This window comes from Calidris pugnax, unplaced genomic scaffold (genome assembly GCF_001431845.1).
Source record: "Calidris pugnax isolate Ruff unplaced genomic scaffold, ASM143184v1 scaffold164, whole genome shotgun sequence".
Lineage (NCBI taxonomy): Eukaryota > Metazoa > Chordata > Aves > Charadriiformes > Scolopacidae > Calidris > Calidris pugnax.
The window spans coordinates 5,316-75,233 of NW_015090895.1; the positions used below are offsets into that span (position 1 = coordinate 5,316).

Here is a 69,918-nt window from a genome sequence, read left to right on the forward strand (position 1 = left end):
TTGTTCTAATCTGACACTTTAATCCTGAAGTGAAGTTTCCCCTTCCTGTTATGGGAAGCGTTAGGCAGCACGACTTGGACTTCTGGCACTTAGAGGTCCAAATGTGTAACGGACACGTGTTGTCTCAGTTCCGTGTATTTGATAGCGGGGAACAGTCTCTTTTCCTGGCTGCTGACTAACACCAAAGGCTGCCTTCGGTTTTCAGTCTTACCGTTTGAATTTACGCCTCGATGTGGAGTTACAAACGTAACAAGCAAGTCAACTCCAAACATTATTTCAACCTTGAAATGCAGAGGAGACACATGAATGCACTGCAGCAATTAAAACTGGAAAGACTGTAAAATACAGCTAAAGACACGAGCTTGATACTATATAAGGACATCCAGCTTCTCTTGCTGAGATAACTTTAAGGCAACATTATGAATTATAGCAACACTTCACATTTTTGAAGAGTTGCTTAACCGAGTAAACCCTGAAATCCTGTAGAAAGTAATTCCAGGTCCACTACAGCTGCAAGTATCACAAAGTTTACACAGGAGTGTTTAAAGATTAAAAATATTTTATTTACACTTTTCTTTATACATATTTTATACATTTTTTCAGTTTAAAAACTGAACAGAGCACATATGCAAGTCTGAGCATACTGTATCCATAGCTAGGGAAAATTACCTTCTGCCAAAAAAAAAAAAAAGACAAGAAAAAAGGCTTTAAAACAGTTAAAAAGAGGCAATTCTTAAATTATTCAGAGAAGTTTATAGCAGCCCTGGGGTAGTCATTAGACAGTTAATCCAAATGTACATATGAGGTCATATATATATAATTTTCATTTTTTATAGGAAAAGTATTTCCAGTTGCTAGCACAAACACAGCAGAGTTTGAAAATAACCTTTCCTGTTAACTTATCAAATACTTATCAAATACATTCTTTCCAATACAAACAATCCATACACTGGAATCAAGTGAGATACTATAGTGGAATTGCAATCTCCAGCATATAATAATTTATTTTAAAAAGATCTACAAAAATAATGATATATAGGGAAAATATTTAAAATAAAAACATAGCTCACTCTTCCCTTCACCTGTTCCCAGAACTGACATAAAAGTTAGGTGGGTCCCATTGAGGTAATAAAAGCCCCCTAAGTACAGCTCACTTTCCTGTCCTACATTAACACTGTAATTTCTAGACTTACTCCAAGGTTTTCTACCAGAGCCATAAATAAAAACTACTGTCTGCAAATAGAGGTGGTTTTCCCCTAGCTACCAGCTTAGTATTAATCCAAAGGTAATTGAAGTTGATCTTTGAAAGTTACTTTTAGAAGATTATATAAACATTAATTGAAATTTGGGAAGTAAAAAAAAAACAAAACATATTTAGTAGAGGGAAACCCTGGAAAGCCATGCTCAAAACAAGTCAGTTTTTCTGCCACATACAACTAGGTTTATGAAGTTTACCCACACAAATGGAAACCTTAAAGTTACTCACCAGCTTTCAAAACTAGAATACAGATGCAAAAGTAGTCATTAGTATTTGTTTTAAGCAGCTTCAGGTTGTTTTACAAACATTAAAATCTCAAAATGTTAGCTACAGGACACCGGCAAGCTCTGTTTTAAATAGAGTACACCTGCTTTCCATTATGGTCCTTCCCACTCTCCTCTGCCACACGTGATGGACCACGCTTATCCAAGTAACTTCACCAGCTATATTTTTATTGATGGAAGGAGAGCAGGATGGTCGTTTTCTCTGATGCCCCCACCCTATAAACACTTCAGCACAGGTTTAGTAACATTTGCGCTTTTATGTTTTAAGTACCTTACTTCTGTTTTCTTTATATTGGACTGTTCACGTATGTGAAGTACACATTGGAAGTGTCAAAAGAAGCAGAGGCCCAATTCACTACCTATTCTTTTAATAAGGAAAAATATGTTAAAAAGGCAAAATACCTCCATAAATGTGACTAAAAAGACTTTGTCATATAAACGCTGACACAAACTTGTTTATTTTTAAAGAGCCATTAGCATCTCCCCATACTGCTTACCCTCCTTTTGCAAAAGAATGGACATAATGAGTTAAGCAATTTTTTTTTTTCCCTTTTTAAACCGATTTGAATTTGTATCTGCTGAATTTTATCCTTTGCTTCCTGAGTGTCAAGTGAAGCTTTGTCCCTGATGGCAAGTAGTTACCATATTATCAGCATGAAAACATGCAGCACTTGGGTTTGTAAGGCAGGAGGTCCCCATGAAAAAAAATAAAAAAGGCTGCAAATCTCAGAAACCAGAGTAATATTAAAGTCAAAAACCGTTAGAGCTAGTTATAACAGGACTGCTATAATACTGCAGAAAGTAGGGCATCCACACTTTTCAAAAGAAAGTAACATAAAAGCAGGTTGCTCATACGCTGCCACCAGCCCCTCTCGCTGGCAGCGCCTTCTGAAATAGCAGAGCCTTTGTAAAATCAAGTACTGCCTTCCTCCACCTGAATCAACGGGGGGGAAAAATTCAAATTCACCACCTAATACCTCCCACTACAAAACTACTACCAATACTTTGTGGAGGAAAATGAGCTATTTGCCCCTGATGCAGTACTATGAAAAAAAAGAAAAATTATCTGTCCCCTAAATCCAGATTATAGTAGCATGTGGAATGGGAACTGGCAGTGTCCAGTCCCTTTACAGGAACACTATGCTTATTGTCCATTTTGGCTCATTTGAAAACAAAATTGGAGCTAGTTGCTAAATTAAGACATGAAGCTGATACATTTTTGCTATAAGATATGAAAAAAAACCCCACCCTAAACTGTAACTCACTATGTCCACTTTTTTTAGGAAAAGGCAATTATCTTTGCTATTTAAAAGCAGGTAATGTGTTTATTTTAAATATGTGGGTGAGATCACATTTGCTGGTATTCCATTATGGTTGTGGTGGAATAGAAGTAGAAACCCTCTCAAACTTGCTAATCAAAAATCATAACTTACCTGTTCCTCGACAAAGGAGAGGCATTTAAATGTTTTTTAAAATCATATTAATCCGATCACAATGCTGAAAAATTGACTGTAATAGGCTTATTAGCCACTTTGGTTTTGTTTTTACTTAAACACTAAACTATCTGGAACTAAATATTAAAAGCAAACACAAGCAGAAATTTTCAAATAAAGAAAAATCCCTCTGATATATGGAAGTAACAGAAATAACTGCCTCAAAAGTTCCACTGCAATGGAAAAGAGAATGTAAGCTAATTTTATATTTCATGTTTCAAACAGTAAAAGCACAGTAGAAATGTAAATTAACAAAACATTCTCATGTGCCCCTACATGTTCTAAACCCAAGAAACTTCCAATAATTCCTACTGCTGGAACAGTTACAGCCAGCTTCTCAATGGAGACACAACTTCAGGAAGCTGAAATCAACAGTTCAATTTAGAATTTCACAGAATAATTACTGTTACAATCCTGAAAAAGATCTTTCAGAACTGAGTGCCTGAAGATAAATACGAACTTAAAAGCAGAGCATCTAAAAATGATCTGGTTCTTCATGTTTCAAGTGTGAATACTCACCAATGACCTTAGTGGCAGTAGAATTAGCGCAGAGAACTTCAGAAGGTGCTTAAATGCAAACTCAAAAATGTAACTTAAGACACCCCTTGCTTAGCGCAGAGAATTTCAGAAGGTGCTTAAACACAAACTCAAAAATGTAACTTAAGACACCCCCATCTCTATCATTCTTTTTAATAAAGTCTTGGCCGTGTCTCTTTACTACACCTGAATTATGGAAGACCAGATATCCAGAACCACCTCCAGTCCCCAGAGTGAAGTACTCCATACTACACCTAACATGCCCATGAAAGCCTTTTCAAGTGGGATTAGTTTTTGCTGCCCCTTAAACTTATTGAGAAATGAACCGGTGACAAAAAAGATTAAAAAAATTTAAAAAACCTACTTTTTTTTTCCCTATGCCCCAATATTCTATGTGCTGCATACAGTAGAACCTTTTTACTTGCACACAGCCAGCACCTACTGGAGTCCCATGCAGGGTAACGTACATGCAGATCTCACAGTGAAACTGGGGTTGCAGTGTAAGCTACCCTGGCTTTCAGTTAAGTTATTAAGTTAATTAGATTTCTAATTCAGTAAACTGAATTTTGATTTAAAAAAAAAAAAGACAAATTTAACTGCAAACTAGTCTGCATGAGAAGGCTGAATCAATATTTGGTCCAGTTACTACTGGTGTAAATAGCTTATCACTACAGCTATGATGTACTCTGTTATAACATATGGAAAGAAAATACTCTATCAATAAATCATTTCTAACAAAAAAAAAAACATTCTCTCTTTCTGTTATAACATATGGAAAGAAAATACTCTATCAATAAATCATTTCTAACAAAAAAAAATATCTGATGACTTGCCTCATAGTTCAACCCAGAATGTAATTACTACAAAAATATCAAAATACAAGTATAAGGAGTTTTACGTGTTGCTTTAACTTCTATCAATTATTTCAAACTTGGTTTAGGCAAGCAGGTATTATTTTTTAACATAGAAAATTTAGGGTGATTTTGGTCCCTTTGTAAGTGCATTCTTTTGAACTCCCTGAGTACTGTACATTCCTTTTCTACAGTGATTTCTGACTGGAAGATGCTGAATAAAGTGGGTTTGCATTACTGCATATAAAGTAAAATCTATTGCTTCAAGTGAAACAGAGCAGCGTAAGATTTTACAAAATATGCAGGTGAAGTTTCAGCATTTTGCCCCTAAACATCTGAACTGAGTGTGAGCCCTCAACTTCCCCAAATCTCTCCTTTAGATATCTGATGACTTGCCTCATAGTTCAACCCAGAATGTAATTACTACAAAAATATCAAAATACAAGTATAAGGAGTTTTACGTGTTGCTTTAACTTCTATCAATTATTTCAAACTTGGTTTAGGCAAGCAGGTATTATTTTTTAACATAGAAAATTTAGGGTGATTTTGGTCCCTTTGTAAGTGCATTCTTTTGAACTCCCTGAGTACTGTACATTCCTTTTCTACAGTGATTTCTGACTGGAAGATGCTGAATAAAGTGGGTTTGCATTACTGCATATAAAGTAAAATCTATTGCTTCAAGTGAAACAGAGCAGCGTAAGATTTTACAAAATATGCAGGTGAAGTTTCAGCATTTTGCCCCTAAACATCTGAACTGAGTGTGAGCCCTCAACTTCCCCAAATCTCTCCTTTAAATTCTAGAAGTGGAAGATTTCACATCAGTAAATATAATCAGAAGGTAGTTATAGTTATTATTTATGTCCTGGCAGATAATTCTTACCAATATACCGTCAGCAATATCTGCAAGTTAACACGATGGAGTTACTCAAAGCCCTCCTGGACCACACATCTCAATTCAGGCACTCCGAGGTCAGTAGCTATAGTTGTGGGGTTTTTTTTGTAAAAGAAACATAAATGATATTAACCATCCAACCACCTAACTCCACAGTTTCAAAACACAGTAGTTCATACCAGTTGATAATTAAATTAATAATAAAAAAGACTGTAACACTACGAGTACAAACAAAATCCTCGTATTGAAGTACGAGTACAAGCAAAGTACTGAGAATAAACTGTAGTTTATCCAGTTCCAAAAATAACTGTAAGTCAAAGCAGCGCTAAACATTTGCTTATTGACATTTTCCATTTTCATAAAGAAGAAAACTGGGTAGCACAATGAAACATAAAAGAAACTCAGGTAAGATGTGTTGACTTTTAAAAAAATAATTTATAAAATAACAAATTATCAACAGTTCATCATGTAGCATCGATATAAAGAGTTTAAAGTTACTGAATCAATCAGTATATACTAAAGATAAGATACTTTGATACCAAATGAGGCCTCCAGTTACTTAAGAACTTTGAATTATTTAGCTCATTAAAGGATAGCATTATACCTTAAATTCAACAGATATGGCTGAACCTGTGTACTAGTTAAAATATTGTAACTGCACACACAAAAATGTATTTATATATAGTTTTTACAGTGTATGCATGTGTGTGTACATATTTTTTACTCACCAACAAACACAATGCAGACAATAGAAGGCAGCATAGAAATAGTGTTTTGAATATAAAAATGTTTTGTTTTCAATTCAGTAGAAAATGTGTCATTTGCATTTTGGCAGACTGACTGGTACTACTGTACAAAACCAGGAAAAAGGTCATGCAAAGGGTTAAGATAATTCTTCAACATATATAAGGGAAAACAAAAACAACTAGCAGATTTGAGAATACTTTGCAATTAATGGAAAAAGCATCCAAAAGACAACATGAAATACAGAAATGGTTTAGTTTTGTTCTTTAAACCTGGTTATACCCTAGTACAGATGATGGATTTTATTTTGATGCTCAACCAAAAAAAAAAAAAAGAGAATAAAGTCCTGCTTCTTTCCACAAATACTTTGTTAAACTCAAGTGATTTCAGAAGTATAGTGGCATAATGGCCATAAACAAAAAAAAAAAAAAAAAAAAAAAAAAAAAAGAGAAGAAAGTATTATGGACATAAAATGTTACCAAAATAATAACCACACTCAAAAATATATTTCCTTTCCCCTACTTACAATTATGTTTATTAAAAAAAAAAAACAACAAACAAAGCTTTTACAATATCAAACCAACTGTTGGCTTTTCCAATAAACTTGTAAGTACTCTCCCTGTACATCCCGTTTCTCTTAAGCATTTAGCAGTTCTTATTATACATAAGGTAATGTCTCTGAAGGAATTCAACAGGTGTGTATTCTTTGAAAAATTAGGTATAGCTTTTTGTATTTCATTGAGTCATTCACTCTGTTTTAGCTGCAACGTCTAACATGCTCCAGAACATATTCGGGGAAGTGCAAGCTGCAGACTTGTAAGCCATCCAGCTTGCACGGCATCCTTGGATATTCATCTTCTTTCCATTTGTTTTCCTCTGGATCAAAGGTGAGAATCGAATCACTGTAATGACCATTGTAACAAAGGCCTCCAAGAACCATTATCTGTTTGTCCAGAACAGCTACACCATGACCACTCCTACCGATTGGCATAGAAGCCAATATAGTCCATTGATCAGTATCTGGGTCATAAACCTCTGTAGAAGGACAACCTTGAGATTCAAAGGAGGCCCTTAGGATCACACAGACACCACCAAAGACATAAAGCTTACCATTATAAGAAATCATTTTGTGAAAGCATCTTGCATAATTCATTTTGCATTTGTTCTCCCAACAGTTAGTGACCACTTGAGTTCTCCTTGTTCGCTGCTCTACTGTCCCTTCTTTACTGGGATCAAACACGCACACTTGCTTAGAAGTTGAAGATGATGTAATTCCACCAGTGATATACAACTTGTTACCAAGGACAGTCCCTTCATGTCCATATTTATTGACTGGATAGGGATCCACAAATTCCCACTTATCTTCAGTAATATCATACCGTTCAGTTGAGTAAAATGTTTCATCCCTGGTTCTCCCAGCCACTGCATAAACATACCTCCCAATAACTCCAACAGCAAACTCAGAACGTGGAACAGACATGTCTGCCATTCGTAACCAAGTGTTCTGTCTTGGGTCATATCTGAACACTTTGGATGAAGCATGAAACTCACCATCTGGCCCCAGTTCTTCCCCACCTAATAGGAACACAAAGTTATTCACAATGGCAAGGCAGTCTGGTCGTAAAGGTACTTGAGGACCCTCTAGTTCCCACCAGACCCTTGGTTTGTGCAAGAGAAGAATTTTACTGTTTACCATACTGTGTCCTATCATTCCTCTAAATACTGCAGTCTGGGGTTTGGCAGAACGAATTTTGTTCGATTTCATTTCCATCAAAGGCTGTTGGTGAACGCTATGAAAGTAATTCATGGCTTGGTCAACCTCATGTCGCAGCTGCCGGGAGTATCGATAAAACTCTGATGTTTTTACCTATGAATACATTTAAAAGATATTAAAATTCTGACCAAGAGAAACAATCCAGAAAACCTAAATGACTATGTGTCATTAGGAGATTATTTTACTTAGCTTCATTCAGGCAATCTTGAGAGCAATTGCATTTGTGCATGGAGGGTTAAACTAATGTACTGTTATCCAAAATCCAGAAGGCAATTTAGTGATTAACAACAGTAACTAACATTTTTCAGCAGAATATTCATATGCAGAATGTAAGCCAGAATTAGGCACAATTGAAATCCCCAAGTCTAAAAATCATATTCCTTCTCCCCCTCAAAAAACCCTCTGTTCATCCTCTACTTAATCCATGAAGTGCCTATATTAAAAATGCGCTGTTTTCCTGGTTTTGAAAAACACTGTCTGCACCCATTCTGTGTTTACCAAGGTCTACCCTACTCTAATTTATGCTGAATTCTCACAACCAAGCCCAAGCTGGTATCCCCAAATGCTAGGCTCTGCTCACCGGGCTATTTAATAGGGGTGGGGTGGGAAGGGCAGGTACCCTAATCCCTTCCTTCAAAACTTGCGACTACACAAACGATTCATCTTGATGGTTACCTTATGGTTTCCCCTCTGTGAGTCTCCATATGTTAACAAACATCTTTAACACAAGAGAAGAATATCTCAACCTATAATCCTTTGGTTGTGCATTCATTTGGTTAATTGCAGAGGTGAGTTTGAACTTCCATGTCCCAGGTGAGAGTTACAATCTTTGAATAACCACATAGTAGTGAAGCGCTCCTTCTCAGCACTGTCTCAATTTGAAAAGAGATATCCCTGCTCATTTTTACTGGAGTTGGGGATGGGGTGGAGGGTGATTGTAAAAATTTACCTTTCCAAGACCCTTCCTACTCTCTAAGGCAATTTAAGTCCCTGAGACGATTCCAAAACACATCCCTGTCTCGAACATTTAAATTCATCTAGCTCTGGGCATCATCCCTCAGGTCATCACGTGATTCTCTTCAAAGAGGCTTCACTTTTCCTGTACAGTCTGGTCTAACACATCATTCTGAATTACACTTCAAAAACAAGTAAAAACCTGTGAGATGCTACCAAATCCACAGATCCTCTATCAGATTTGATCCTAAGGCCCAATTTCTTTCACATAAAATTGGATTGCTTTCAAACACTCCAAATGCCTTCAGTTCCCACCAGCTCTGAAAAAGAGTCAGGCCAATGAAATTTTGAAGTGACCACAACATAACACCAGAAGCTACTATTTTTCAGTATCTGTGCCCCCACCTCCTCCTATATACACTTACCTAAGGGAAGGTGGTGTGAGTTTTCATGTGTATGAAAAACAATCTGGAAATTAATGTTCTTTATACCTTGTGAATAAAGTAGTTGTTTTTCCCATAAACTTGTACTATTCAAATTTTGTTAGCTTTCTGTTAATAATTTCTCTTCCTTATATAGTAATTAAGACATTCTGCAGTCAGATAAACATTTAAAAAATATTTTCAACCGTTATTACTGGACATGATTTGCACAGACTGTTTACACACCAGATTTGAAAAAAAAACCCTGAATACTAACCTATCATTGTAAAGCACTGTAGTGTTTTTAGAGTTTGTAGAGTTACAGTGATGTGACGTTTTTAATTAGACCTTTTCTTTCCCCCACTTTATTTTGACAAGTTCAACTTATCTTTGCTTGGAAAAAGAGGATGGTCACACGCAGATTGCATATTTTATTCCAAGGCAATATCCAACTTCTTTCTACTGTTTTTACCGGGGCCAATAATAGAGCCAAAAGGTTTACTTAGGTATAGAGCTTATAAAACACCCACCGTAAACCCAACTCTTTCCAGGGATTAATAGATCTATTTTCTTATGGCAAGTAAAGAATACACCATACAAACACAGGAGATTTGCTCATATGGCATTTGTTAAAATAAACCATATTCCTTGCCTGACTGTAAAGGCTAAACATAAATTCCAGAAACCATGCTGGGGGGTTGGGGAGAACCACAGCACAAAAAAATGGCAAAATATAGAAAGCCTTAAGGTTACAAAAACATGAAACAGGAAGTTCAAATAACCAAGAATCACGGGTGGGTTACTTTACGCTTAGAAGTAACTTTCAAAATCTAAAACAGCACAACTATTTCACACACTCCCACACTGGAGCTATTATTTTTGGAATTAAACAAGAAGACAAACAATTTTTGTTCCACCTATATGCATTTCAAGTTTTCTTGGATGATTATGGAAGACAAGAGGATCAACATGCTTACAATGTGAAGCACACCAGCAAAGCCTGGCAGAGATGGAAAACATTTTTTCTTTCCCCCTCAACATTTACAGCTCTGTCTTTAGATCTGGAAATTGAAATGCCAGCCAGAAAGTGGAATTAAAATAAGCCTCATATATTCTCATCACTCTACTCCTTCACATAGCCTAAATCTCACCCCATGAGAGCATGCAAAAGGAAACAAGGAATATCTCTAATTCCAGAGACAGAATCTCAAGACCAGGGAATTAATTTATTAGTATTTTACTACTACTGATCTTGACAGAAGCACTAACATCAAAGCAAAGCCTCAATCTCTTACCTCAAACCAGAAAGACATCAAGAAGCAAATGCAACTACCACTTATAAACAACTCTTTCAGAGTGAAGTTCGTGGGAAGCTATCTACAAGCACAATCTTGAAGAGATGAAAATAAAAATATATAAGCACTAGGATTTTTTTTACAATATTCAGAAAAAATAACCCACAACAAAACAGAGTGTTACACTATGTAAATTCTGGTAAGAAGAGGTAATAGAAGGTTTCCTAGACTTTGCTGTTGAGGAAAACATCAGTGTTTCTAGCCTTCCACCTTTCACCAGCATAACCTCTTCCATATAGGAGCAGTACTTCTCCTGAGGCTCAAATGACAGTCTAATATGAGTGTTAGGATATGCCTACCTGGAAGTACAGACTGCTCATGCTTGCTTGATGCAAATGAAGACAAAGCAAATGTAGGTCAGTTTTCCCACTTTCACATTCACACTGCCTGCGTGAAATCTATTTCCAAGTCCTATTCAAGCCATAGTAGGGAAACTCTCTGAACATCTAAACTTCTGAATAATTTTACAATACTTCTAATTATTTGTGTGTATAATAAAATAGAGAAGCATTAAAATTCAGGTGCTTAGGTATTAAAATACAACTTTAAGTTGTGTGTATATTTTAGTTTTAGTAGATTGAAGAACACGGCCTTCAGCATGCCTGTTGTGGAAATTGCTGTCTGATACCTGAAATATGCTGGAGGAAAGTTCAAAAGTAGGCTTCTGCCATTACCCATAAGTAGCAACAAGCTGTTGATCAACAAATAAGAAAGAGCTTACTAACAGACCGATTTTCCTGTTAAGGTCAAATGGAGAAGCTCTATAAGGAACACACACCTAATTACCAACATACTCCGAATGCTCACAAGTTTCTGCAAAGCACCCAAACCAGATGGAAATGTGCACTAACCATGATGAACCTTGAAGTAAAACAAATGCGGATTCTTTAGAGTACATCATCAACTCCAAACTGATTTTAAAAAAAAAAAGTTTCACAGCATTTTCAAAATTTAAAGAAAGACTATCCTGTTATCTTGCTGAAGGGTCTCAAAGAAAAGTTTAAATTGGAATTCTTTACCAATCCCCGTCTCATTGTAAAAATTAATCCAAGTGCTAAAGCTTTGCTCATGTGAATTTTTACATTATTTCCAATTCTTTCTCTTCGGTTTCCTAGACAAAATCTTACAGAGGTTCTGCTGGAACACAGTGCTAATATAAGAGCCCCTCGAAGAACCCTTATGAAAACTATCTCACTGCACCATCTACCAGTTACAGTGGTTAACAGTTGGACTACACAAACAGGGAACAGTATAAACAATATCAAATGTGTCATTCAAGAAAAAAAAAAAAAAGAAGAAAATAATTAAAAACATCCACCTTCTCTACTCACCCCTTAGGTAGTCAATACCAAAAACATCAGAACTTTGCCAAAATCACCACCATCCCTCCTGCCAGAGTAAACTGGAGCTTGAATGCATTTTCTTTTCTTCATTTCGAATCAGTTAAATACTCAGTGAAAACCATGGGCTTTCCAAAGTAATGCAGCTATTAAGAATTGCCTATTTTTGTGCTCTATTGCAATGCATGTTTTTTGTAGCTGCAGTAGCTATGCAAGTTTCAGAAATTTCTATCTATATTCTATGGAAAAGTAAAGCCAAAATGTAAGCCATTAGTTTTCAATTTGAAAAGTGATCCCCATAAAAGACCAGATGTATCCTATCTTATGTTCATCATTTGTTCATCTAAAGCCTGTAAACAAACATTATCAAAGTGTTAACACACTTACTCCAAACCAAAATTCAGTCAAATATAAAAAGTCGCAGCTATGTCTCTAAAACAGCAGCAACCAAAATTACTTTGCAACCAAACAGTAGTATACATAGCACTGCAGAAGCTGTTGTATTTAACTTTCCCTTTTTCAAGCTTGGATCATTACTTAGTTACATCCCACGGCCAGTACGAACACTGGTCAGTACCAGCATAGGGCTTTGAAGGGCTATTCTGCAAGCGCTACCAATCACTTACTGTTTTTCAGCCTAACCACAGAAAGACAAGAGGACACAGCCTCTGTGCAGCAAGGACAATGCCCATCAAATTGGTAAAATTCCTTTTTATAAACTGGCAAGAGAAATTATCACGATCAAGCTGGAATCTCTCATATCTAATCTCTCAAATTGAACTGGAGCCAAGAATCTATATGCCAGGACTGAGATGCTCAGCACATCATAAATATGCCAGTAAATCTATCCTAGTCTGCAATAACCTTTAGACATAAAAATATCAAGAGCAGCACCTATTTAAGGTTAAGAGGGGCCCACTAACCTCATCCACTAGACACTTCTTATAAGCTTCAGCATACGAAGTTGTAGAAGTAGATACATACGAATTACTAAACATGGAGGTAAATGAGAAAAAAAGAGAGAAATTCAACACATTTATAAAGATAAAGTCACAATGACATAAAATTACAATGACACCTTCTCAAAAGTTACTATTTTCTAGGCACAGGAAAGCACATACTCAAAGATAATGTGCTATTCATCCTACTCTAAAGCATAAGCTGATTCACCTACTGATTAGTAAGCTTCTGCTTTAAGCTGGGAATTTATAAATCAGCGTGGACTAGTCATAGCAAACCCTACAGACTGGACATCAAAATAAAAACCTTTTGATTTTAAGGACACAGGTTTTGAAACAACATTTCAATCTGAGTAGTACACAGAAAGTAAACGGAGCTTAAACAGTGTATGAAGGGAAATCATGACATGGTTGCATCCAATAACACAGATATGAACTCAATGATCTAGGAGAAATACCCTCTAGCTTTTAACTCCAATTTTCCTCAATACTTATAGAGCCAGGGATATTTCAAATAAAGAAAAGCATAACATGGATAATGGAACTTGTGCTTCTGCCTGTACACTTTTCCTTTACTTTCTAACTGTTCCCCAAAACCTTACTTCATTTATCTTTCCATTCTCCCTGACACATCTACATCTATTTTAAGGGCTGAGGAACAAAAGGAGTATCTACTCGTACTTCAGAAGCAGTTCTTCCAGGACAGCTTTGAGTAAGCAAACAGGCTAAACCTTCACTCCAAATGCACATCAGCCTCAAGGTATAAATCTAGAGTCACTCATCAATTCCTTTTGAAAAGGACAAGCCATCCCACTCAAAATGTAAATCTCTTCCAAAAAAAATGATGTAAGAAATAGAATGGCTTAAGAGGCCAAGAAGTATCCTTACTGTGACTTGCAACGTTAAGTTATATAAGTTATTTATATACTACAATGACAGGCATCTTAGAAATGCATATTAGCAAGATTACATAAGGGTACGTATGACAAGCCAGCCAGTGCACAGCGAATACAGAGCTCGCTGAACCGGGAGAATCAACCTCAGATTGGTGCATTCACACAGCGTTCCGTATATGCTGGCTTCAGAAAAAGGGTGAATTTTGGTTTTGGATCTCCAAAAAAAGCATTTTTTCCAATATTTCCCTTCTTCTACACGCAGAAGAGAGTTGTCCTCAGGTTACTTCTAGAACAGTTAACAGACTCTTTTATTTAAAAAAAAAAAAAAAAAAACAGCGTGGTCTATATTTTGATGTTAGCTCCAACTGGAGTTATCCTTTGTCACTTGTCATGCTGGATTACACAACGCTCTCCTCTCCAGCCAGGGCAAACCACAAATACATTCCTGGCTGCAGCAACGAACGACACACTTATTTAGCTGTGCTCCCTCTGCTGAATTGTCCCGTTCCAAAATCTGCACTGGCTTCTCTCTGCTCCCAAATACAATTAATGGAAAGTATTCACAGATAAAGCTTTTACATGTGGGTATATAAAATGGGATGCTGAAAATTACTTCTCTCCTTAAGTTGTACCTAACTGGCCATTTGGTAGCTGTTAAGATAAAACATGAGAAGCACTGTGTGCAGTGGATTTATACCACTGATAACAAAACCAGCTCCAGAAGTTATACCTAAGTATAATGCTGAAGAGCGACATACACTTTTCTCTTACAGAAATTTAACTGAAAACACCTTGATGCTTGAACTTCTATCCCAAAACCTCAAAGAGCTGAAGCAGGGTCTTCCAGATGAATCTTACCCTATTAAATTGACCTTAAGAATACTCTGCGAATCCTGTTACTTTTTCTACTGAAGGGCTTAAATGACTTAACAATAAGACAAAAGCGTTATTAAAAACAAGACACTCCACAGTATTTTTGCAGAGTTCAGCTCTTACTAGCTGGAAATGTTTTAACCCAATATAAACATTACATTATTGTTCTAAAATATGTCTAGGTATTTATTTTATGTCTATAGGCTAATATAGGATCATAAGTATATTTTATGTATTATACGCCCTCTACTCAATTCACACGCACACAAAAATTCCAAAATATAAAAACTCACTAGTCTCTGAAGTAATTAACAGCTTTTATAATTTAAAATACAAATAAGTGTAAGCATTACTGCTTAAACGATGCAGTAGCCCTTAAAACCACCAAGAACAAAACAACTTTACCTGTATATTCACTAGATACTGAAGTAAAAATACACAGAAAATTAATCTGTAAGAAGCCCAACAAAAACACAGGGTCTTAAATTCCAGTAATTCACTGACAGGTGAAAAATACACAAGTTAAAGTTGTATCTTATCACACAAAATTAACATTGTTAAAGCAAAACAGCACAGTTTAAGTAGTTCCTAACCTAAATACCCTACTGTTACTAGCCTGAGAGAGTGCTGCTTACAAAGTTTTGTAATTCTCTACTGTTGACAAATACTCAGAGGTTTCCAGGAACTACAAAACAACATTTTTTGTCTATTCTTCAACAGAACAGTAGAAAAAGCACGTTCTCTTTTAACCTCTTAATACATACAATGATCAGTTGAATTTTAGATCACCTGTTACAAAGATTCCTCTGATATTTAAAGTTAATCATTACATTTCACATTGTCAATAACTTTTGATAGTATTATGTGTCTTGTGTAGAACCAAATGTATGCGTAATGTTGCAGGATCAGGGCTTACTTCCAACTGCTGTGTAACAGCACAAGAACTAAAGATACAACAACAAAAACACCCTGCAGATTTAACAGCAGATGCTAGTTTTCACTTGTAAATAAAAATATCTGTACTTAAGAGAGGTAAAATCTACAGTCACTATGTTTTGATTATATCAATAACAATTATGATGACATAGGCCCTACATGCTGTATGCACCTCTAAGATCTCTGGAAAGCAAGAAGCAACTTGTGGAAAACAGTAAGAACGACTGAAATAAAACTTGATACAAGTGACCTTGTTTTAAAACGTCCTTTCCATATGAAGTCGCTTAGAAACATGTATTGTAAACCTACCTGTTCTCCGGTCACCATAGATTCTATTGTCTAATAATCAGATGACAATACTTTTAGATGTTTGGTTTTTTATGGATTTATTAGAAAAATAAATGCTACCTTTTTGTTCCTCCTAATAGGTTTGGGAATCTTACCTATTTAATGACATGCTGCCCTAGCTAAATGATGAATCCTGTCTATTGGTTTTCAAATGCACCAACCTTCTCAAAAACACTGGATGGTGTCATCAAACAAAACCTGATGTTCTGAATGATGGTGTCCGTATGCCTCCAGCGTCTTCTATCATGGCGTAGCCAGGCCTGAACAGCTTCATACAGCTCTATCTCTGGAAACCTGCTCAGATGATCATTATCCAAGTAAGACATGAGCTTCTCAAAGCTCAGATACGAAAGGAAGTCAGGTCTGGACATGAGTGGCACAAAATTCTCTAGTAGAAAGGAGTCCAATTTTTCCCTGACTCCTTCGATGTTTACACCAAAATCATCCAGGAGTCTCATGATTTCGGCACAGTTTTCTAAGCAGATTTTAGCTAAAAGAAAAGAGCAGCAAAATTTTACCACCTCTATAAGCTGGACATACATGGCAGCCTGAAGGATTTCATGAACAGTGTTCATACTGAGTTCAATAGTTCCATAGTACATGAACTGGAGGACATGACTGAAGCCTGTAGCTGTCAGACCTTTCAAATGGATTTTGTCCTGATCTCGTTCTCGCATATCAGCTGTGAACATAATCCTGAAGTAATCACTCTGGGTGGCAAGCAGTGCTTTATGGGCCTGAAATTGGTGGTCTTCAATGACAAGTGTGACATCAAGAAGCAATCCCTCCTCATACAGTGCTCTGAATCCAGCAGAGACACTGGTGTCATGGATGGAGGAGCTAAACCCTTCCACGTCCCCTGCCATGAATCACCTGGGGGGAAGAAAACATAAATAAATAAAAATAAAAATAATTTGTTATTTCTAATAACATATCACAAGCCTTTCCTAAACAGATAAATCCTGAGGTTGCTTTTGTTAAAACATAAAAGTCTGCACCATCCTTTTTGTTTTCTCTTCAGCTGAAAAATCAACGTAAAACACAAACGTTAAATATTTCCCCCCCCAAAATATTCTCATTTTAAAGAAAGGGTAATGAACAAGAGTAACTATGCAATACTGTCAAAGTGATTCCTCACTCCAAGCTACTTACTGGTCAGATAATGAATATGCAAAGTTGAAAAGGTTGCCATGGTTTTCTTACTATCCCACTTCAATCTTTCTGAAGATTTTATCTCAGGGGAGCAATAAACACCCACTTTTGAATATCAAAGATTTCAGAAAGGAAGCCAAACTTCCTTAACTTCAGAAACAAGGTCCAGTAGATTTGTACAAGGTATAACCTAAAAAAAATTTAGTCTCTTTAAAAATATATGTCACTTTACTCAAAAGTTATTTCTAGGAAACGGAACATTTTCAGAGATGCTATTTAAGTTTGTGTGTCTCACTTCTGTAGCAACGTAATCCATTTTTTCCTCCCCTTGTTTCTTACTATAGGAATTAATTAGGTGATGAGATTATAAAAGGCAATATACTAAGGCAAGAAGAAGCACTGACAAGATTAGGTCACAATAAATATATTCTCTATACTGGGTTTAGTGAAGCTTAATTGCTTATTAAGCATTTGAACATTTGCAGATGCATAGTGTTACTTACATGCAGGCTATAGTCAAACTGTGAATAAGCCAAAAATAAATTAAAGCCTAGCAGGATCCTACCCTGCTAAGGTTAAGGAAGATAAATACTAAACAAAAATCTCTATCAAAAACTATTCAAAAATCCAGGAATTTGTCACAATCTGGCTCAACTGCCTTGGGTTCAGGTAGGGTGAAGTTGCATGAGTCAGCTTGAATCAATCTAACAATTTATAACTAATCAAAGGGAAACGGTGCACTCCATTCTCCCTCCCTGTCATTCTGGGGTCTGAGCTCCTGCTCCCTACTATAAGCCATTTCTGAGGCTCACTGGACTGCTCTAGAAAACCAATGCAACTCCTGACAGAAAACTAAACCAAGGAGGGGAACGGGACACATACAATGACACAAACACCAACACCCCAGCACACATAAAACCTCAGAACCAGAGAGCTTTCTGCTTGTTAGTGAGCTGGCTTCTTACTTGACACAGCAAGGGTATGGCACAAGAACCCACCTGATGCAGAGGGCAGGACATCCCACACGAGAAGGAACAGGGAAGAAGAGTCACATCTTCCCATTTTGGCATTAATCAGCTACCAGAGTTGGTTCACCCAATTTTGTTTCATTTTATCCCACCTTAAATTACACTGCAGCATTCACTCAGTTATTTGTGCCTTTAACCCTGAACTTCCTATAACAATTAAAGTTAATAATGTTCTGGTAACCTACATGAAAAGCTAAATAACACCAACATCAACACATTTTTAAAAACTGCAAATTGTGCTAATTGTCAAGGTTATAGGAATTTTACAGCAGTATATGGACTCGGGAGTGACTCTTAGATTGGCCCCAGTTTCACAGCTTCCAAGAGCAGTTATGATGCTACTCCCACTTCCTTAAGCACCGCATCCTGACTGCTGCCATTTTAACTGGATCTGTATTTTATTTGACTCCATCAACAGATAATCATCTCCTCTCCTTAATTCATCAGCACACATCCTGGAAAACAGAACTGGAGATACTCTTTGTCTATGCAAAACTAAAATGGTGAGTGGGTGTTTGTAGCCACACCTCATGACATTAGCACTGCTCCCACACTGCTGAATCCGGCTCTGTGCACAATAGAGTTAATGCTGGGAGTGTTCCTGAAAATTAAGGTTTTATGACAAAATTCAAATTCTTGAAAGTAAGAGCAACAGCAAGAGAACAAAGCTGACAGTTCAATCACTTTATCGCCAGCATCCATGATAGCACGTTCCCCTCAATGTCACTAGAGAGAAAATGCAAACTGCTCTGAAGCTTCATATTTTGAGTCCCTTAATTCTGAACACAGCACATGCCTACCAGAAAGAAAAATTACCATTACATATTTTTCTTAGCTGTTGCTAAATCTTGCATAAAAACAGACAATGAAAGAATTACTGTACTAACTCTTAGCACCAAAAAAAAAAAAAAAACAAACTGAAGAAGCAGCATAAAGCCTCACTCTTCAGGATTTTGCTTTCTGATATCAAATACAAGGTAAACACTAATATTAGCTTTTTTCTTTCTCTAGAGCACTTGTAACACCTCCCTCCCCCAGCCCCAGTTTGCTGCTGCTTAATAACAGTTGAGGTCATACTTCAGTCTTTCCAGTTTAAGAGATTTAATGGTCACTTGCCTTTAAATGGGCCACCCATTTTCATAAAGTATACAGCAACTTGAAACCACTATGTCTCAATTCTGTTTGAAATAGGCAAAGAGGTCCAAAGGTTACCAGGATTCTCAGACAGTACAACTCCATAAGCTGCATTTCTTTAGGAGATCAACTAAAACACATGGCTCAGTTTCAACTCCAAGATCAACGGAAAAGACTGGACAGGACAGTTGCAACTTAAAAATGCAAGACATAAACAGAGTAACGTAACAATATATTTGGAAGAAAAAAAAACCAACAAAAAAAGAGTCAGAAATGAAGTAACATTCCCCAGGTGACTGAAGCAACATACATTAATCTGAAAATAACAGGATCTGCCATCACACAGGCTCATGCAGGCAACAATCTCAGGGAAGGGATTTCTTCAGGACAGTACATACGCTACTGCGTACGTGAACAACATAGAGGAACCATACCAGTGAGCTCCAAACACATAATAGGGTCTTTCCCCTTAACTTGAGAAAGATAATTACATTATAGGCACTCTGCAATTAAAAGGAGAGAAAAAAACCTTTTACATAGGATGTCTTTAGAAGGCCCCTTTCAAAGGAGCAAAAAGAGTTGGCAAGTGAAGAGAAGCAGAGACAAATGGTAGAGGGTGAACGCACCAAATCCAGAGAAGCACCTCCAGTGTTCTTTTTCAGGATCAAAAAAAAAAAAAAATAATACACAAAAACAAGAAACCTGTATCAGAGAGAGTGCTGGGCAACTGGCTTTAGGTGGTCCTGCTGAGCAAGGGGCGTGGGCCAGGTGACCTTCAGAGGTCCCTTCCAACCTCAACCAGTTTGTCATTCTGGCATCATCTTGCTTTTCAATAGAGACTGCACTGATTTTTATTTTTTTATGGCCATCCTTTTAATTCTGGTTAAAGAAGACATATATACCATATTCTGGTGGTATAAGACACACAACAAATCAGATATAAGCTACTACCCTTTGAATTTTAATTCTGTCAAAAAAATCAAGTGTTAGGAACCACCAAAATACATTATAAAATCCCAAGAATTTAGGGAACAACTTTAAGGGTTCTAATTTTCACATCTCCCTAAAACTGGCTATTCCATAAAAATATATTTAAACCAGAAGTCAGCTGCAAAAACTCTATAATGGTAACAAAGTGGTCAACACTCTGAAAATATTATTTCTGAATATTTAAAAAATGTGGAGGTTTAAATCACTTGATCTTTCCTTTCACATCCTTGCTTATATTATTTTTAGTAAATCTACAGTTTTCAATCTCACAATATTCTTTCTCTCAAACATCAGACAGCATTTAATGGTTTAAGTAGAGACAAAACCAGTAAGACTTCTTCGTAACAGCAACTAAAGAAGCTTCAGAAGTGAAGTGAAAAGCAAAAGACTATTTGTCTTCCTGCATTAAAGAAAAGGAGTAAATATCCTTTTGTGGCATAAAGCCATACAAAGCATCAACAGACACATTTTTCTTTACAACACAAAAATGTATTGGCCAGTGCAAATACACAGGGGATTAAAATAGCACAGAGACTTGGAAACTAGATAGTTAAATGCATATTATGATCAACTGGTAAAAATCTTCATTTCTATAGCTAGTATCCTTAGCCAAAAGCAAATAGCAATGTGGTAGTTCAAATATTAAAAAAGCAATACAAAATACTCTCAAATTAAGTCATTTTTCTAAAGCATAGCTATGCCATTCCTCCCACACACAGACTTGCAATCTTAGATGTAATTCTATGCACTATTCGAATGCTGCAGCTTATTTCCCAGAGGACAATAACATAATGATTTTTTTTTCACGTTTTCAATAAAAATGCAAAATTTAGAGTTAGATTTTCTTCATCCATGCAAATCACAATAGCACACTCAATCCTAAGGCAGACATGTAGCCTGCAGTGATCTATAAGAAAACTGGAACAAAAAATTCCAATGTATAAACAATAAGGGGGAAAAATAGAAAAAAAAAAAATCTAAGTTGACGTTCTTCATTGTTCTGCGCATACTAGAGCTGATCAGTATAATGCAGCACAGGAAGTAAGATTCTCTGCTGAAAAACCAAAAGAGAAATACGCTTAACCTTATTAGCTTTCCCTGACATTTCTTCCTCTTTTAGCACATAATGCATTACAGAGTCTACTCTGCCATGACTGTAAAAGCACTTACTTGGAACACTGATTTCTCATCTTTATTCCGCAGCTGTAATATAAGTCTGAAAACCCTGTTCCAGACTGCTTTTTCTTGCTAAACAAGGAGGACCTTCTTTCCTCAGGGTGTCTGAGGCTCTTAGTCACAAACAGAAGAAATGGAGTCTAAATGCACAGGCTATTTAGAAGAAAGTTATGGAATACCCAGGTTTGGCTCATGTCCTGCTTCATTTAAAAATCTATCCAAAAGCAGTACTTACTGAAAAAGTGCCCTTTAAATAAGTGTGTTTATGTAATATGTAAGCTTATATGCACTTTCTAGGAATAGAAACGTATTGTTCTAGGAAAGTAATTGACAATACCAGCTCTAGCACACCAGCTGAAGGGCAGATTTCTGCTTTCCTTTACTGCTGGTCCTTAATAACTCATTTGAGATCCTGAGACAGAACTATCAAGTTCCTTTGTTTACAGATTTTGAAGAACTTGTTCGTTCTACCTACCTCATAGAAATTCTGAGAAAGCACCTACGTGAACACAGCTGAATAACAAATCTCCACATAATAGAACACTCTGTCTAAGAGTTACAAGAAAAGATTTCACCAGACATACAGAACCATACTTTGGCTACACAAAGAACTAAAATAGAGCTTAAAATCCAATAATCTGTTCCATCTATCCCATTCCTTTTATCCATCAAACGCGTGCATTTAAATGCAAATTTTAAAGCCATTACATATGCTTTATTTAGTGAGATGCGTAGCAAAGACTGCTTTGAGCAGAACTCTTTGACCTGAATTTTGCTAAAACAAACACCTTCCTGCACAAATAGGACATTTCTCCATAGTCGAATGTTATACACACGTATGAAAATACAGTATGCACAGGCATTTGCACAAACAAGAAAAACATTCTCAACTGCACATACTCGTCACTAAAAACCAGGCCTTTAAATGCAGTGTGCTGCAATAGATGAGAATGCAATGAGTGTATCAACATACACTTACACAGTGTAAAGAACTTATCCCCCAAATTCAAACTTTGTTTACACAGTTTGACACTAAAACCATTAAACCTTGTCTGAATCACCAGTTCTTATCATAATTCCCTGCTAACAGCAACAGAAGAAATTATGTAAAAGTGAGATAGATCAATAATTGGTGGGTATTGAAACATTCCATCGCTACAATTGCAAATGTAGGAAACAAAGAAACACAGCAAGGTCATATGTGTTCTATCTAAAATCCTTTATAATTAGTATGCTAAGATGGGAAAACAACTTATCTTAAAGACATTGGTAGGTATACATGAAAGACTTCACCCCAATCCTTGCTGAGAATTCCAAAACCACTGGATTACTTTAGAAACAAGAAGTTAGGAGTTTACCGGTCGCTGCCAGTCACAGGAACCAGACTGCCAGAACTCTAGAAATTAAAACTTGGATACTCCTGAAAACTGTCCACAGTGCATGAAGAATTTCTTTGGGGCACGCATCTGACCCTGGCAGATCCTCTTACAATCTCTGTCCACGTTGCTATCTCTGAGCAACCTGCATCAGGTCATAACAACAGCAGCACTTTCATAACACATCAGTTGTCTCCGAGGTCATTATGGTTATTCTAGAAGCATTATCAGGACTAGTTAGAACCAAAAATACGAAAACTCAGTATAGACTGTGTCTCAGCTCAGTACAGTTATATGTCACTCTAAGTACAGCGAGTACTGCCAAGTAGTCTTTACAGATAAGAGTACTAGGAGAGAGCCTTTAGTTCCATTTTCTTTTTGAGAAACGTCTAACTCAGGTGGATGCTCTCACATGCATGTATTTATAATGGATAGGGTTCTCAACTCATATTACTCTCTGTTTCTAAAAGCTGGCATTATAATCAAATTCAGTCTTTCTGCAGAAAATAACCCAAATGTTACAAGCACGCACAGACACAAAAGATCAGAACCATTTTGTTTCAAAATACTGTCAAAGAGTATAGTTTTCACCTATGTTGAATTTAGATGAATACTAATTGATTACATCAGAAACTTCCCACTGTACAACACTAACCACCAGAGGATAAAATATGTTCCCCAAGTCAGCCCTTAAATAAGCTTTAGGATGACTTCTAAAGGATTCTGATAAAAGTACATGCCCGACAAACATTTTCAGACTACCAGACATTCATCAGCTGAAGTTACTTGACCAGTTTAACTTCACCTAACTGAATTTAAACTCAGCTTCCGCCTCATGAATTAACATTAACGAGATACGCATTAGTTTCTCATCGTACTTTATGTGGATGATGTAACTGCACTCCAGACACTAAGATATTTTAAACCATTTGGTTAAAAGATCATTGCATTACTAGACCTGTAGAAAAAACCATGCTCTTGAACGTAGAGCAAGCTCAGCTCAATGCTCTTCCAGTTCTATTTACTGCTACCAGAACAGGTGCCCAGTATAAAAAAATTTTGTCTTAACTAGAAAAACTTGTATCACTAATACTTAAGAGTTAAATGATGGCAGTGTTGAAAACTAGATTTGCCACTGCTCTCAAAGCAGAGAGAACTGCTCTACCCTTTACTTGTTTACATCAAAGTGCTTACTCTTAGCACACAAACATTTAGCATAATAAAAGCGTAATGAGATACAACTAGTACTTAAACTATATTAGTAAAAATAATTTTAAACTAAATTAAGATAGCTGAACTACCCCTTACTTTTTATTATCTGTATATTTTTTGCTTACTTAGTTAATATTTTTAACATCTGAGAAAATGAGATTGAAATTTTGCCTTTTGTTCAAGAAATACAGCTTTTGATCTCACTGCCAAATGTCAGCCACGTTTTTCAGGAAGACAGAAATCTCAAACACATCAAATCCCTAAAAAAATTCCCTCAAATTGGCAGCGAGATAAATGAAAAAGACCCAGCCTCTCCAGCGTGAGCTCAACAGTTATCTGTTCTGCTCTGCTTGCTGAAAAGCAAATCAACGCGTGTGTAAATCCAGACCAGCCACAGGGTATAATTAAGGAAAGTGAAAGGAGATGAGTGACAGTGGGGAAGTTTATAGTCCATGTGGTAGAAATTAAACAGGTCGGCTAGGTGTGGGGAGGAAGAGGGCAGAGAGGCTGTTGGCACACGGTGGTACGCCGAGGGGACCCGGGTGTGAACCGGGGCAACGGTGGTGAGAGAGCTGGGCTATTATCTGAGGGACTGGGACACACAACAAAGAAGTCAAGAGGAAGCCAGACTTGGGTAGTTCTGCCCTTTTATCCAGTAACAGCTTTATAGCTTCCCCTATTCTTCTTCTGGAGGAGGAAATAAAAAAAATATTTAAAACCTTTAACTTTTTAAGCGACGTTTAAGTATTAACCGAATAGGCCAGGGCTCCAGTAGGGCTCCCGTTCTGTCCACACATCCCGTTTTGCTCCCCCAGCGTCGCCCACCGCCCCGGAGTCACTTTAGGGGCAGGCGCGGAGGTGACCTACTTCAGCTCCCCGCCGCCCGCTCAGCGCCGGGCTCCCTTCCCTTCCCTCCCCGGAGCCCGAGCCCCGCACGCCGCAGCGGCCGCCCTTCGCAGCCCTCCCGCCATCCCCCGCCCCGCTCTAACGGCGCCCGCGCGGCCCCGCCGCCCCCCTGCGGCCTGCCCTGCCGCCGCCGCCCCTCCCCGCTTCGGCCGGCCGAGACCGGGGGAGGAGGGTCGCTGAAGGCCAGGAAAAGGGCCCGGGCCGCCCTCGGCGGGAACACCCGGGAGACCCCGGCGGCGGCTTCACCTACCTCTCGGCAGCGGCGGCGCTGAAGACGCGGCTCCTCCCGCTGGACCGGCAAAGAGGGGGGCCTCTGTGTAACATAAAGCCGGGGGCGGCGGCGGAGGGAGGCGCCGGGGGGCTGAAGAGAGGGGCAATGGCTGAGGCAAAGCCGGGAGGAGGAGGAGGCGGAGGAAGAGGAAGGGGGGATCCTGGGCTCCCTCCTCCCCGCGGTCCGCGCTCAGGAGGAGGTGGGGAGCCGCCCCCCCGCTGTGCCGTGCCTGTGCCGCGCCGCCCGGGCACCGGCGCTCCTCGGCCCTGCCTGGCCTGGCCTCTTCCCCGGGGTCCCTGCCGCTCCCGCCCGCCCCCCGCCGCTCACACTTGTTTACCTTCTGCGCTGCCTAGCGCGGCCGCAGGCGCCATCTTCCCCCGCCACCGGCACCCCGCGCGGCCGTCACTTCCGCCGCCACCTGCGAGTCCAGCGGCGGGAAGGGGGGGGCTGAGGGGGGAGCGGCTGCCCGGGACGGCAAAGCCACCGCCGCGCCCCCGCCTCCGGGCAGCCCAGCCCCGCTCCGCTCGTCAGCCCGCGCCCGGCGGCCTGCCCCGTCCCACCGGCACCTCCCTGTGTCAGACGGCCGGTACCAGGCCGGCCCCGGTCCCGCCAGCCCGCACTGGCAGCCGCGGGGAAGAGGAGCCCCTTACCGGAGCCTAGCGGAGGCTGCACATGGCCGGGCCTCGGGGACGCGGCATCAAGAAGAAGCACCGTCTGCATCTGGCTGCGCTTCGGGTGGCTCCAGGGTGTGCTGTTCCCCCGCCACCCCGCAGCCTCCGGGCCGGCTCCCGCTGCAAACCACGGCCCCCTGCCTCAGCGCTCCCGCGGCAGCCCCGGGGGGCGCTGAGCCGCAGCCCACCCCCGCTCCGAGCGGGCTGAACTCCTCCCGGGGCTCCTGCCCGGCCAGCGTGGGAACCAGGTCACCAGAGCCCCGGTGGGTCAGGGCCACGGCCACTGGTGCTGGGCATGGCCACAACCTGCAGGCTGCTCGGGGGGGAGGCGGAGGGCAGCCCAGCGTGGGACAAACAGGGATTTGCCTTAGAGAAGGCAAGGAGCTGATGTCTGTGCTATCCTGCCTTCACCTGGCAAATTCCGATTTCATTTTAAGTGGTGAGCTAAACCATGCAGACCTCTGGTTTGCCACTGCCACCCCCAAACCGTTTGCCACCTGCGACGCACCTCCCTGTCACCTCTGTCACTCACCGCTTTAAATAGCGGGCCACGCGCTGCCATCCTCTCCCTGTTTATTGCCATTCCCATCCCCTCCGTTGCCTATTTTCAGTCTCTCATTACCACCCCCACCCCATTCTTCATTTATACAACGGGAGCCGTTACCTCCTCTATAGCTGCCACCCCCGACCTGAACGTCCTTCCCACCTGTCACAGCTTCACACAATGAACCCGCGATTCCACGCGCCCGCTCCCCACAAAAGACTTCCCACTGCCATTCCCACTCCCTTCGGCAGCCCCCCTACCGCTCCCTTACCGCCTGCTCATTCCACGCTGCCATCGACCTGCTGCCCCTCCCTCCTTCATCCCGACCCCCCAACTCAAACTCCACACTATTCCACCGCACCCGCTTACTCTCCCCAGTCACCATGAGAACCTGTCACTCGTGAGCTTACAGCGAAGCGACCGACCTTTCCGTACCGACTCCGCCAAGGCAGCCCCCGTCCCTGCCACCTAAGTCCCAAAGGAAAGACATTCCCTCCCTTACTCTTTGGCCACATCTTCTGCTGCGCTAAGCACGTGCTCACTCGCATCTCGTGCTTCGGCAAAGAAAAACCTGGAGTGGAAAGTAAGGAAAGTAAGAAGTGATACAACCAAAACTTCATGCATCCTTCTGCCCTCTTTGGACTTTCGACCTTCCGTAGGTCAGCGAGCCTGTAGAAAAGCTAAGCAGGACTTTTCCTACACAGAAGTGATACAACCAAAACTTCATGCATCCTTCTGCCCTCTTTGGACTTTCGACCTTCCGTAGGTCAGCGAGCCTGTAGAAAAGCTAAGCAGGACTGTTTTGATTTACCTGACTGTCATTTTGCTGTTCGCAGTTTGTGGCAAGCTGAGGCGTAAGATGATCTTCAGGTCTCTCCTACAAGCTGCCACAGAAGACGACCTCAAACCTATCCAACAACAACAACAAAAAGCCTGGTGGTTTTGACATACTTCTCAACATTTACAAGCAAAAAAACCCCAAACTCCACCCCCTTCTCCTTCACATTGAACAACTTGCCTCTACTGAAAAATCAAAATATGCTAATAACACCTCAATTGTAATATCCTAAGTAAAAATGTGAGACTCTTAAATTTGGGCCCTCAGTAATGACCGGTGGTGTCAACATTGCCGTAGTTAATATTAATTTACACAGAGATTTGGGCTGATGCCTCTGATTTAGGCACCTGTACACAATCAGCTACTAAGTAGTTCCCACAGGCTTAAATGAGATTATTGCAATAAATAAAATTCTGGACATACATTTTTGCGCTATATGCTATTTACCATTTAATTTGAGTAATTTTAAACATTATATAATTTCAACATATATGCATAATATACTTGACAACTCCTAGAAATGTTTTAACCTACTTTGACATTCACAGTCTTTAGACTTTTCTCATTTTTCCTCATGCCACAAATATTCCCAAATACAGTCAATCAAAGTAACAAGACTATCACAGAATATGTAAAATGTATAATCTCATTGTTAAAATAGCAGCAACAGTTGTTTGGTGTTTTTTTTTTTCTTTTCTCAGATTCCTGACAGAGTTCTTGGCAAGGATTAAATCCTTTCTAAAGGCTGCTGCAAATGTAACAAAAACTGTTTCCATAATTTTACAGTGCACTGCATTATTGCATAATTTAAATGTCTAAGTAACTACAGAGCCTAGTATTTTCAGTTCATTTTCATAAAAGAGTGATTATACATGCCTGGACGTCAAGGCAACTACAACCAAGTATTGCATCATGTTCCCACCATACTTTGTGTATCTCAGTCAGAAGCCTCGATTATTTTTCCCAGAAGTGAGATATTTTATATAGAATTGAAAACACCATGTGGCTTGATGAAAAATTAGATATGAAAATTTATTTTCCAGACCAATGTGCAAAAGTATTGGGTTGCAAGACAAAAACATTTTGTCGTTGCCAACAGCATTATACATAAAGTTTCTTACCACATGTTAAATTCTTCAAAACAAGAATGCTGGCAATGTAGCTGCTCTAGGTATATCCAGCAGAACTCACTACTAACTCTTGTATCAGGAAAGAATGGAAACAGTTGTATTTGCAAAAGTGGGAGGTTACAAGCTTTGTTAAACCAGGCATACCAGTTTCACACAGATTTCCATCATCGCTTTTCAATCACATGGGTGTCTGCTCCAAACCTGTTTTTGTGACCCGAGCAGTCAGCCAGGCAAAAATCTGAGAACCATTACATTTTCCAGTAAGCAAAGCCACTGTCAATGAACGTGCACGTATTTGATGTAATTGGTTGCTTACACTGAAACCTGTTTCTCTGATCATCAAAGAAATCCTATTAGTAACAACAACCTCTTATGCCTTTAAGAAGTTTCCATGAAGGAGAAGTCAATTAAATTTCCCACGGGGGACAGCTGTGAATTTGGCCTTTAGTCTCTGTTGAATCTCTAACTGGCTCTCATCACTGGATCAGGGATTTTACTAGATTTTTAAAGCATTTATGTCATACCCAACTCTGAACACAGCACACATTTGGTGGGGTTTTTAGCTGTTCGGTACAAAAGATTCAAGCTGTTCCTATCTTGGGCCAGGGTCTTATACCCATATGGTCTCCCTAACACTAAGCACTCCGTCTACTAAAGACAGTAACAAGGAAAAGGTTGAAACTCAAAATCTTATCGGGCTCACGGCCAGCAGAGATTACTAACATATGCAGAGTGACATTTTACTGTTCAAGCGGCTAAGCTGATCAGACATCAAATTAGATACGCTCATTCCCGGCACACACAAGTGTATCTTCTCTTCCATTTTACCCCCATCTTCCTTTCTCCATCACACCCGCCCCACTGCCCCAAATAAACCTAACACTGCCATGCTGTGAGACACGCATCAACAAATGCTGATGCACAAACCGCAAATGTAGGATTTTTTTTTTTTTTTTGGTGTGTGTGTACCTTTCAGCCAAACTAGGTCCCCATCCTGACCGCCCTACCGAAGCGATGACGGTATTTCAGGCACGTAGGCACCCAGCGCTAGCAGAGGGTAACCGCGGCCCTGACGCGGAGACAAAAGCCGACCCCCCCTCCCCACAGGAAGGCTCAGAAGCGCCGATCCCCCCAGACGCTTGTTCCGGCAGGGCTGCGTGTCACACCACCCGCACGGACTCCCTAGCGCTGCCTTTCAACCCCTCTCCCGTTTCCCTCCCGTTTCCCGCCCGCCCCGGGGCCTCCCCTCAGCAGCCCCGCGTCCCCCCCCCTCAGCCCACGACCGTTACCCGGCGGCAGGCGGCACGCGCGCCCCTCCCCCGGCGCCCCGCGCCTGCGCGAGCCGCACGCGGCGCAGCCCTTGCGGCAGGGCCGGGTTGCATCACCCGGAGCGAGGGCGACGCTGTGGGGTGGAGGGGTCCTTCTCGGGGCTGCCCCGCGGCGCGCCTGAGTCGCTGCCTACCCGCGGCGAGGCCGGCGGCGACCCCGCGCCCCCCAGCGCGGCGGGTCGGCGAGCCGGGTGTCTGCCTCCCGGTTGGAAGGTGCCGGGCTGAGGCCCGGCGGAGGGGGCGGCGACGAGCGGAGGCGGGGGTCAGGCGGCCGCGTGAGCCTCCTCGCTTCCTCTTCGGGCCAAGATGGCGGGGGACGAGGCGGGAGTGACTCTGGGGCAGCCGCACCTCAGCCGGCAGGACCTCGCCACCTTGGTGAGGCCCGCCCGCCGGGCGCCCCGCGGGACGGGGGGCAGGTGGATGCGGGCGGGGATGCCGAGAATCAGCGGATGCGGGCGACGGGGCCGGGGTTGGGGAGGCCGGGGCTGGGGAGGCCGGGGCGGCCGGGCGCGCCGTTGTGGGGAGGGGACGGCACGGCGGTCGGAGGCTGAGGGGATCCGGGCCTCCCTCTAGGCCCCGCCGCCACCGCCGGGGCCGCTGAGGTCTGAGGGGGCGCAGAAGGCGGCGGTGCTTGTGGGGTGGGGGGAGTCCGAGCTGCAGCACGCCGATGCTGGGGGAAGGGGAAGGTGGCGGTAGTCGCGGGGAGCAGGTTGGGCTGGTCGCAAAGGGTTTGGGTTTGTCGGGATGAGGCGCTTGGCCTGCTGCTGAGGTGAGTCCGAAGCTCGGTGGGTTGGCGTCCCGGTTTTGCGACCGAAGCCACCTTTGTGCGAGATGGGTGGTTTCCCCCTCGTAAAGGGTTCTCTCAGTTAAAGGGTTTCTCTGTTAAAGGTTCTTCTCTCTCTCAAGTAGAACCATACGTTGGTGTTTTGTTTCCCTAGTGGGATGGAAGGATTGATTGCCACCCTTGTCGTGGTTGGTCTACCAAGAAAATTTTCTTGACTACCAAGAAAATCGGTTGCAGTGGCCTCTTGCTGTGGTAGCTTACCTGTTAAATGTCTTACCTGGGCTGTCTCACTTACTACAATTATACACAGGCAAAAGCAGTTGGAAGTCATGGTGCTGCCTCCCTGGTGTTCGACAAACTAGAAGGACTTGTTTGTCTTCACAGTAATAGTGTTTGATGAGGTTTGAGCACAATAATTCTTTTTGCGTTATAGCTAAGCATGTTAGTAATTTCAAAAGTTTCTTTGCTTTCTTTTTTGACCATGGCATGCTCAGAAAGAGCACAGATAAGCCTAGTTGGGAGGTTGGTAGGATTGCCTTTAAGGCCTATACTGTACTTTTTCAGTTGGCCCTTGAATGCTTACAGTTGACTGGAGCTTATAGCTGAATTTGGCCTTATACCAGCGTCAAGGAAAAAAATTGCAGGCGTGCATAATTGTGTGGACCAGGAACATTTCTCTTGATGACAGGGTTTGCATCATGCTTATGTGCTTGTCACCCTGCTAAATGGTGCCATCTGCAGGTCCTGTTCCCATCATTGACTTCAGTGTGTGTACTCATTTCAAGTTAGATATGCAAGTGATATAAACTAAATTGCCTGTGTCAGGTGGACAAAACTTGGCTTGTATTGAACATGTAATACTCAAGAATAGAATGAGGAAGCTTACGCTCTTAACACAGATGTGTTTATTTGATTGTTATACACAGGACCTGCATGTAACAGTATAAACAATGTATGATTTAATGTAAATTAATATATATGTGTTACTTGTGTCTCAGCAAAATATTTATATCCTGTTCCTGCACTGAGGACTCTCTTGGCATCCTGAGTCTTTGGGTGAACTGAACAGCTTACCCATATGAATTCGGTGCAGGATGGAAATTAACTGTAAACAGTTTCAAAAACAGTACAGAGGAACATTTCAGTGGATTTCAGCATTTGTCCAATATTTGAACAAACAGCTTTTTAAAAAAACAAAACAACTCTTTCAGAGTTGTCATTTTAATGATAGGGAATGTATTTGTAAGTATTTTAATTTGCCAAGTGCTACCAGTAGGCTCATGCAACAGGCTATTTAGGACAGCAGAATTTTTGTCTGGTACCCGAAGTAGCAATAACAGGATTTGAGGAAAAACTAAACATTAAAAAAACCACAAACTAAATCCATGATGCTAGTGAAATCTCTGGACCTACTGACTCTAAAGTGTAATTAAATATTGACTATAATGGAACCTTATACCAATTAAACAACTGTTTATTGACAAACCTTTGTTTTTTAAAACACGTGCAGTTCATCATGTAGCCTGTAGAAAGTTTATTTGAATTAGCTTGTTATGTGTAATTTAAGTTTGAGGATGGGTAAGGGGGTTCTGCGTGCTAGAGCTTTTGAGTTTTTATTGGTTTGTTTACTTCCATCTTTCTTTAACACCTCGCAGCCGGTACCAATTTACAGGCAGTGTTTTGATTTGCAACATATACTAATTTACAATCAGGATTTTGTTACTTTTGGTCCTATTTCACGTATGGAATGCAAATCTAGAATTATTTCAATGAGCTTGGTTGGATTTTGCTGAATAGAACTACTGGATAATTTTTAAGAAATTACATACAATACTCTCTAAACATTTATATTTAGGATGAGTAAATTCTAAAATCTCCCTCATACAGGATGTTACCAAGCTGACACCTCTTTCACCAGAAGTCATCAGCAGACAAGCAACAATTAATATAGGTAAACCCAAATTTCTAAAAAAGAGGGGTGCATTAATGTAACTCTTTCTGGTGCTCATGTAGTAGCATATGGTACCTATGTGAGAACATCTTAAAGAAATTCTTACTGAAACAGACAATAATACAGATAAAATGTTTTTATTATGAATTTTGTCAAAGCTCAGGACAAGAGTTGTCAAACCATTTTAATTTTAATAGAACCAATTTTACTTCAAAAACATTCTTGGATGAAGTAGGGAATAGTTGCTAAAGCAAAGTTTGTTTTACAATAAAATTAAGCATTGAAATGGGTTTCGTGAAAATGCAGAGATCTGTCCATTGGGAGCTTAATTTAGGATCTTATTTGTTTAAACAAAAATGATTATGAAACCCATACATGCTTCTGATGGGAGCTCTGGACTTACTGGCTACAGAGAGTTTGGGGTGATTGTGTTGATTGTAATGGAACGTTGCACACTATTAAACAATATGTTGACAAACATTTGCTTTTAAAACATAGGTACAATTGGCCATGTAGCCCATGGAAAGTCGACAGTAGTCAAAGCTATATCTGGAGTTCATACTGTCAGATTTAAAAATGAACTGGAAAGAAATATTACAATCAAGCTGGGCTATGCTAATGCAAAGGTGAGTCTATACTGTAAATCTACCAGATATGTTGCTAATATATTTCAGGGTGGGTGTAAGCTTATAAGTAAATAACCCTTGATGGATTAAACTTTTCCTCATTTTTTTAAACAATTACTTGCAGATTTACAAGCTGGATGACCCAAGCTGTTCCCGGCCAGAGTGTTACCGATCCTGTGGAAGTAGCACCCCAGATGAGTTCCCTACAGACATTCCTGGCACCAAAGGGAACTTTAAACTAGTCAGGTAACTGTAGTAAAACAACTGGTATAAAGTATGTTTACTTCCTTTTACATAGCAAAAAATACTTGGGATTGAGCTGTAAGGTGAACTTATTGTTATGGCAGACCACATGTTCTTACCTGCTGGGTACCTCGATCTAAGGTATCATCTAAACTGCCTTGCTTTTATTAGTCGTGATGCACAGTCCATGGGAGAGCACAGCTGTGTCTTCTGTCCTTGGGTGTTTGCAGGACTCTGAAATGAAATTTTCCTGCTATTAATTTAAATACATTTTAAAGGCACTAGAATGAGAACTAATGTGGACCTCACAGACACCCTTTTTGTAGTCTTTGTGTTCTTACGAAAATATTTTTAAGCTGTTACTTCTCAGCATCTGTCTTGAAATGTTTATTTATCTATCTATTTTAAGGGTGCTTCTAACCTTTATGTCTGTCTAGTCATTCACATAAATCAGTTAGAGAAATTGTTAATTAACTGTTGGACTTCTTTTTAACCTTCTTCTACAACAGGCATGTCTCTTTTGTGGATTGTCCTGGCCATGATATTCTGATGGCTACTATGCTGAACGGTGCAGCAGTAATGGATGCAGCTTTGCTGTTGATAGGTAATGTTTGCTACACAAAAACCGAGCTCTTTTAATATCATGAAGCAAATTTATAGGGGTTTTAAAATTTAGTGGAGCGGGGTGAGCAATGGAAAAAAAAAAAGTACCATAACAAGCTATTTTTTTTAAACGTACCTAGTCTGGTAGCTGGCCCAGTTGAGAGAAGATCAGTTAAGTAAGATGAAACCTTGTAGTGGTATGGTACTGTAAAATTTATATCATTTTATGGAAATGCATTGGCTTACAGGTATATTTCAAATTTCTCTGAAGCTTCAGTTTGCTTTAAATATGTAGTCGTAGCCATACAGGAGAGTCCACAAACGTCAGTACAAACAAGAAACCCCAATGAATATGGATAAAATCAAGGTACAGAAGATTTACCTTGATTTAGACAGTTTTTGATCTGATTTGCAAGCAACGGGAAGTGAATAAAACTTCTTTTTATGTGTCTCTAGAAGAATTTAGTGCTCGCTGGTGATAAATAGCTATTATGATATCTGGATATGACATGTCAACAAACAAGACCAGCAGCTTCAGACACTGTAGTTTAAATAGTCTGAGATAGCCGATAAGCCATCATTCCTCCTGCCTGTTTAGATCTAGAAAATGGGATAGACCAAATTTCAGGTGTGATTAACCACCACAATGGCACATCAGGCCAAAGCTGGCTTGTTGGATGGCTGAAATCCAAAGCATGCTGATAAATGTCCTATTCACATGCTTGATATATTTATTGTGTGTTAGAGAATTTGGGGATCTTGACGTTTTTATGACTTTGGTGATATAAAAAACCACAGAATTTTAAGATACTTCTTGGAAGGTGAATTGTATGTTATGGTTGTCAGTACTGAGGTGTCTGAAGACCTAAAGGATGAAATAAGTCAAGTAAACAGAAGTTATCTGTCAGTATCTTTGGAAATTTTAAATGTGTGTTTCTGTTGGGAGCAAGTATAATGGGAGACTCAGGCAACCTCTCTGTCTGATATTGTGAAGAAGCTAAAGCCAGCAGTTCTGGGGAAGTGTAGGTGCTTATTAACTTGGATGCTTCACGTATAGGTTACTGAGAGCTGACTGTCTTTATTAAAAAAGATAGAATGGAAAGTAGATGTCCTAATTGTAGGAGTTTTATCTATCTTGATAGTTTCTATATTGCAGTCACTTTTCTTCTTTCAGCTGGTAATGAGTCATGCCCTCAACCCCAGACCTCAGAACATCTAGCTGCTATAGAAATCATGAAACTGAAACACATTTTGATTCTACAGAATAAGATTGATTTGGTGAAGGAGAGCCAGGCTAAAGAACAGTATGAACAGATTCTTGCATTTGTACAAGGTAAGTTTTCAACAGCAGAAATCCAGTTTGTGGTGGAAATTCTTCGGTATTGGGACAAAACTGAGCGGTTTTCTGTATCTTTATAGAAGAGCTTCTCTTACGTAGACAGTGCTGGTGTACGTAATTTGTTAATCTAAAAAACAGACCTTTGGAGTTGTGCTTCTTATCCGTTTCAGACAGCTTATGTACAATAGTGTTATGGCTCTTGGTCAGAGCTTTTGATGTAAACTAATAGCAGTAGCTCTTGTCCAGTAGCTTTCCCTGAGTTTATGGTTTCTTCTTAGTATTGTCTCCTCTTGGATTTTTCTCTGCTAAAGATTGTACTGTGCTTTTACTGCAGTGCAGGAGGGAATGAAGCAGTACTTTCCAGGGGCACCTTGGAGGTATAAATATGTTAGTTACTTTTATCTAATCACAAAAGATTTGTCTTTCATCTCTCTCTCTGTAAGTCCAGTTTAGACAGAGTTATCCTACTCCATCCATAATTTTCTGCTCGACTTTAATCTACAGCTTTGAGTTTCGTCTTTCCCAGGAGCTTTCGCTGTTTTACCCGCTTATCTGCTTTAGCTGGGGTATGAAAAGCTGCAGAGCTAGATTGTCACTATCAAAAGTAGCCAGTGTCTCTTTTTTTTTTCTTTTTTTTTTTTTTTTAGTTCAGAACTGTGGCCTTGTGTAAGCTCTTCTTAACAGCTACATTGTCCAAGTGGCTTGATCTGTAAATTTGGAGTTCTTTGTGAGACCTTGAGTTATCACAAAAAACATGGATATAATTAAAACTAATTACATTTAACAAGCCTTGATAACTAAATAAATTATTCCACAAAGTTAGGATTTTTCAAAAATACGTATTTGCATTGCAAAACTTAGGAAACAGATCATTAAATTGATAGGAATTTTAGTTCATCAGAAGGAAATCTTACTGTAAAATTGATACTGATGAATCAAATACTGACATCTCTCTGAGGAAATTATCTTAAGAATATTTCTGATCACAATGTAAGACGTGAATTCTGCCTTAGAGCAGAAGATTCTGTAAAGCTGTTCAGTACACAATTATCCAGAGGCAACACGACTGCCTCAAAGTAGGTCGGGCTGGTTTGAGCTAAAATGTTGAAGGGAAGGGTAAATGTTCTGATACTGCTTTGGGAAATACATATAAAATGTACCTTGAAATTCATGAATATTTTTAACAATGACAGAACACTTGGTCGTGTTGCTTTAAATACTGTGTTAAGCCTTCATGTTGAACTTGATTTTTGTTTAGGTACAGTTGCAGAAGGAGCTCCAATAATTCCAATCTCAGCACAGTTGAAATACAACATTGAGGTAGTTTGTGAGTATATAGTGAAGAAAATCCCAGTCCCTTTGCGAGACTTCACATCTGAACCAAGGCTTATTGGTACGTAAACAATTAGGTCGGGGTTTTTGGGGCTAATGATTTATTACAGGTATAGTATGTTGCTGAATGCTCTTGAGAGGTAGGTTTTAAAGGAGTGTTTAGTGCACCCTGATTTTTAAACTTGCGTTTTAAAGATGTATTGTTTATTCATAGTAAATTGCTATAGTTACATCTCTTTGAGGTAATTGCTGGTTTTTATGTATGGTCTGTGTGTATGACAGCATTAAAACGCAATAAAGATGAGAAACTTACCTGTGTCTTAAAACTTTCCTTTAGGTACTATGAGTTTAAATTTGATTTAACAAGTATTGACAAATTGTTGGATTTGAAAATTAAATTATTTCTATCAAAATCTTCTAGGTAGCCTGGTTAGATTTTCTGTGTTAGAGTCCTACTGTTTCCTGAAAGCCTGAAATTCAGTTCCACTACAATGACTTCATTTGTTTGCTTTTTTTCCCCCAGACAAAACAAGGGAAATCTACAACACATATGTTCAGTATGCATAAAAATTGACTATGTTAAAATAAGGTTACAATACTCACAATCAACATTGTGAATATTGAATGAGTCTTTTAACATGGTTGATTGTTGCTTTCTTTTTCAGATACTGATATTTAACATATTTTTTTTAAATGCAGAAACAGTTTAAAAAGCTGGTTTTGATATGAGCAGCTTAATTGGTTTTGAGAAAAAAAATTAGCTCTACAGTTAAAAATTCAGAATATTCATCATATTTTAGTGTTATCCCTGAACTGTGTTTGTAAATATTATATAAATATGTGTATACCTTAAGAAGACTAGGGAAGCAAAGCAGCTAAAGAAAGACAGCAATTCTTTACAAAAATGATTTTAAATATAAACTTGGTTATGGTTTATTCTTTTCAGTAATTAGATCTTTTGATGTCAACAAGCCTGGCTGTGAAGTTGATGACCTTAAGGGGGGCGTAGCTGGTGGCAGTATTCTAAAGGGTGTTTTAAAGGTAACCTTTTCCCTCTCTTGTCTGGAGACTTGTAATTATAAAAATGAGTAGAGTTTTTGCATGTGTAGTATGAAATGAATCTTTATAATTGAATGTTTTTTAAAATAGAACACAGCCAGATGGCACCTATACTGTCTGTGCTTCGTTTTCGCTTTCCTGTTTTAAAATACCAGAACAAGAAACATGTATTTTTGTTACTGTAGTCTTAACTTTTGCTAATAATGATACTGATTTCATTGCTTATAGAAATTAAAGGATTTTTTTTTTTTTTTTTTTTTTTTTTTTTACAACTTACCACTTTAACTAACTGAATTACTGGGGGGAGAGAGGGGAGCAAAAAAACTTTAAAGGTACTTCTGAAGTGTGTATAGGTTCCCACAGGTTCCACTTCCCCATTTAAGTATTCTTCTTCTATTCAATTTTTTTTATTTTGCTTGTGGGATACTATGATAAATAGAAACCTTAAAAGTTGCTGTGTTAGACTGGTAAGCAAACTACATCTTTGGACATTTATACAACTTTGGATTTTCTTTGTCTTGTGGTTTATTGATGCTGATCAGTTGCACTGATTGAATTAACTCAACTTTTCTCAGTGCAGACATTTCTAAATGAAATGTCGCTTAAAAAATAAACTAAAATTTAAATACTGGAATTATTGCTGATAAATATCTTTTGCTAAAGCAGTTTTGTAAATTGTGTTGAAGAGAAAATCAGTTGCTTCATTGGCTGCAAGATACAGAGCTTTCAATATTGTTCGATTTGCAGTAAACAGTGCAACAGAAGTCCTAGAAGTTCTACAGTAGACCAGAACCAAGGACTTTGTATAAATAGATCCTGAGATAAGTAGGTCTTATCTGTGACTAGTAGTTAGCTCTATGTTCCTGTGAAACAACCAGTTAATCACTTTTTCACTTTTGTAATTAGGTGGGCCAGGAGATTGAGGTCCGGCCTGGTATTGTGTCCAAGGACAGTGAAGGAAAACTCATGTGCAAGCCCATCTTTTCCAAAATTGTGTCACTCTTTGCTGAACACAATGATCTACAATATGCTGCTCCAGGAGGTCTTATAGGTAAGAATATTCTCTTATCAAAAGATGCATTTCTTCATGGTTATTGAAAACACTTGGTTTCACTTAACAGTGAATTTCAGTGTAGTGAACAAAAAGGCTGTGAGCAATTTTAAATAATACATATATCTAGAAAGATACAGAGAGACAACATGGGTGTGAAAATTAGATGTTCAATAAATAAATAATTTTACTGAATGTCCGTGGCCAACTCAGATTAACTTGCATTGTTAATTGTACCGGCTTTAATGGTAGAAGGTTTCTTCATCTGTCTTGCTGACATTCTGAAAGTCCTGTCAGGTAATAGGAAATTCCCAGTACATTCTCAGTTTGTTAGGTTGAGGTCTCCTTCAAATATTTTAATATGTAAATATGACAGCTACCTTGCAATTACTCCTTGTGACTTTCCTTGTTTTGTTGTAGGTGTTGGAACTAAGATTGATCCAACTTTGTGTCGGGCTGACCGAATGGTAGGCCAGGTTCTTGGAGCAGTTGGAGCACTGCCGGAAATATTTACAGAGCTAGAAATTTCCTATTTCTTGTTGAGACGACTATTAGGTGTGCGCACTGAAGGAGACAAGAAAGCTGCAAAGGTCTGTACCCCTTTGTTAAGAAAGATAACACTATGGGATTTTTCTTTCCCATTTCTTTTACTAACTTCTTGTGCTAAATTTTAGTAGTAAGTAAATTTTTTAATTCATGTAGTAGGTTTCTCATTCATATATGCTTGTCACAAAACTTACCTGTTTGATTAATATTATAGAAGAATACTTTTCAGAGGAGTAGAAATTCGTATCAGAGTAGTTTGAAGTACCATAAAGTATGTGTCTTTTGAAGTTAGGTATTCTTCTGAACGTCTTGGTAGTTGTTTTTCTTTGCTGTCAGCCTATTTGTGCAATAATTAGTTTTGCATACATACTGATCTACTTACTACTTACATGCTTTTTATAGATTCTTTCTCTGAAGAACTTCTTAAAGCTAAATACTTTTGAAACAGTGTAGTTGAAAAGAAACTGAACTTGATGCCCAAAGCTAAATACTTTTGAAACACTGTAGTTGAAAAGAAACTGAACTTGATGCACAAGTCACATTTTCCATTGTCCATTTTACACAAATCAAACTAGAAGATTATAGTTTTCCCTGTTAGTAGTAAAATCTGTTAACTGCTTCATGCAACAGTGAATTGTCTCAGTTGTCTCTTTAGCCTGTGAAATGAATTATTTTTTGAAAAATCATTTTGATGTAGGGAGGCATAAGGGAAATTACCATTCTTTTATATAATCTGGATATTCTATAACATTTCAATTTGTAACAATTTCTGAGACTGCACATACTGTATTAAAAGCAAAACCAATCTTCAGGATGTTTTGGCATGATACACTTTATTGGGATTTCTCCACAGTAGGAACCTGCAGTACTACATACCCAGTATTTACATATTTATCCTTTCTCAGGAGTTAAAATATAAACTTTATTCACTGACACTTCTGTGCATGGTTTATGTGTGTGTATTTAATAGGTTTTTTTGTTTCTCAGCTATATCTTTTCTTTGTGGCATCTAGATAACAGGAGATACTTAATATTCTGTGCATGGTTTATCTATGTGTATTTAATAGGTTTTTTTGTTTCTCAGCTATATCTTCTCTTTGTGGCATCTAGATAACAGGACATACTTAATATTGCTTGTAGTATGTTATTTATTGGGGTTTTTTTAATACTAAAGCTTATGTTTCAAAGTTTTGTATGTTTTACTTCAGGTGCAAAAATTATCCAAGAATGAAGTTTTAATGGTAAACATAGGATCCCTATCTACTGGAGGGAGAGTCAGTGCAGTAAAGGCTGATTTGGGGAAGATTGTGCTAACTAACCCAGTATGCACAGAAGTGGGAGAAAAAATTGCCCTGAGTCGAAGAGTTGAGAAACACTGGCGGTAAGTTGGTGCTAAATTGGTAGAGTATCCAGTTGTTTTCATGTTAGCAAAGAAAAAACCAACCAAAAAAAACCCAAACAAAAAAAAAAAAATCACCAAAAAAACCCAACCACAGATCTGATTTCGCTCTAGATACATGTCTGTTTTTTAAAATTCTTCTGGGTTTTCCTAACACATTGCCACCACTGTTGTGGGATGCTTCATTTCATTTCTAGCCTCTTCTAAAAGCAGCTTTGTAATGGGTATGTATCAATTACCTAAAGACAGGGAAACATCTGCGGTTTGTTGCCAGATTACAGCCAGGCTGTAACTGAGCCAACAGTAGGCTATCTTGGCAGCAGCCCAAGCACAGATCTGATTTTGCTCTAGATACATGTCTGTTTTTAAAATTCTTCTGGATTTTCCTAGCACATTGACACCACTGTTGTGGGATGCTTCATTTCGTTTCTAGCCTCTTCTAAAAGAAGCTTTGTAATGGGTACATATCAATTACTTAAAGACAGGGAAACATCTGCAGTTTGTTGCCAGATTACAGCCTGAGCCAACAGTAGGCTATCTTGGCAGCAGACTTTGAAAATTCTAGTTATGCTAAGGCAAAGCCCATCTTTATACACACCCAAGTGAGTGATGTGCAACCTGTGGAGCTGTATGTGACTCGTAGTGCCGCTTTGAGGTAATAGCAGGGGAATGGAGGAGGGATTTTCTGAGGTTCAAGTACTTTGAAAAGAACGAAAAAAGCATCAACTGGATTGACCAATTCAAATTCCAATTATAAAATGGCTGACTGCAAAGAAGCATCTGAGGCTGAAAAAGATGAGCAGAATTGGTTGATGATTCATGTTAAGCTTGGTGCTATACTTCTCTTTAGATGGTTATGCATACTGTACCTGTTACGTGCTCCATAGGACTACATGAATATCATAAGAACATTAAGGGTATTTACATTCATTGACCCTGCGCAGCCCTTGTAGTACGAGGGGAAAGCATAAGGTCTTTAGATGGTTATGCATACTGTACCTATTATGTGCTCCATAAGACTACATGAATATCATAAGAACATTCATTGACCATCACAGCCCTTGTAGTACGAGGGGAAAGCATAAGGGAATGTAGCCATTCACACAAGCAGTCCCTACCATATGAAAAAGATTCAAGCTTTAAATATCCATGGGTGTGTGTTTCTTCTCCACGTCAACAGGAGAGCATAGATGAGAATTCAGTGCTTGCTGTCTCAGAGCTAGCTGACAAATTAAGGAAGATTCCCTGAAAAAACCCCAATTAAAATATAACATCTCTTGAAGGGGGGTGGGGACAAAAAAAGACAGGACGCAAATTAAGTCAGGGAAGGAGGCAGAAAGAAGAGGAGAAACTATTTATATTGGAAATGATGCTTTCTTTGAGCTATAGGCTGACAGCCTGTGTAAATTTTAATGTGAGTTTTGTGGCTTCTGTAGATTACTTCCCACTTGAAAACCATGACCATATTTTGCCAAAAAGCCCACTTGTCTCTTGTTTATGGGGTGAACAAGTAGTGGCAGCCTACTATGAAGATCCTGTTGTTAAAAAGTTGCCTTCTGTGCTGTAATAAATGGTCAAAGGGACAACATAATGAGAAAAAGGGAAGGAGGCAAACTGCGAAAAGCAGCAAAATAAAATCCAACTGGAGTAAAGACAATATACAGTTGGTGGTGTGAAAATGAACTTGTAGCCTGAAGCAATGGAGTACTGAAAAGATGGAATAAAGTGAGAAAGCAAGAGATGAACAGGAAGTATAAAATAGAAAGTAAATATGTAGAAGCAGAGAGGTTTTAACAGCAAATGGCTCAAGGAAACAGGGTACAATAGTGATTCCAAGGAACAGTATTTCGTATATATACAGTAATTCATATGTGGAGTAGTTATGACCTATGGATATAGTCCTAAAAAGTGGCAAGTGAGAAACTAATATACTTCAGTTCTTTTTCTGATGTCCAGAGACAGGCTCTACTGCTCAGCAAATTAAATAGAAATGCACATGTTGTTTCTGTGTATCTCCATGCCAGAATTCAGAAATGTTTTAAAGACAGTTGTCCTAATAACATGGACTGCCTGCTGATTGTAGAAATGTACATAATGTTCATTTCTTTTATAAGCATATTTTTCTAAGGCAACGGTGGCCTATAAAAGGGGCCTTAATGTTACTGTATATAAATAGCACAACTTACCTGAGAGTTGAGTTACCTTTTATAGGTTATATGTTCATTGAGAGTTACAGCTCTATTTGTAATCTTACTGTCATCTTCTCTGAATCTTCACATTCTCATTTCTATTTGAAAGTAGTGCAGCACTGCAGGCGTAGGTGAGAGAGATCAAGCTGTGAGCAGATTTACAGTCCACCAGTACAACAGAAGTTAAAACATTTTCAGAATTCTAGTTTACTACTCAAAGAGACATCCTTAACTTACTATGAACATACAAATGTTCCCCGTCCCTCGCTTTTTTAATCTGTATTTCCACTAACCACTCTTAAGCTTTGTAGGATATTTTGGGTGGGAGAGAAGTGGAGAAATGCAGAATGTGAGAACTGAAGGCGTAAGAATGACAGCAGGATGTTGATTTATCCTGGATGTTTCTGACTACTATTAAAAGTAATACAAACTGTTTTTCTTTTTCCAGTTTAATTGGTTGGGGTCAAATCAGAAGAGGAGTGACAATCAAGCCAACTGTTGATGATGACTGAAGAACAAAAGAGTGCTTCATTTTTAAAGATGAAGTGCCTATTTCTATTTCGCAGGGGGTATATTTTCACAGTGGAATTGGAAGCTGTGCAAACATCATCTTTGAGTTGTATGGCTGTCCTCATACATTTTATTGAATTTTACCCTCTTACTAAAATACTAGTCACTATCACCATTAAAAGTGTAAAAGAATTGGCATAGAAGTGGGTTTAATTATCCACATCTTAGTAGAAATTAATTGTACATGTCCCATGGCATGTCTAATTTATGTTACTTTGTGTTTCAGACATATCTGTTTAATATCAGTCAAGCCAGCCCCAGTGTAACACACAAACTATAAATCTGATACTGAAATAAAATATTGCTTATTTTCATTAATTCATACAACTTTTCTGAGTAACAAAAGACTGCAGTGATTGTTCAACCAGTGGAAGTATTAAAAGGAAAGAAAAAAAACCCAACAAACTCCCCTTGAAGACTATTATCTTTTCTGCACAACACTTTATTTTGTTTAGACAGGTGTTTACAGCAAAAACTTACTTTCTTAGTTTCTATGGTTCTGACTTTAGGTTTCTACCTGTATTACACTTTGTAATTAGGATGGCAATGTTGACTGACTTAAATTTGTCACTTCCAATATTATGAGGAATTTTGGTTATACCCCCAAAGGAAAACTACAAGTAAACTGGATCTGAACTAGCAGTATTGGTTTTAACTTTATTTTAGAATGGATTTACAAAAAGAATGTGATTAATTTGAAACGTAGGTGTTTGTCATCATGGAACTCTGTGTGAGTGACTACAGAGTAGGAGTAAACTGCTTATTTCAAAGTTATATTGAGTGAATATTAGGTATGATCTTGAACTATAGTGTCTGGAAAAGGCAGTGGAAAGGAGTGATTGTGGGTGGGGGTCGAGGGGGAGACAGAATTCAGAATGAGATGAGGATAAAGGTGTAAAACCACTTTTTCTTACCTAGCCTGAATCACACTCCTTAGGAGAAAACATGTAATAAACTTACTGTAGGGTGCTAATACTTTAATCCATTTAGATTTAACTTCTTCATTTATACTAATGTACATAGTTCTAGGTATTTTATATAATAGACTATTTAGCAGGTCATGCTACTTCTCATATTTTTTTACAAAGTACTGTGTTCATTTTCAAAGCCTGGTTTCAGCATTTAAAACCTCCAAGGGCATCCTAAAGGTAAATACCGTTTCACCCATCAAAAAGGACTTAAATGAAGCAGCTTGAGTTTTGTTCCTTATTTTGTATTGTGTTTGTGTTGCCTTATTCCATCTACATTCCTGTACTCAGTTGCTGCATTTGTAAAGTACTTCTACCTTGCGTGGTGTTGAGACTAAATACATTACTTTTTTGGTATAGTCCTACTTTTTAAAAGAAGGAGTTCAGCTATAGTTCTTCCTGATTCTCCTAGTACTTAGACAGATTTAAGAATCTATACTGCTCATTTCAAAGACTTCAGCTTCCATGCTTTGGAAGCTCATTTTTGTAACTCTTGAGTTCTAAGAATTTGGATAAACTTATGTCTTACCTAGTTTGGGAGCATGAGGGTGAGCACACCACAAAAAGTAAGCGACTGCAGAGTGCTAGGATGACACCACCGCCAGGATGAAATCTAGTCCAAGGAGTTCTTTCTAGGTGCACAGAATGCGTGGGTCTAATGATAGAGTAATGCTGAGATGCTTCTGACAAATTGGTTAAGCAATTTTAGGTGTCCAGATAGATAATTTGGAGGTTGGGCCTTAATCTTTTCATCTGCAGTTCAAAAAATGAGAGGGCCATAATCTTTCCAGAGCGCTCAATGTGCTCCTGTGCTTGGGGAGGGAATCAATGCAAAGTACTAGTACTGTCCTAGGGCTAGTAGCCAGCCTTGCGGCCTCCCGGCTAAACAGCTGTAGGTCGTTACTTCATTTAGGTCTAAACCATGATTTGATGCTGCTGTAGTTGGTAGCAGATTTACTAGGAACGTGTTATCACTGACATTAAGGAATGCTTTATGAAAGTGTCTTGTTCCCTCTGAAATGTTAAGTAATTTTTTTTTATTATTATTATTTTTTGATGGCGTGCACAAGAACTTGTGGGGACTGGAGAGAATAGAGGCGATGAAGTGCCAGGGCAGTGAGTTTTGCATCTGACCCATTCTTGCATCAGCCTGCTTTCGTGATGGCTCTTCCAGGCTGGGCTATGTTTGGGGTTGTTTTTTTTTTTTTTAGCAGCTGCAGCCCCCTCCCAAGGCAGTTTCTCATATTTTGAACTGTTCTTCACTTCCTTCTGATGGTAGGCTTAGGTTTGTTATTCGTGCTGTGCCATGCAGAAAAGAGTTGCCTGAGAGCGGGATGGTTGTTGCAGAACAGCGTGTCTGGCCCCGTTTCTGATCCTTCCAAGAGAAGAAGGGAGGTTGGGAGCACGTATAGGTAGTCTGAGGGGTCAGCTGTGACTTACATGTGACATAAACGGTGTGCTATATATTCCATCGCATTGTGGCAGGAGGGGGGAAGGTGTAAAGTGCAACATCCTTTCTTGCTGCCAAAATGTTATGGTTCCTGTAACTGGAAAGGTTTGACTGTTGTCTGAGCAGAGAATAATGGGAACGTTTTGAGACTTTGATGAATACACGAAGCACATGACTCTGCAGCATCGGAGTGACCAGTGTTAAGTGTAAATGTGTTATGAGCTGGCGTGTCTGTGTCCACCCACTCTGCATTCGCTGAGCTGTGATGCTGGGATTTAGATGAATGAGAGGAGAGGAAGGGATACCAAGTGAAACTAAAGAAGCTGGAAATTACTTAGATTTCCTTGGCCTGGATGAAAATAATAACAGATTACTTGTAAGCTCTCTCACTTCGCCAAGGATCTGTTTCAGAGTGATAATTTTCTCTTATTTTTAATTTTTACCCTTTATAGGTCAGATGTAGCTCCCTGAACATGGGTGTGCAGTTGCCTTTTGGACGGGCTGGCTAGCCAGGGCACGAGAGTGGAATTGGCAGCTATCACACTTGCCCATTCTGGAGCTGGAGTATAGCAGGGCATCCCAGGTGGCACCAGTACCTACACTTGGGTCTGCCAGAGCTTGGTAACTGGTTTTAGGAGGGTGCTAGCATAGTGGTACCTCTCCACTACGGGGAGGAATGTCACCTCCATAAATATTTTGTTGAAGACTTCTGGTATCTATGAAACCTACCAGGCCAGTGTGAGTTAATTGAACTACCACCTGGTTTGGTTTGGGTTTGTTTTTATTGCAGAACCAATCACAGGTTGATGAAACTAGTGAGGTACTGTCTGGCTGTCATTCCAAGGAGTTTTTGCTGGTTGGCTCAAACTAAACAAGCTACTTAAGAAATCGATTTCTTCGCCGTGTTTATCGGTATCACAAATACCGTACTGCCCCACAAACCGCGCACAGTTAAACTTCAGGTTGGTTACCTAGTTTAAGAAATTAAATTTTTACAGAAGCAAAAGTGAACAAAACTTGGAAGTAGTTCTTCACTGTAACTTTGTAAATGGCAGTGGCGTGGCTGCTGCTTCACTTGACTTTATGGAAATGACATTATTCTTAATAAAAGTGGGTATTAGTTTCCTGTTGTTTCTGATGGAAATGAAGGCAGGTGTAAAACTGAAAAGAAGCTGTGGGAGGAAAGTGGTTGGTGTCCAAGGGCTGGGTGCAGCCCCTGCCCTGGAGTAGCTCTCCAGCACCAGGCTCTATGTCCCAGCCCTTGTGGCTAGAGACTGTCCAAAAGCAGGGGGGTTAGAGCAGCTCTCCAGCACCAGGCTCTGCGTCCCAGCCCGTGTGGCTAGGGACTGTGCAAAAGCAGGGGGGGTTGTGGGAGACAGTCCCTGGGTTGGTTTGGTTTTTCTTTAATGTTTCTGCTTCCCATCCAGATGAGTGCGAAAACCTTATTAACGGAGCAAAATACCTTTTAAGAGAGCAGAAACACCCTGTTTTGGCTATCAAGGGTCACATCTCTCCTTCACAGCGAGGACTTATGTCTCTCTTCCACATCAGCATAGAATGTTGAAGTCCTTGTCACTCTGGGTACCACAGGTGGATTTTAATGCTCTGTATGTACGCTCTTCATGGCATGGGACTTGGAACCAACTGTTGGGACACTACGGGGGTTTGGAGGACCAGTGTTCAGAACTGGGATTCTAATTAACTCCAGGTGGAAACAGCTTACTCCAAAGTGGAATAAACACCCACGGGAGAGCTGCTTCAGTTTATTCCTCTTTCTTTCCCCCCCTTCCTTTTCTCCCACCAGTCCTCTCCATGAAAACAGAAAAGAAAAATTATAGGAAAAATTCTTTCCCCTCCTTCCCTTTCTCTAACCAGTCCTCTCTGTGAAAACAGAAAAGAAAAATTATAGGAAAAAATGCATTTACTGGAATATTTGAAATGAGGTCAGTCACCTTAGTAACTTCTGTAGAAACACACACCTGCTAAAATAGGGAAATGTGAGTTTAATGACAACTGTGGTCATACAGCTCATTTACAGGAGCAGAAGTCTGGGTTGTGTTGAAGCTTGGAGCTCTCATGCTCCTGGATGCTTGTTGTCCACGCCTGTTGTATGGGCTCCAGTGCTCGTCCAGGTGTGTGATGTGAACCAGATGAGGGAACGGGTTTGAAAACCTGCTGGGTTTTTTTTTGGAAATGAGAGTCAGTCTCTTCTGTTGGCAGCTAGGATGTAAAATTAAGTTTGTCATAAGGTTTCGGGTGACAAGGAATATGGGAAATTCTATTTTGCTTCCCCCAGGTAGAAAATAACCTTTATGTTTCCTCGGATACCAAACATAACTGAAGACTTCCTATGTATGGCTTTGCGCTCTATCTGCATTAAAGTAACACTACATCCCAGCCTGTGGGCATGTTCTATAGACCTGTTAAGTCACACTGATAATGCAGTCTGAGCTGGGATTTATAACTAGGATATTGTAATGCCAAGTAGTAAAAACGCAAGTGAATGATGGACGGAATAAACCCAAAACATCTCTGGTTTTGCTTTCCCCAAATTCCAGCAGTTTCCCCTGCTTCATTATTTTCAGGACTTATTCTGGTGAGTGATTAAGGAAAGGAGGCACGTCTGAGAGTGTCTGTGGAATTTTGGTGGGTTGTATAACAAGGAGGGTTACAGGAAGAGAGCGTTTCCCAGAGCTCTGGTGGTGCTGTTAATAGCTTTGGTTGGCTTTCAAAGCCCTGGTTTCACAAAAATGCAGGGAGAAATAGTCATTAGCTTAATTTCATATTGAAATTTTCTCTAATGTGCATATATACATGTATACTTATGTTACTTATAATATTGCAAATAAGTAACGCTAGCTCACTAAAAAAAGATGGGTGAATAGCTGTGCAGAAACTAAATAGGGTAATTCTGTGATGCAGAAAAGAGATAAAGGTAAGAGCTGATGCTCCTGCGTGATACTTATTGAGGGTCATCCTTTGAAGAAACAGCTATAAAACACTGAGATACAAAGTTTTAAAAGGATGGGTAGGCTTAGACTCAACAAAGATGAAGGATGATGCTTTATTTTGTTGCATTGTGTACCTTAAAAAGAAAGGTTTTAGAAAAAGTTGATCTCTAATCATATCTGTAGAGGCAAAAAGACATTTCTGCTTTGAGCACCGTGGCTCTAACATGCAGGACCTGGTCCTAAAAGTAAAACTTTAAGCTCTACATAATCACCAGAACCCTGTGGTTATATATTGTTGTATATATTGTTGTATAAAGTCTGTTGTTGTAGGAGTTAAATGTACCTGATGTTGGAGCAGGTAGCTATTTGGGTGAGAGGACAGTTTGGTATTCCATTTTTCAAGCAAGAATCCTCTCCCAGTGTCTTACGGGAGACATTGTCCTTCAAACTATGCAAAATAACATGCGGTGGGGAAAAAAAAAAGTGGGCGATGAGTGACTCTGCTGGTTTCAGAGCTTGTCTCCCCCCCTTTTCCCGGTTGAGGGGCCGAGTGGTTTTGAACAGCGTTAACGGGGAAGGAGGTTTGACCTGTCACAGTGTGTTTTGTGCTGGCTCAAGCTGAACCACAGCGTTGTTAAAGGAGGCAGTGCCCACGGGAGACACTGCTGTGCCAGGCGGCGTTACATCAGTATTGAAGGCGATGGCACGAGGCCACACGTCATGCTGCTTTAATACGAGTGAGGGGTACCTTGTGCCATGGTGCAAAGTTAAGGCGGCGTGTCAGTAGTTATTTCTGAGACTCCAGTGTGTATTTGGGCTGGAAATGGCATTTCCTAACCTCGGATTCTGTTCCGAAGGGGTGAAGCACGAATTTTCGATGAACACCTTTGCTGATTTTGTTCTGGTAAATACAAAACCCAAGAGCATTTTAAAAATCTCTTTTTGCTGCGTTAGTTTTGTCGCGCTTTCTAAAGCTGGAAGAAGAGTTTCTCCTGCTTTTCCGTGCTGAGTCATCTTGCTGATAGCCTCCGTGCTGCCTACATGAAAGATTTCAACTTCTCCCCCCTGTCCTCTTTGTGGGCTTCCAGCGCTGCCCCCAGCACGATGCCCCAGCTCTGCGTGTCCCTGCTGCTGGGGGTCGCTTCTTCCTGCAAGGCCAGGGCTAAACACTTAAAAAGCTTCAAACAGCTGCCCTCCCTCAATAATAATAATAATAATAATACCAACAACAGCGTAGCACAAAGGGCTGGTTTCCAGACCCGGTCACCTCCTGACCATACGATGGCGCCTGTGCACGCGGGATTATATTCAGCCACCTTTTCACTGCAGTCCCCGTCTCTGCCTACACCCCCTGCCATTCATCACTTCTTCCACTGCCACAGCTGGGGTGGCACAGCTGGCTTCGTAGCTGATGGTCACTTACCACGATGCTCAAATTACCAATGTGCTCTGGCTTCCTCTTGCTGCTCTTGTTTCTGTATCTATACAGAAACACCTGTATCACAGAATAGTTTTGGTTGGGGGGGGACCATGAAGGTCACCTTGTCCAACCCCCCTGCAATAAGCAGGAACATCTCCAACTGGATCAGGTTGCTCAGAGCCCTGTCCAACCTGACCTTGAATGATTCCAGGAATGGGACATCTCCCAGCTCTCTAGGCAACCCATGCCAGTGTTTCACCACCCTCAGCGTAACAAATTTCTTCCTTATATCTAGTCTAAAGCATAACAAATTTCTTCCTTCTATCTAGCCTAAATCTACCTTCTTTCAGCTTTAAACCACTAACCCATGTCCTATCACAACAGGCCCTGCTAAAAAGTCTGTCTTCATCTTCCTTATTAAGCCCCTTTAAGTACTGAAAGGCCATATGTGTGCATCTAATTTTCTATACGTCTTCCGTCCACCTTACTGGCATAGTAAAAATATTTTTTTCACATCCTAGATAGAATAAACATTTTTAGAGAGTTTTTGGTATGCACTGAGTAATATTTCAGCTGTGACAGTCAAAAACTGTATGTAAGCAATCTCCTTTCTTTCCTTGAAAAAATTAAAACCCAAACAAGCAAGTCTCCTAACGGGGCAGTGTGCAACGAAGAGGGAATAGGCAAGAGAATTTTGGTGCCAAAGAACAGGCATCTTCTCAAAGGAATTTCCTCAAATACTTAAATAAATATATGTTCTTCAATATCTCTTAAAATACAAGGAACTAAAACACCATGCTCAAGCATGGATGAAAACTGTTGAAATGTTTTAGTTGAAATAAGGTTAATATACATGATACGTACTTGTGGTGAGGAAGGCTCCATTAAGAAATTGCAGGGTGTGCATTTATAAAACACCAACTTTCCAGTTCAAGCAGTTGCTTTATAAAGCCTAGTATATTTTTTTAATGTTATGGTTCATTTGCAAAATACGTAAGATGCGCAAATTATATTTCATATTCTACAGTCCTAAGGTTTCAAATGAATCAGGGCATCAGCTCTCCTTTATTGCCTCTCTGGGGACGTTTGTAAAGAAATCTAACACACTAGACAGGATTCATTATGTTACTTAGAAAGCCTCTTCCCCTGCCAAACATTACACAATTCTATTTTTAGTTATTTCAGTTTATTTAGTTTACAATGAAGACCTGAAAAGCATTTTCTCCTGCCTTAAGGTTCTCTGATTCATTTGTCTTCTTGTTTCCGCTTAATCTTCTATTCAACTATGTAATCTATCAAGAATCTCAAAATATTTTATCTGCAGTGTTGTCCTAACTACTACGCAGACAGAATTAAGTCACAGGTTTTGCAAGTTTTCATTAAAGAAGCTTTTTTTTTAACCTCAGTGAGTAGCATTGGGCATATAGTAGCACACTTTTTATTTTGTACTTCTACCTGGCTGCAGCCAAAACGCTGTTCATAAGGTAACGTTTAGCAAAAAAGCTTTTTTTTTTTTTTCCCTCCCTTTAAATTGTTTCCCGTTTATTCCTTTGGCAGTGATTGCACACAACTTAATCCTTTATAAATCTAAAATGGAGCCGTACTTTTCAGAAAAAGGCAAAAAAAAAAAAAAGGTAGGAGGGCATAATTAGTCCTTCCCCAGCAATGGCAATCATTCACGTATTCCCCGTACAGTTTTGGCTCCTCGCCTGGATGTCTGACAATACGTGTGTTAGACGTGCTGGGGCAGGGGCTGCCGGTGCAGCCCTGCAAACCCGGCCTTCTTCAGGCACACCAATGGTCCTGCTCATACCAGGGGGACCATTATGCGCTTAAGGGTGAGCTGGTGCTTTTAAGTGTTTTGGAAACTGTGATCTTAAATGACTTCCATTTTTCTGAAGGGCTAATTCTTCCCTCACGTTCTACTCGCTGCTTCACGCTGTTGCTGTTCTGCCCATTCGTGAGGTCACGCTGGGAATTTATTTTCGCAGTGAAAACTTCACGTCCCGCTTCGGAAGGATTTGGAGCTTTATGGGAAGGTGTCTCTTTTGACACTTAATGTCCCAGAAAAGTGGGCTCCTGGTACTTACCAGTGCAACCTGGCACCTTACGGGCTGCTGAAAAGCTGCTGCACCTATTATACAAATCATGAACTCCTATAGAATCGTAGAATCATCTAGGCTGGAAGAGACCCTTGGGATCATCGAGTCCAACCATCTACCCTACTCTACAAAGTCCTCCCCTACACCATGTCCCTTAGCACTGCATCTGAACGGCCCTTAAACACAGCCAGGGATGGTGACTCCACCACCTCCCTGGGCAGCCTATTCCAATGCCTTATCACTCTTTCAGTGAAAAATTCTTTCCTAATGTTCAATCTAAACCTACCCTGTTGGAGCTTGAAGCCATTGGCTTTCTTGGCCACCTGGGCACACTGCCGGCTCATATTCAGCCGTTTGTCAACTAGAACCCCCAGGGCTCTTTCTTCCAGGCAGCTTATCAACGTAAGCAGAACACGGAGTCCACATCTCAAGTCAGGTGAGGACAGCAAGAGACAAGGGGCTTCTTCAGAGAAGCCTTTCCTTATAGGAGCTTAGACTGAATTTGTGTTTTGCTTCTTACTCTTGCTCCATTCTTAATTTGAGTCACCTCAGTCCAATCCTGTATGACAGTTTCGAGTAACAACATGTATTTTTATGTAATGATTAGAAACGAGATTGCTCATATCTGCGCCAGAGGAACTCAATTTTCAGTTTTACGTAGCATCTTTGACCTGAGGGTTTCGAAGTACCCTTGTGGCTCACCCAGAGCACAGTTAATGTAGCTACAGAAGAGTTTTGCTAGAAAGAGAGCAAATAACACGGCTTTCAACTCACAAATACAACCCTAAAAACCAGTGTTGTCTTTACTGCTACTCTACCAGCAAATTTTGTTAAAGTCTCGCTGAAAAGAGGGTTTGTCTCTCAATGTAATGGCTTGTTTTGTAAGGCCCTGCTGTCTTGTTAAACTATTTATAAGAGAAACAGGGAGGGGCTGGCACAGTCCTATTTCAAAATACAATGCTTATGTAGTCACTGAAGCAGATAGCCCTCAGGGCCATCTGCAAGATTTTTTAGCCAAGAAAACAGAAATACCTTTTAACTGCCTGAATATTCTCTCGCCTTTCTTTTTCAAGATCTATCAGTGCTGACTTTCAGCAACATACCGGGTTGAATATTTACTAGTCCTTTCACCTTTATTACATGTACTCACCAACAACTCTGGAGGAGAACTCTTTGATTCATGGACAAATAAGGCAAATGAAATGTGAGCTTACAGAATTAGAAGGTAAATCTTGGATACTGGGTTTTTTTTTCACCTCTTCCCTCTAAAACAATGAGAGTTTCAATCAAGAGGATGTTATTTGAAATTCTAGAATAAATAATTAACCTCCCTACCTAACTAAAAATTCCTGTAAGCTTGCACAGGACTTAATAAGGAAGTGGTAGAAATAAAATTGCCTGTGGAATCCTACCTTTAACAACGAAGTAATGGGGTCTACTGGATATTGGTAAACCAAGATACTTCAAAGTTTTTAATGCAGCCAAATAACTTGTCAGTTCTCCAGAGGTTACCAGAGACCCTTGCTCAACATAAGGACCACCCCACTGTTTAAATGTAAGATCTTATTTCTTTTTTTTTTCTTTCTGTAACTTTTACATTTTATTTTTATTCTATTTTCTTTCTTTTTCTTTTTTTTTAAAAAAAGGGGGGGGGAAATCTTCATTTTGATCTCAGGCAGCTAGAAAATCTGTGTCTGGAATCTTCCCAAAAAATTCTGTTTGAGGCCAACACCCTTTATGGAAAATTTCAGACTTGTGAAAGCTGGCAAAGTTTTATGAACAACTAAAAACCTGTTTAATACAAAATGTCAGTCAGCTTCCAAATAAGTGATGTTATGCTGCACACTGCTAATATTTTTAAATACAGAAGTTATCTGAGATGGATAGATTTCTTCTGTAGAGATTTCATATTGGCCTTGTAAGATTTTCACCAATTTAAACCTATTAAGTCAGTTCAAACTTACTGATTGTACACCTCCACCACAGGAAAGACTGTAAATATCTGGACCCTCTTCTGATCTTTCTCTACAACTATTGAAGTGCAGGATCCTGCACTTGGGTCAGCACAAACCCTGATATCAATACAGGTTGGAGAACAAAGGGATTGAGAGCAGCCCTGAGAAGAAGGACTCAGGGGTGTTGGTGGATGAGAAGCTCAACATGAGCCAGAAATGTGTGCTGGCAGCCCAGAAAGCCAACTGGATCCTGGGCTGCGTCAAAAGACGTGTGGCCAGCAGGGCAAGGAAGGTGATTCTGCTCTCGTGAGACCTCACCTGGAGTACTGCGTCCAGCTCTGGAGTCCTCAGCACAGGAAAGACATGAACCTGTTGGAGCAGGTCCAGAGGAGGGCCACAAAAGTGATCAGAGGGCTGGAACACCTCTTCAATGAAGACAGGCTGAAAAGAGCTAAGGTTGTTCATCCTGGAGAAGGCTCCAAGAAGACCTTGTTGTGGCCTTTCAGTACTTAAAGGGGGCCTACAGGAAAGATGGGGACAAGCTTTTTAGCAGGGTCTCTTACAATAGGACAAGGGGTAATGGTTTTAAGCCAAAAGAGGGTAGATTTAGACTAGATATAAGGAAGAAATTTTTTACAGTGAGGGTGTTGAAACACTGGGACAGGTTTCCCAGAGAGGTGGTACATGCCCCATGCCTGGGAATATTCAAGATCTGGCTGGACAGGGCTCTGAGCAGCCTGATCTAGTTGAAGATGTTCCTGCTCACTGGAGGGGGTTGGACCAGATGACCTTTAAAGGTCCTTTCCAACCCAAACCATTCTCTGATTCAGATTCTTGTATAGCACAGCACAGGCAGACTGAACATGAGCCTTTTGCATTCTTCTTCTGGATCCAAACACAGCCAGCATTTCCACCAGGATGTTCTTTACATGGGATAGAGTTCTTTAAAATGCACAATGATATTTGAATAAAAAACATGTCAGTTGGCAGCCTGGCAATTTTGAACACATTTTAAATCACTCTTTTTTTATAAGTAGGAAACATTAGAATCTCTGTCCAAATCCAAGTCCCTTTTTCAGGTTGCGAGCAACACTGACAAATAGGATATTCTCAGATCACATTTCATTGTTCAGCCTCTGTATTTCCCACTCCTTTGCTACGCAACACCCCAGCCTCATCATGATGAATTCCCTCCAGATGGAAGATCCCAGCGATGTCTACACTGGGACTTGGGAAGATTATACCTTATAATGCCATTTGAGTGACTTTCGGTTATTTGATAAGCATTTTAATGGTAATTTCTTCAAAAGAATTTTGTGTACTACTACATAGAATCATAGAATCGTCTAGGTTGGAAGAGACCCTTGGGATCATCAAGTCCAACCATGTACCCTACTCTACAAAGTCCTCCCCTACACCATGTCCCTCAGTACTGCATCTAAACGTCCCTTAAACACAGCCAGGGATGGTGACTCCACCACCTCCCTGGGCAGCCTATTCCAATGCCCTATCACTCTTTCGGTGAAAAATTCTTTCCTAATGTTCAATCTAAACCTACCCTGTTGGAGCTTGAAGCCATTCCCTCTCGTTCTGTCACTAATTACCTGTGAGAAGAGACCAGCACCAACCTCTCTACAGTGTCATGTCTACATGATTATTCAGGTCAACCTTTGTTTCATTACTTCATTCACGGCAACAAGTTTTCTCATCCAATGAAAATACTTTTCTTTTGCAACTTCATTCATCTTCCTTTGCGCTGAAGCCTTTGGCTCCCAGGCACTTTGGCTGCCTGTAGACACAAGGTGGTTCAATCAGCATCACAGCTTTGGTTGTCTGAATTCATCCTAGGTTTGGAGACTGATAGACATAGTCACATTCAACCACGCTGCTGAATAAAACAGGAGGGCCGCATCACAGTGGCCCAGGATTCCCTTTGGCACTTTTTCCCCGAAGGTCCACAGGTGAAGAGAGTTGGTGGCTCTGCGCTGCACGTGTTGGTATGGGTGTCACATGCCAGTCTCAGCGGCCCGGCCATTCGTTCTGACAAACATCAGGACTTCTGTTCTTAGAGGTGATTGTCGAGCCACATCACAGTGGCCCAGTATTCCCTTTGGCACTTTTTCCCCAAAGGTCCACAGGTGAAGAGAGTTGGTGGCTTTGCGCTGGACGTGATGGTATGGGTGTCATGTGCCAGTCTCAGTGGCCCGGCCATTCGTTCTGACAAACATCAGGCCAGATGCTACCCACAGCCCAGGCACTGTGACAGCCTGGGCACCTGTCCAGCCCAGGTTGTGCTTTCCAAGCCTCATTTACCAAAAGCTATGTGAAGCTTCCCACTACCGCCAAGCTGGAGGGAGAACCCTGAAGACCAACGGTGATTGCAAAGTCCAGATGAGTAGGTGAAAGCCATTTCACAGCCTCCCAGGGGAGGGTGACGGGCAGCACACCAAGCTGCAGCATTCAGCTGGTGCTCCAGCTCCATAGTGAGAACACTGCCTGGTAGATGCTGGTCGTGCAGCACACACAGGACAACTGCTGGTTGCTTAAGCTAGAGGATATAACAGGTGACTGTGCTAGAGTTCTGTACTGATTTTATCCATCTTTCATGAGTCAGATAACTAAGAGAGCCACCTGGAGGACAGGGAAGCCTCTACTTGTGAACAGCCTGTGACCAATTCATAGAACCACAGAATGGTTTGGGTTGGAAGGGACCTTAAAGATCATCGAGTTCCAACGTCCCTGCCATGGGCAGGGACACCTTCCACTGCAGCAGGTTGCTCAAACCCCATCCAGCCTGGTCTTAAAAACTTCCAAGGAAGGGGCATCCACAACTTTTCTGGGCAACCTTTTCCAGTTTCTCACCACCCTCACAGTAAAGAATTTCCTTCTGATATCTAATCTAAATCTACCCTCTTCCAGTTTAAAACCGTTACCCCTCGTCCTACTGCTTCACTCCCTGATAAAGAATCCCTCCCCATCCCCATTCGGCCCCCTTTAGGTACCAAAAGGCCTCCCCAGAGCCTTCTCTTCTACAGGCAGAACAACCCCAGCTCTCTCAGCCTGTCTTCCTAGGAAAGGTGCACTAACACTCTGATCATCTTTGTGGTCCTCCTCTGAACCTGCCTAGCTGGAGGGAGAACTCTGAAGACCAATGGTGATTGCAAAGTCCAGATGAATAGGTGAAAGCCATTTCACAGCCTCCCAGGGGAGGGTGACGGGCAGTACACCAAGCTGCAGCATTCAGCTGGTGCTCCAGCTCCACAGTGAGAACACTGCCTGGTAGATGCTGGTCATGCAGCACACACAGGATGACCGTTGGTTGCTTAAGCTAGAGGATATGACAGGTGACTGTGCTGGAGTTCTGTACTGATTTTATCCATCTTTAATGAGTCAGATAACTAAGAGAGCCACCTGGAAGACAGGGAAGCCTCTACTTGTGAACAGCCTGTGACCAATTCATAGAACCACAGAATGGTTTGGGTTGGAAGGGACCTTAAAGATCATCGAGTTCCAACGTCCCTGCCATGGGCAGGGACACCTTCCACTGCAGCAGGTTGCTCAAACCCCATCCAGCCTGGTCTTAAAAACTTCCAAGGAAGGGGCATCCACAACTTTTCTGGGCAACCTTTTCCAGTTTCTCACCACCCTCACAGTAAAGAATTTCCTTCTGATATCTAATCTAAATCTACCCTCTTCCAGTTTAAAACCGTTACCCCTCGTCCTACTGCTTCACTCCCTGATAAAGAATCCCTCCCCATCCCCATTCGGCCCCCTTTAGGTACCAAAAGGCCTCCCCAGAGCCTTCTCTTCTACAGGCAGAACAACCCCAGCTCTCTCAGCCTGTCTTCCTAGGAAAGGTGCACTAACACTCTGATCATCTTTGTGGTCCTCCTCTGAACCCACTCCAATAGGCCCATGACTTTCCTGTGCTGAGGGCTCCAGAGCTGGATGAAGTACTCCAGGTGGGGTCTCATAAGAGTGGAGTAGAGGGGCAGAATCACCTCCCTCAACCTTCTGGCCATGCTTCTTTTGACGCAGTCCAGGATGCAGTTGGCTTTCTGGGCTGCCAGCATGCATTTCTGGCTCATGTTGAGCTTCTCATCCACCAACACCCCCAAGTACTTCTCTGCAGGGCTGCTCTCAATCCATTCTCCGCCCAGCCCATATTTGTCCTTAGGATTGCCCCAACTCACACAGGATTTTGGACTTGGTCTTGTTGAACCTCATGAGTTTTGCATGGGCCCACCTCTCCAGCCTGTCCAGGTCCCTCTGGGTGGCATTCTTTTCCTCCAGCCTGTCAACCACACCACACAGCTTGGCGTCATCAGCAAACTTGCTGAGGGTGCACTCCATAAGGGGCATCCACAACTTTTCTGGGCAACTTCTTCCAGTTTCTCACCGCCCTCACAGTAAAGAATTTCCTTCTGACATCTAATCTAAATCTACCATCTTCCATTTTAAAACCGTTACCCCTCGTCCTATTGCTTCACTCCCTGATGGAGAATCCCTCCCCATCTCTCCTGTAGGCCCCCTTTAGGCACCAAAAGGCCTCCCCAGAGCCTTCTCTTCTACAGGCTGAACAACCCCAGCTCTCTCAGCCTCTCTTCGTAGGAGAGGTGCAGTAGTGCTCTGATCATCTTCGTGGTCCTCCTCTGAACCCACTCCAATAGGCCCATGCCTTTCCTGTGCTGAGGGCTCCAGAGCTGGATGCAGTACTCCAGGTGGGGTCTCATATGAGTGGAGTAGAGGGCAGAATCACCTCCCTCAACCTTCTGGCCATGCTTCTTTTGATGCAGCCCAGGATGCAGTTGCCTTTCTGGGCTGCCAGCATGCATTTCTGGCTCATGTTGAGCTTCTCATCCACCAACACCCCCAAGTCCTTCTCCTCAGGGCTGCTCTCAATCCATTCTCTGCCCAGCCCGTATTTGTCCTTAGGATTGCCCCAACTCACATAGGACCTTGCACTTGGTCTTGTTGAACCTCATGAGTTTTGCATGGGCTCACCTCTCCAGCCTGTCCAGGTCCCTCTGAGTGGCATTCTTTTCCTCCAGAGTGTCAACCACGCCACACAGCTTGGTGTCATCAGCAAACTTGCTGAGGCTGCACTCTGTACCACCGTCCGTGTCACTGACAAAGATGTTAAACAGCAACGGTCCCAGTACCAACCTCTGAGGAATGCCACTCGTCACTGTTCTCCACTTGGACATTGAACCATTGACCACAACTCTTTGAGTGTGGCCATCCAGCCAACTCCTTATCCACATAGTTGTTCATCCGTCAAATCCATGTCTCTCCAATTTTGACACCAGGATGTCATGCAGGACAGTATCAAATGCTTTGCACAAGTCCAGGCTGATGATGTCTATTGCTCTCCCCTTATCCACCAATGCTGTAACACCATCGTAGAAGGCCACATTTGTCAGGCACGATTTGCCCTTGGTGAAACCATGTTGGCTGTCACAAATCACCTCCTTATTTTCCATGCACCTTACCAGAGGTTCCAGGAGGACGTGCGCCATGATCTTGCCAGGCACAGAGGTGATGAGTGGAGTAGAGGGCAGAATCACCTCCCTCAACCTTCTGGCCATGCTTCTTTTGATGCAGCCCAGGATGCAGTTGCCTTTCTGGGCTGCCAGCATGCATTTCTGGCTCATGTTGAGCTTCTCATCTACCAACACCCCCAAGTACTTCTCTGCAGGGCTGCTCTCAATCCATTCTCCGCCCAGCCCGTATTTGTCCTTAGGATTGCCCCAACTCACACAGGATTTTGGACTTGGTCTTGTTGAACCTCATGAGTTTTGCATGGGCCCACCTCTCCAGCCTGTCCAGGTCCCTCTGGGTGGCATTCTTTTCCTCCAGCCTGTCAACCACACCACACAGCTTGGCGTCATCAGCAAACTTGCTGAGGGTGCACTCCATACCACTGTCCGTGTCACTGACAAAGATGTTAAACAGCAACGGTCCCAGTACCAACCTCTGAGGAATGCCACTCGTCACTGTTCTCCACTTGGACATTGAACCATTGACCACAACTCTTTGAGTGTGGCCATCCAGCCAACTCCTTATCCACATAGTTGTTCATCCGTCAAATCCATGTCTCTCCAATTTTGACACCAGGATGTCATGCAGGACAGTATCAAATGCTTTGCACAAGTCCAGGCTGATGATGTCTATTGCTCTCCCCTTATCCACCAATGCTGTAACACCATCGTAGAAGGCCACATTTGTCAGGCACGATTTGCCCTTGGTGAAACCATGTTGGCTGTCACAAATCACCTCCTTATTTTCCATGCGCCTTACCAGAGGTTCCAGGAGGACGTGCTCCATGATCTTGCCAGGCACAGAGGTGAGACTGACTGGCCTGTAGTTCCCCAGGTCTCCATTTTTTCCCATTTTAAAAAATGGGCATTATGTTTCCCCTTTTCAGCAGCAGGAACTTCGCTGGACTGCCACAACTTCTCAAATATGATGGCTAGTGGCTTAGCAACTTCATCTGCCAGTTCCCTCAGGACCCACGGATGCATCTCATCAGGTCCCATGGACTTGTGTGCCTTCAGGTTCCTTACATGGTCTCAGACCTGGTCTTCTCCTACAGTGAGCAGTTCCTTGGCATTCTTTTCCTCCAGAGTGTCAACCACGCCACACAGCTTGGTGTCATCAGCAAACTTGCTGAGGCTGCACTCTGTACCACCGTCCGTGTCACTGACAAAGATGTTAAACAGCAACGGTCCCAGTACCAACCTCTGAGGAATGCCACTCGTCACTGTTCTCCACTTGGACATTGAACCATTGACCACAACTCTTTGAGTGTGGCCATCCAGCCAACTCCTTATCCACATAGTTGTTCATCCGTCAAATCCATGTCTCTCCAATTTTGACACCAGGATGTCATGCAGGACAGTGTCAAATGCTTTGCACAAGTCCAGGTAGATGATGTTTATTGCTCTCCCCTTATCCACCAATGCTGTAACACCATCGTAGAAGGCCACATTTATCAGGCACGATTTGCCCTTGGTGAAGCCATGTTGTTTGTCACAAATCACCTCCTTATTTTCCATGCACCTTACCAGAGGTTCCAGGAGGACGTGCGCCATGATCTTGCCAGGCACAGAGGTGAGACTGACTGGCCTGTAGTTCCCCAGGTCTCCATTTTTTCCCATTTTAAAAAATGGGTGTTAAGTTTCCCCTTTTCAGCAGCAGGAACTTCGCTGGACTGCCACAACTTCTCAAATATGATGGCTAGTGGCTTAGCAACTTCATCTGCCAGTTCCCTCAGGACCCACGGATGCATCTCATCAGGTCCCATGGACTTGTGTGCCTTCAGGTTCCTTACATGGTCTCAGACCTGGTCTTCTCCTACAGTGAGCAGTTCCTTGTTCTTCCAGTCCCTGCCTTTGCCTTCTGTAACTTGGGCAGTGTGGCTAGAGCACTCGCTGGTGAAGACCAAGGCAAAAACATCATTGAGTACCTCAGCCTACTGCACATTCCAGGTTACCAGGTCTCCCGTTTCCTTCCGGAGAGGGCCCACATTTTCCCTAGTTTTCCTTGAACCACTGACATACCTGCAGAACCTTTTCTTGTTGCCCTTGGCATCCCTGGCCAGATTTAATTCTATCTGGGCTTTAGCTTTCCCAACTTGACCCCTGGCTGCTCAGACAATTTCTCTGTATTTCTCCCAGGTTTCCTGTCCTTGCTCCCACCCTCTGTAGGCTTCCTTTTTGAGCATAAGTTTGTCAAGGAGCTCCTTGTTCATCTATGGAGACCTCCTGGCATTTTTGCCCAACTTCTTCCATTGCTCCTGAGCTTGGAGAAGATGGATCCTTGAATACTAACCAGCTTTCTTGGGTCTGTCTTCCCTCCACAGCCTTATCCTGCAGTACTCTACCAAGCAGATCCCTAAAGAGGCCAGAGCCTGCTCTCCTGCAGTCCAGGATGGTGAGCTTCCTGTGCGCTCTCGTCACTGACATAAGGATCTTGAAGTTCACTGTCTCATGGTCACCGCAGCCAAGGCTGCCCTTGAGCTTGACATTCCCCACCAGCCCCTCTTTGTTGGTAACGACAAGGTCCAACATAGCACATCTCCTCATTGGCTCCTCTATCACTTTGAGGAGGAAGTTATCAATACATTCAAGGAACCTCCTGGATTGCTTGTGCCTTAATGTGTTGCACCTCCAACAGATACCAGGGTGGCTGAAGTTCCCCATGAGGACCAGGACTTCTGAACATGAGGCTGCTCCCACCATATAGACAGCCTCATCTGCTTGGTCTTCCTGGTCAGGTGGAACCACTGACATACCTGCAGAACCTTTTCTTGTTGCCCTTGGCATCCCTGGCCAGATTTAATTCTATCTGGGCTTTAGCTTTCCCAACTTGACCCCTGGCTGCTCAGACAATTTCTCTGTATTCCTGCCCTCCATTTAATCCTGACCCATAAGCTCGATTTGCCCTTGGTGAAGCCATGTTGTTTGTCACAAATCACCTCCTTATTTTCCATGCACCTTACCAGAGGTTCCAGGAGGACGTGCTCCATGATCTTGCCAGGCACAGAGGTGAGACTGACTGGCCTGTAGTTCCCCAGGTCTCCATTTTTTCCCATTTTAAAAAATGGGTGTTAAGTTTCCCCTTTTCAGCAGCAGGAACTTCGCTGGACTGCCACAACTTCTCAAATATGATGGCTAGTGGCTTAGCAACTTCATCTGCCAGTTCCCTCAGGACCCACGGATGCATCTCATCAGGTCCCATGGACTTGTGTGCCTTCAGGTTCCTTACATGGTCTCAGACCTGGTCTTCTCCTACAGTGAGCAGTTCCTTGTTCTTCCAGTCCCTGCCTTTGCCTTCTGTAACTTGGGCAGTGTGGCTAGAGCACTCGCTGGTGAAGACCAAGGCAAAAACATCATTGAGTACCTCAGCCTACTGCACATTCCAGGTTACCAGGTCTCCCGTTTCCTTCCGGAGAGGGCCCACATTTTCCCTAGTTTTCCTTGAACCACTGACATACCTGCAGAACCTTTTCTTGTTGCCCTTGGCATCCCTGGCCAGATTTAATTCTATCTGGGCTTTAGCTTTCCCAACTTGACCCCTGGCTGCTCAGACAATTTCTCTGTATTTCTCCCAGGTTTCCTGTCCTTGCTCCCACCCTCTGTAGGCTTCCTTTTTGAGCATAAGTTTGTCAAGGAGCTCCTTGTTCATCTATGGAGACCTCCTGGCATTTTTGCCCAACTTCTTCCATTGCTCCTGAGCTTGGAGAAGATGGATCCTTGAATACTAACCAGCTTTCTTGGGTCTGTCTTCCCTCCACAGCCATTTTTTCCCATTTTAAAAAATGGGCATTATGTTTCCCCTTTTCAGCAGCAGGAACTTCGCTGGACTGCCACAACTTCTCAAATATGATGGCTAGTGGCTTAGCAACTTCATCTGCCAGTTCCCTCAGGACCCACGGATGCATCTCATCAGGTCCCATGGACTTGTGTGCCTTCAGGTTCCTTACATGGTCTCAGACCTGGTCTTCTCCTACAGTGAGCAGTTCCTTGTTCTTCCAGTCCCTGCCTTTGCCTTCTGTAACTTGGGCAGTGTGGCTAGAGCACTCGCTGGTGAAGACCAAGGCAAAAACATCATTGAGTACCTCAGCCTACTGCACATTCCAGGTTACCAGGTCTCCCGTTTCCTTCCGGAGAGGGCCCACATTTTCCCTAGTTTTCCTTGAACCACTGACATACCTGCAGAACCTTTTCTTGTTGCCCTTGGCATCCCTGGCCAGATTTAATTCTATCTGGGCTTTAGCTTTCCCAACTTGACCCCTGGCTGCTCAGACAATTTCTCTGTATTTCTCCCAGGTTTCCTGTCCTTGCTCCCACCCTCTGTAGGCTTCCTTTTTGAGCATAAGTTTGTCAAGGAGCTCCTTGTTCATCTATGGAGACCTCCTGGCATTTTTGCCCAACTTCTTCCATTGCTCCTGAGCTTGGAGAAGATGGATCCTTGAATACTAACCAGCTTTCTTGGGTCTGTCTTCCCTCCACAGCCTTATCCTGCAGTACTCTACCAAGCAGATCCCTAAAGAGGCCAGAGCCTGCTCTCCTGCAGTCCAGGATGGTGAGCTTCCTGTGCGCTCTCGTCACTGACATAAGGATCTTGAAGTTCACTGTCTCATGGTCACCGCAGCCAAGGCTGCCCTCTGTGCGCCCCTGTCACTGACATAAGGATCTTGGAGTTCACTGTCTCATGGTCACTGCAGCCAAGACTGCTCTTGAGCTTGACATTCCCCACCAGCCCCTCTTTGTTGGTAATGACAAGGTCCAACATAGCACGTCTCCTCATTGGCTCCTCTATCACTTTGAGGAGGAAGTTATCAATACATTCAAGGAAACTCCTGGATTCCTTCTGCCTTAATGTGTTGCCCCTCCAACAGATACCAGGGTGGCTGAAGTTCCTCCTGGATTGCTTGTGCCTTAATGTGTTGCACCTCCAACAGATACCAGGGTGGCTGAAGTTCCCCATGAGGACCAGGACTTCTGAACATGAGGCTGCTCCCACCAGTCTATAAAGGGCCTCATCTGCTTGGTCTTCCTGGTCAGGTGGTCTGTAGCAGACCCCCACTGTAACATCACCTGTTCCTGCCCTCCATTTAATCCTGACCCATAAGCTCTCGGTTGGCTCCTCATCCATGCCCAGGCAGAGCTCCATGCACTCCAGCTGGTCACTGACATAGAGGGAGACACCCGCCTCCTCATCTCCCCTGCCTGTCCTTCCTGAAGAGTCTGTATCCTTCCATTCCAACACTCCAGTCATAGAAGCCATCCCACTGTATCTTTGTGATGCCAGTTAAGATCATAGCCCTGCAGGCGTGCTCATGTCTGTAGCTCCTCGTTTGTTCCCCATGCTGTGTGTCTTCGCACAGAGGCATTTAAGTTGGGCCCTCAATGAAGCTGCTTGAATTTAGTGCCAAACAAGGCCAAATCATTTGAACCATGCTTTGGGTGAGGAATGCAAGGTTGTAAAGCACCTGCCCTTTGGTGCCCATGGATCACATACGCATAGTGAGACCTGAGCAGTTTGAGAGGCTTGTGATCCCACCTGCAAGAAAGATTATTCGTATACACCTCTCATTCCTCTGTCCACCAGGAATACCAAGCCCTGACTCCTCATAACATCGCCTCACACCTTAAGAGTATCCTTTTTGTGTGTCCTTTTTGTCTGACCGCATCCGTCCTGTGCTGTGATTTCTTCAATTTGATGATGCTGGTTCCTTGGCCATAGTACGATTCGACACTTCATACTGTGGATAAAACATCCTGTCAATTCCAGATGACTTGAGCTGTCCTCACTTTTCTGTAGGCAGTTTCAAAGGACTTTGCTTCGTCCATTGAGATTTTGTGCATAGCCATATACCTGTGTCACAGCAGACAGCAATAACCAGTGCTGCTTTGGAAACCAGTGCTGCCCCGTTTTCTTGGCAGGATTTTTGCCCCAAGTGACAGGAATTAATGAACCTCTTCTTCAGACCATTTTTGGGCACAGTGGCTGAGATCAAATAATCCTGATGCATTCCCTTCTGTGGGTCTCGGCCCATTCTTCAATGGACATTTCCAGGTCCTGCATCAAAAAACCCTTGAGACATCTAGCCTGAGATATTTTTGGTGAAGGACCAAGTGGCTGCCAGGAGATAATGAAAGGCTCGTGACTGCAACCTGGTGGCAATATTCTCTTGTGGTGGCCACAGAAAGACCCCTTCCTAAAGGGTCAGCAAAGAAGAACAGGAATAGGGTCTCAATCTGCCAGTAAAAGCCTTGGCAACATATAGAAATATCAACTGTAGTATCTGAAACTGGAGAGAGGGGACAAACAGGCACTGTTGGCCAAGTGCAAGAATCAGAGCATGGACACTAGAGGACTCTATAGAATTAAATGTCTCCACGTTTGTATTAGTTAAGTACATTAGTTTAACTTACAACCTCAAATTAACGTGCGGACAATTCCTCAGAAATTTTGAACAGCCTTATGGAGACTACAAAAAGCAACAAGAATATTTTACTGTCTGCTACACAGCAAATAGGCCTGGGCATGTCTTGACAGAGCAAAAGGAATGATTTGAAATGATTCGTACATAAAAAAACATCAGAATACTAAAAAAATACACCTTCAAGAAGTTACATTCTTTGAGATACCTGTACGTCCTTCCACTTCTCGAGGGGCAGGGGAGAATCACCACAGATGGCCAAATATGAATCTCTCTACAGTGTTAGCCATTAAATTTCACTCACTCCTTTGTGAACCAAAGGACTTTGACTCAGGCAAAAATGCCATTCAGTCTTGAGCTGAAGGCATCAAGGGGGGGAGAACCCACTCATCCTGTCCCTTGTGTTTTGCTCATGATTGACCACCTTTTACCATTTAGAAAGTCAAGTCTAAGTTTTTTAATTGAATCCATCTTGTTTAAACTTCCAGCTATCAATTTCAGTTGTGTCTCGATTTGGTTGTAGATCAAGAAGTAAACAGATTTTTATGTAAAGGCCTTCAAACTAGTCAACACAAAGCTAAGGACCCTCAACTTAGCATTTTATAACCTAAGGCAGTTAGCAACAAACGAGCAAGAGCTTGAATAACCTGGCAGTGTTACTCGTCACACTGTTGCTTGCTAAACATGTTACCAATACCTGGAAATGGATCTAAATAAGACACAAAAAAAAAAAAAAAAGGAAGAACTGTGACTGAAAATGGCTCTTTACTAATTTTTACAATTTATTCATGTGTAAATTATCAGTGAGATGGATGCAAACATTATCAGCCATACTGACTGACAGCTGTACCAATTTTTCATGACTTGATACACTTACTCTATTTAAGAAAACCTAGATGGAAAACTAATCATAACATCATAATAACCAATGCAATAATTAAGTGTCCAAGTAAGAAATTACTAACACATATCTTCAGAACTAACTCCATGAGTTGTTAGGTACTAGTATAATTCTAAGAGGACATTCTGCAAAAGTCACCAGCTTAACTTGCCTTTGAGAGGGCATATTCAGATACATTGTGGTACCCACTGCTGAGCGACACTAAAACAAGCTCTAGGGAAAAACAGAAAGAAACATTGGATCACAGGTAAAATTGGAGTCAGAAGGTAAGGGCTCTTGTTCACAGGACTGTGAACAACTGAGCTATAAACTTTTATATACAAGCTATATTTTGTTGCTGGTGTATCAAATCTGACCCAACCCAATGACTAATTATGGTTGGAAATCCTATTACTTACAATGTATTTTTACCACTTGCCTACTCCACTCCAAAACCTTCAAGTTACAAGAACATTTGTGCAAGTAAGTTAACCTGTGTTGTTACAAAGTGGTGTAAGCATACCTATTGTATCTGGCAGCTTTCAAGTGGGTTCTGCCCTTGGACTCCTCCATCAGCTGTGAGAGCAGAAAGGGCTGCAAATATCAGTTGCAAACATGGCTTCCTTTCTGGCAGCTCCACTGATGGGAGTTGCCGTGTTCCTGATCATACCAGGGTGTTTTTGGCCTACTGGAAACCACAGTAGCTGGGGACAACACTTAGGCGATGGCTGCATCAGGACAAAATGTCTCTCTAATGACTCAAAAGCTGCTGGTATCTGGCTCCTGAGTAGTAAAGAACAAGAGGATAAAGATGATACAGTTATATGCAGACAGGGTGAACGGCCAACCAGCCAAGAAGCTAAGATTTAGGTCTTCACAAAACATCTAGTCATTTGCCTTTCAACGGAATCAAAGCTTTTCTGAGGTCTTCCCCTGCAATGACGTAACATTTAGATACGCTGAATCTTTGATGGTAACCTGCCCTGTATTCTGCACTTTCATTCCTTATGTGAACAACAGACTGATTAAAAACATCCTTGGAACTAAAGACCTTATAGGATAACCTGCAGCTCATTATAATTTTTTTATGCACTTTATGTTCGTTGGAACAAATGGCTTAAAAATCATAGAATCATTCAAGTTGGATCTCTATAGATCTCCTAGTCTGACCCTCCTGCTCAGCAGGTTGCTCAAGGCTGTGGGCTGCTGGATTTTGAGTATCTCCAAAGATGGGGACTTCACAATCTCTCTTGGAAACCTGTCCCACTGTTTCAACAATTTCAGTCTTTTTGTTGCGTCTTATGTTTAAATTGAATTTCCTGTGTTTGTGCTATCACCTCTTGTCTTTTCATTCAACATCACTGAGAAGAGTCTGGCTCTATCCTCTTTACTTCCCCCATCCAGTATTAACACACAGATAAACCCCCCTGAGCCTTCTCTTCTCCAGGCTGAGCAGTCCCAGCTCTCTCAGCCTCTCCTCCAGTCCCTTAACTCTTCTAATGACTTAGCGTCTATGAAAGTACTATCTAATACAAGCTATTAGAGACATGTTCCAAACAAGGATCTTATGAATGCACAAATAAAAACAATTAATAGCTTGACTGTTTTTTACCTTTTTTTTTTTTTTTTACCTTTTACCAGATCTACCTTGCTGTTGATTATGAATCTACGATCATCTTTTTCTGCTCTAGTTCCTTTGGCCTCTTATGTCCTGACAAGACTATTTACTTAAGACTATTTTACATTAATATCACATGTATGGCCAAGCTCAGCAATTGTTTTCTAAGGTAAATATTTCAGGGCCCTCTCCTGCAATGCAGGTCTGGGCTGATTCTACAGAAGTTTAACTACAACCTCCATAGAATTAAACAATTAATTTTTCCAAGTATTATGGTTCCTCTTCCATTCTCAGTATCATGGTTAAAATTTGCACAGTGCAGGGTACATGTTTACCATATGTTATACTGAAATAAACTACAAGCATCACCCAAATTACTTTTTAAGCCTGTGTGTTAAGATAGAAGAGATTAGTGCACAAAATTAAAGCTGAGTCAAAGCTGAACCCAAAGGTTCATTTCCAGCATAAACAGCACACATATACTGTTCAGAGCCAGATAAGCCACATTTGCACCATTCGATAAGTGCAACAGCCAATTTCCTTCCAGTTTACTTAAATGGCAAGAACTGCATACAAAGTAGCCTCCTCAAGCCCTGACCCCACGCTTACGCAAGAACTCTGACGCAATTGAATGTACCTCCTCATCTCCATGAGGTTACTCATGGTATATAATTCCTGATGCCTCAAAAACTTTAGGATCCATCTTTTCATGAATCAATTCTTTTCTTAAAAAATAATAATAAAAAAATAATTAAAAATTCTGATTAACTTTCAGGACAAGGATGAGAAAACACTGCTAGCCCAGACTTTGTTTTTGACGGCACATTGTGTCTAATTTTCTACCGTCCACAAAAGGCGATCGCACACACACACACACCCACGCCCGGTACTGCTGTTCCCGGGGGGAGCAGCGCGGGCCGCGCCGTCCCGTCACGCGTGGGGGAGCCGCCATCCGCCTGGAAACCCGGGGCTCCGGCCGGGCCCGCCGCCGCAGGCCGGCACCGATCCCCGCTGCTGCTGGTTGTTGTTGTTGTTATTCGCGATAATTCCCACTGGTGGCCGCCCCCCGCGGCCGGGGTGACCCGAGGCCACGCAAGTCCCGGCCCCGGGCCCCCGTCCGTCCCAGCGCGGAGTTTCCGCACCCCAAAAATCCAACCTCCCGGTTCGCCGACGCGACTAAAACACGTTGGCCCGGAGCGCGGAGCCCGCCGGCCCGCAGCGGGGGCCGGGCCGGGCCGCAGGCCTGGCGACCGGCGC

General features: G+C 41.5%; 2 protein-coding genes across 13 annotated transcripts; one reads left to right on the top strand and one right to left on the bottom strand.

Annotated features, from left to right (window-relative positions):
* Positions 1 to 6,566: 6,566 nt before the first annotated feature.
* On the bottom strand, positions 6,567 to 29,823 carry KLHL15 (kelch like family member 15). Of its 12 annotated transcripts, none has more exons than XM_014948341.1 (4): positions 29,807 to 29,823; positions 27,188 to 27,284; positions 16,078 to 16,789; positions 6,767 to 7,926 (listed from the first exon to the last, which is right to left on the bottom strand). In XM_014948341.1, the coding sequence occupies exons 3-4, from the start codon at positions 16,780 to 16,782 to the stop codon at positions 6,817 to 6,819; spliced, it is 1,815 nt and encodes a 604-aa protein (XP_014803827.1). In that variant the 5' UTR covers positions 16,783 to 16,789; positions 27,188 to 27,284; positions 29,807 to 29,823; the 3' UTR covers positions 6,767 to 6,816. The 12 variants fall into 12 exon arrangements, with proteins under 12 accessions (XP_014803822.1, XP_014803827.1, XP_014803823.1 ...); XM_014948337.1 differs by lacking the exon at positions 29,807 to 29,823 and adding an exon at positions 29,634 to 29,676; XM_014948344.1 differs by lacking the exon at positions 29,807 to 29,823 and adding an exon at positions 29,314 to 29,510.
* A 12-nt stretch (positions 29,824 to 29,835) lies between these two features.
* Positions 29,836 to 44,006, top strand: EIF2S3 (eukaryotic translation initiation factor 2 subunit gamma). Its single transcript, XM_014948349.1, has 12 exons — positions 29,836 to 30,047; positions 32,344 to 32,407; positions 32,906 to 33,033; positions 33,158 to 33,279; positions 33,786 to 33,880; positions 35,054 to 35,212; positions 36,477 to 36,611; positions 37,497 to 37,591; positions 38,516 to 38,660; positions 39,081 to 39,250; positions 40,415 to 40,587; positions 43,243 to 44,006. Exons 1-12 carry the CDS (start codon positions 29,979 to 29,981, stop codon positions 43,304 to 43,306), a joined length of 1,419 nt encoding a protein of 472 aa, XP_014803835.1. The 5' UTR covers positions 29,836 to 29,978; the 3' UTR covers positions 43,307 to 44,006.
* Positions 44,007 to 69,918: the final 25,912 nt, after the last annotated feature.

Coding starts and splice junctions, on each gene's coding strand:
- KLHL15 (XM_014948336.1), bottom strand. CDS start 16,782: ATGGCAGGGGACGTGGAAGGGTTTAGCTCCTCCATCCATGACACCAGT. Junction 7,927..16,077: donor CATCCAGTGTTTTTGAGAAG/GTTGGTGCATTT, acceptor ATGTATTCATAG/GTAAAAACATCAGAGTTTTA.
- EIF2S3 (XM_014948349.1), top strand. CDS start 29,979: ATGGCGGGGGACGAGGCGGGAGTGACTCTGGGGCAGCCGCACCTCAGC. Junction 33,280..33,785: donor GGGAACTTTAAACTAGTCAG/GTAACTGTAGTA, acceptor CTTCTACAACAG/GCATGTCTCTTTTGTGGATT. Junction 37,592..38,515: donor TTCTAAAGGGTGTTTTAAAG/GTAACCTTTTCC, acceptor TTTTGTAATTAG/GTGGGCCAGGAGATTGAGGT.